This window comes from Hippichthys cyanospilos, chromosome 13, assembly GCF_059441005.1.
Source record: "Hippichthys cyanospilos isolate Australia breed blue-spotted pipefish chromosome 13, RoL_Hcya_1.0, whole genome shotgun sequence".
Lineage (NCBI taxonomy): Eukaryota > Metazoa > Chordata > Actinopteri > Syngnathiformes > Syngnathidae > Hippichthys > Hippichthys cyanospilos.
Window position 1 is genome coordinate 11,869,715 of NC_142381.1, and position 72,089 is coordinate 11,941,803.

General features: G+C 38.3%; 2 protein-coding genes across 4 annotated transcripts; both read left to right on the plus strand.

The window, feature by feature from the left end:
- Nucleotides 1-208: 208 nt before the first annotated feature.
- On the plus strand, nucleotides 209-19,674 carry LOC148413867 (solute carrier family 4 member 11-like). Its single transcript, XM_088431441.1, has 20 exons — nucleotides 209-304; nucleotides 3,794-3,844; nucleotides 4,728-4,823; nucleotides 6,784-6,827; nucleotides 7,345-7,564; nucleotides 7,637-7,718; nucleotides 8,917-9,040; nucleotides 9,156-9,365; nucleotides 10,837-10,921; nucleotides 11,021-11,146; nucleotides 11,383-11,496; nucleotides 12,988-13,120; nucleotides 13,398-13,471; nucleotides 13,622-13,895; nucleotides 15,351-15,457; nucleotides 15,521-15,686; nucleotides 16,598-16,771; nucleotides 17,490-17,685; nucleotides 17,964-18,133; nucleotides 19,233-19,674. The coding sequence occupies exons 1-20, from the start codon at nucleotides 268-270 to the stop codon at nucleotides 19,297-19,299; spliced, it is 2,550 nt and encodes an 849-aa protein (XP_088287567.1). The 5' UTR covers nucleotides 209-267; the 3' UTR covers nucleotides 19,300-19,674.
- A 16,224-nt stretch (nucleotides 19,675-35,898) lies between these two features.
- LOC148413868 (DNA dC->dU-editing enzyme APOBEC-3C) lies at nucleotides 35,899-42,010 on the plus strand. 3 transcript variants are annotated; one of them, XM_088432318.1, is made up of 6 exons: nucleotides 35,899-36,007; nucleotides 39,567-39,726; nucleotides 39,820-40,063; nucleotides 40,145-40,263; nucleotides 40,832-41,383; nucleotides 41,653-42,010. In XM_088432318.1, the coding sequence occupies exons 1-5, from the start codon at nucleotides 35,994-35,996 to the stop codon at nucleotides 41,363-41,365; spliced, it is 1,071 nt and encodes a 356-aa protein (XP_088288444.1). In that variant the 5' UTR covers nucleotides 35,899-35,993; the 3' UTR covers nucleotides 41,366-41,383; nucleotides 41,653-42,010. The 3 variants fall into 3 exon arrangements, with proteins under 3 accessions (XP_088288444.1, XP_088288443.1, XP_088288445.1); XM_088432317.1 differs by having other exon boundaries at nucleotides 40,832-42,010; XM_088432319.1 differs by having other exon boundaries at nucleotides 40,850-42,010.
- Nucleotides 42,011-72,089: the final 30,079 nt, after the last annotated feature.

A 72,089-nucleotide genomic window follows, 5' to 3' on the forward strand; every position in this document is an offset into this window, starting at 1 on the left:
TTGTAATATGAGCCAACTCTCATAGGCAGAAGGGCCCAGGAAAGACTCCACCCCAACACGTCACCTAACCACTTCCTTTTTGAAACCCATGTGCTGCTAGAGGTCCTAGGATCTCCACGTGTGTGTATGTGTCTGTGTGTGAGAGAGAGAGAGAGAGAGAGAGAGAGAGAGAGAGAGAGAGAGAGAGAGAGAGAGAGAGAGAGAGAGAGAAATATGACAATGATGGGTTGACCTCTTGAGAGCATCTCACCTGAACCCCTGGAGGACATGGAGGGCAAAAAAGTCCTCCATTTTGTGCCAACTGGTAAGTCTCTTTTTATTGGCGCAAGTGTTTGCATGTGAGTGCGGTCGGAAAGTTTCCCAGGGTGCAACCTGGGCCACTTTATTTCACGTGGAGTGGAGACATATGCTATGTGTCAGGATAGATTTATGACAAAATGAGTTTTGTCATCGTTTTATTCACTCCGCTTATTAGAATTTATGATGATGCCTGTATTGTCAAAAAGTAACCAAATGAATATTCACCACCAAATGATGAAAGGCTCACATGAGTATAGACTAGAATTGCTGAATCAAATAAGAACTTTCATACAGATTTTCTCATACTCGTTTGGTTGCCACAAACTGAGTAAATCTCGCTCACAGGTCACAGATTAAGAAGATTAGAAAGAAGAAAAATGTCACATGTTTTCTGGTTTCAATTGGAAGGACGTATCCCCATTTTTTATTGCATCATTTCTTAAGCGATTGTTATTATTTAGTTTCAAAAGATTCACAAATATTAATGTCTTCAGATAGCATTTATGGCTGAAATTATTGTTGGTCCACTGGCTACATCCACTGTCCCCGGATGAGCAAACATCATGTGGTTTTCAATAGCAAGACTTTGAGGTGTTGAAGTGAACTGAGCTGTGATGCTTTCCTTCCTGCCATTTGCTTTATTTCGCGTCCGAACATGTACTTTGGGACCTCAAGTGCAAACACAGTTCACACGACTGTGCTCCAACTGCGTGTGATGTGACCCTGATTATATCTGGATGTGCAGTTTTGGAGTGGAAAGCCAAAACTTGAACAACTTGTTTTCAGAGACACTACAAGGGTTCTTTTTTTTTGCTGCTTGTTTCCTATTGCTCAAGGACATCCTCTTCTTGCTGATAGTGGGGCAGTGAGGCTAATGCAGTCCAAAACACTGATTCTTGATTGGGTTACGTGCTCCCACTGTGCAAACGTAGCATATTTTAACACCATTTTTAATATGTATAGTATGGTGCCTTCATAAGTTGCCTCTTTACTGTGAATAGTATTAGGCATACATACTGTGGGTCCGGGTGTCAAACGTTCAGTCTTAGGGCCAGATCCGGCCCGCAAAGGAATTTAATCCGGCCCGCAAGATGATTTTGTGAAGCATTAACAAAAAATGATCAGGGCCAAACTTCTTTGTTCGCTGTCTATAATCAGGAGAGAAAAATCTCAATATTACGAGCAATGCCCAGATGATCACTGCAACTTAAAAGTGGAAAAGACCAGTTGCTTGCTGATTGCTTTAAAGACAGAACATGGAACACTACACTAGCATTCACATTAGCATTAAGCTTTGTCATGCTATTCTGGGGGGGTAGGGTTAGGGTTAGTTTTGCATTAGGGTTAAACTTGTAAAATGTTTTCCTCTACGTAAATCTCTCGAAAATAAATGTGGGTGTCTGCGAGCATTAAAGTCATTTGCGTTTATCACGCCAACCTATATGGAGCATTTGAGTGCTGCTGGCTAGCATCTAATTCATGCAGGATGCATCTACAGCAATTGATCAATGGGATATATTGAAAAAAAACATGTCAAACTTGTAAGATGTTTTAAATTACTGGGATAAATGTGAAAAAAAAAAAACAGCTTAACTAATTTCAACTCATTTCATCATAGTTACTTGGTGCCAAGGTATTGCTTAAGCAGTACTTTTATTAAGACAATGTGAAGAAAGAAATGCGTACAGAATTGCTAATATGCAGAGAACACTATCATGCTTAAAGTTTATTTTAGCAGCCATTTTGTGAGCAGTATGGCGACTCACTTTTTTCTTGGCGACACATAACAGTAAAAATCTCAAATGCACCCTGCGTGGTACAATTAGCTTGTTGTCCGAGCTGCGAAGCTCACTGGCATCTTTTGTGAGGGTAAAAGGAGGCCTTGGGAATGTTTTGTGCTAATCTGCTGTGAGACCGAGTCTAGCTCTGGAGGCTTCAGTGCCAAACAGCTCATCTTTACAGAAACACAACTACTGCTTATAAAAACAGTGGGCACAGCTGCTCTCCAGTTTTCATTGTAAGTGAGAGTGGCATATGTGTTTTCCACTTCTCGCCGCATGCTATTGCTTTCCTGAATGTAAATGTGTCTTAATGTTCCCCATGATGACTGGTGACCAATACATGTTGCATGTTACATACTTGCAATACATGTTGTGTAGAAAATACAGTGTTCCCTTGTTTTAATGAGGACAGGAACACCCCTGTGATAAGTGAATTCAGCAAATCAGCAAGACGAACATTGTACTTTCATAAATCAAGTGTAAGAAATGTGTTTAATGAAACCTTGCCTATGTTTTGTAACGATGACCAACTAGCTCCACAAATCTTCGATTCCAAAAAGAGACACACGAACGCAAGAATGAAAACATAATGAATACACTGCCTCTAAAGTTAGGTGTCATGTGAAGTAAATACCTAATAGTATGACGAATCTGTGCAAGAAACCCATGTGCATAAAACACTTTATATTTTTACCTCAGTGTTGAAATCAATGTCATCTATTCCACTGATGAATTTCTAACTACATTTGGATGTGCAAATATGTAGTTGTATGTATGTATGACAAATATATGCCAAATGTGTTTATATGTGTCAAATGTATTTCCAAGCCAATGTGCAAGTGTTGGTTTTGTCAACAAATAAGTATGGCGGCCCTGAATTGCAAGTCACAAAAACAAAAACCTAAGCAAACAAAAAAGGTAATCATAAACAAAAACAAACTACACGAGAGAACCACACAAGAAAACAGGAGTACGCAAGGAAAAACAGCATGCAAGAAAACAATAATTAAGAAAATTAACTCCATATTAACTTGTGTCATCATTGTACATACTTATATCAACATCTTCAAGTGGTATTTTTTTTTTTTTGCACTCGTTTTGTTTTGTGTGCTCAAATTAGACATCTCGAGACCCACTCGTGGTGTTTTCCACTTTGTATTTTAGTTTTTTTTTTTCTATGTTCACAATTTCTCACAGACAATTAGGCAGCCACTTTATTTCATATATTTATTGATGAACAGAAGAGTGACTTGACGCCATTATGCTCAAGTGTCAAATACAAGCATTGATGCTTAATCCGCAGCACCACTTAAGGTCATTAATGTTAGTGGGGACAATAATGATGAAAGTGCTTAACTTGTGTACGTGCATTTTGAATGGCTCCTCGGAAGCAATTTGACAGGGCCACGATTCTTTCACAGCGGCGACAACGTTCGATTCGCTTGCTACGCTCATTTATAAAAAGAGAAAAAAAATGTCACAGATTGCTTGCTCTTTTTTTCTTTTGTGCTCTTTTTTCTTTCTTGTGTGCTTCTCTCTTGTAAGGTGCTTTTGTTTATTTTGTTTGCAATTACCTATGTTTATTTACGTTGTATTTTGTTAGTGTGATTTGCACTTCAGGGCCACACAAAATAAGTGTTCAATGAAAAATGAATAATGCAGCATATATGAATAAAAATCAAACAAGCATGGTAATATTCTGTGTTCTGCAGAGGCCCCACCAACTGGGAGCTCCAAGAATGGACATGTGTTCCAGGAAATGGGTTTGTATATTATCTTATATATATATATATATATATATATATATATATATATATATATATATATATATAATATATATATATATATATATATTTATATATATATATATATATATATATATATATATATATATATATATATATATATATATATATATATAGGCCAAGTGACACCAGTCAAAATATATATAGCTTATAATTACATGTAACAAGTTTTAATATTTTATAGGCATTGAGGACAAAGAGTGTACTAGTCAGTAGACCCCTAGTTGATTATCAACAATATGGAATAAATGCTGAAACAGCTCGGCTTGCAATTCTTGCAGCCAAATTCAGATGCATGTTGTCCCCTTGTTGGATTGTTGACAGTCTTAATTAATTGCTAAATAACGAGACAGATAATCTCCAAGGGGAGCAACCATCACTCATGGAGGCTTTTTGCTTAATTTGCCGATTCTGAGACCTGCTTTCCTTCTCTTAAAATAAGATACCACACTGTACTTATCAGTAGAAAAAAGGAATTTATGAGGAAGGTAAATTTCTTGTATTGCTGCGGGTATTTTTTTTAACTTTATTGCATTTGTCTGTCCGTCTGTCTGTCTCTCTCTTTCTCTCTCTCTCTCTCTCTCTCTCTCTCTCCCTCGCTCTCTCTCTCTCTCTCTCTCTCTCTCTCACTGTACTTGTGGCCAGATGCCAGGGTGTAAAACAAAGCTTGGCCAAGACGTCCTTAATGCAGCTAATATAACACCTGCAGCTCAATAAAAAAAAAAAAAAACCTGCTTATCTCACAGAGGGCCAACAAATGAAATCAATATGTGTTGCTTTTGTGTAAATGAATTATTTTTATGCTATACTAATTTAAAGTACCAACATGGTGCGTCCACAGAGTTGTGCAAAGGAGAACAAGAGAATTATGGAAAAAATTCAACCACCCCACAAAAGGACCTAATTTATGACAACGAGAGCAAACTCAGCGTGTCAGGTGTGTGCAATGAGTGTGTTAAAAAAGCAGAAGCTCCAGAATTCTAAACGATCAAAAGAAGCCATTCTCTAATGAGGGTACCCCAGATTATAACTGGGTTTCTGCAGGTATCAGCAAATTTCTTTGAATGCATTTCAATGCCATTACAGGGGCAGTTCATTTTGCTTTTCATATTAGGAACAAATGAATTGGAACATGGAACATTTCAATCCAAAATCACCATGATTAGAATCAGAATACAAACTGAAAGCCTGTCTTCAACATCAGTTGGTCTAATTTGTTTCTTTTCATGCCGTTAAAGGACATGGATATTTTCCTTTTTGAATTAAGAGCAATTAATTGGAACATGAAGTAACTTTTTTGCTAAATTGTGTTATAGTGACTCATTTGTAAATATTCTATGTCTTTAATTTGTTAGTTTTATACAGGTTCATAATTTTTTGGCCGACGAGCCAGAAATGAAAGCGATGATGTTAAACAATCCGTTCTCAATGAAAATGCCACATATATATCGATGTTCATAATACGTTTTTAGGTTGCGTCTTTCAGATAGGTGACATGATAGGTGATAACACTGATGACACAAAATAATAACAAAATAATCTAGAACCAAATATTTATTTGAGTAGGCAGACCTTCCTAGGAAGGAGGAGTTGATTTATATCCCATTATCTCACAAAGAGGGTGTCTTGACTACCTGATTCCACAGGAGACAGAGGGATAACCCAGCGCTGATATTACTCCTGGACCGTAATCTTTTTTTTTTCAGCTGTAGTATTAAATACTCAAGCTTAGTATATTCCATTTGGATCCATCATCAACTTTTGGATAACGGTGGAGTAGGAATTAATTTGTGGATACTTTTTTTTTTTTTTTTTCTGAAAAGACTAGAGGGCTTCTTGGCCTTATCTAGGAGTTCCTATCAATAAGAGCCAACTCGTCATGTCAGGTGTGTGGTATGAGTGTATCTATTTATCACATTAGAAGCCCCCAAATTCAAATTATCTACTGAAATATGACAAATTAAGTATGTTTTCATGCATGATTCCTCAGAACTGAAGCATTAGTAACCATATAACCATATTTATTATTATCTAACCCAATTTAGTTTGACAATGGGAGTGTCTGGTTGACCATGCAAAATTTTAAGGATCAAGCTAGTCTATTTTACTCTATTTAGGCTCCATTTCATGGTTTCTTACAGTATATATCACATTCACTGGTTCAGGCAACTCAAAAGTATCTTAAGTGTGAAATTCCTTGAAACTTTAAAAACTGCTGACTTCCTGCATGTTCACTGGGCAACCTGATAAAACCTGATACTGTCATCATATCCGAACATGATGGGAGTAGACATGAGTGTGTAGTCTCAGAATATAGGAAGGCAGACTTGCGGTTTGTGCTCAGAATAATAATTTAATATGAAGGTTACAAAAATTCGATTGAAAAACTGCATACAAAGTATCAAGCAAAAAAAAAAAAAAAAAAAACAGAAATAAACATTACAAAAGTATTGGCTATAGACTATGGAAAAGTCTGGAATAAATCTCACAATGACAAAAAGGATCAGATAGCAACAACCTATGACAATGACCCGATAAGAACTGAAAGGAAACAGGAAACTAAAGACATTACAAATTGACGAGACAAACAAGAAACACCTTAATGACACAATAGGAGCAGGGAACTGATTGGCAGACACAAGGGAATTGGGTTAACGAAGACAGGTGGATGCAATCACACCGATGGGACACTGACACACGGGGAAGAGAAACATGAACTAGGAACAAGAATAAAAGAACAGACAACCCAGAATGTGACAAGACAAATCAAAACCCAACAAAAACCCAGAACAGAAAAGAACAGAAAACCCCGACAATAACCAAAACACAAACACAAAACAGAACATAACAGATACAGTTTGTATTCATTATTCTCTTTTGATGTTTTCTATCCACAGAGGAAGATGGTCCAGGATTTGGCCTTTTAAACACAACAAGAAAGGTAAAACTGGCCTTTTTATCCTATCTTCTTACAAGTTATCTTGGGGAACGCCTATATTAAACTCTAAATAGCACATGCAAATGGATCCTTATATGCAGGGAGTTTCATAAAAGATAGCTTTTTTTTTTTCTAATTCCCCAGGATTCTAACGCACTTTCCGCGCCATCTCTGCCACGCTTTCATGCACTCCTGCAGGAATTTTTCTTGGATCCTCCGCATGACATGTTGTCGTTAGTGTCTTTCTTTGACTTGTAAACCTTGCATGTTGCCATTCTTATTTTATCAAAAGCATCAAGCCTGAATACAAATACAATAATCTTCAGAGCTCACTCTTTGATTCTCGCTTTCATGAGTTGGCCTGTGCGCTCGGCAATCCATGGGTTGCCAAGTTTGCGTGCGCTTGACAGAATACAACTTTTCTTTCAAAAACAAATGAAACACATCTTTAAAATAAAGAGTTTGAATTGTAAACAGTCAAGACCGAAGTCACAGGACTGTCCCCACTTGTGCCTCGTAGTATGTGAAGCCAATGGACTTTAGCGAGGAGGTGCGCGCCCATCGAGATGTGGACACCTTTCTGGACAAAGCGAGCGTCCTGCTGGACGAGGGAGCGTCCACTCTTGATGAGGTCCTGAGGCGGATGTTGTGTACCATGGAAGAGGATGGCCGCACTGGCTTTGACGTGAACCAGGTCATGGGCTCACTGTTCACCGACGGGGGAGAGAAAGAGACGGATGGTACGTTGGTGTTTGTGATTTGATGGGATTTGGATTTTTTCTCAGTTGGATATTTTTTTTGTATGTTAACAGTTCACCTGCTGTCAGAAACCATTCAGGGCGTGACCATGACAACCACGGGGATTCATTACCAGCAGTCATGGCTTTGTATTCTGTAAGTTCCTACTTGTCACATTGCCTTTTGTAGTAACGCTGTGACCCACCAATTTCAGCAGAGATCTCTTTATTGATTTTTTTTTTTCAAAACATGCTTTATTATCAAAACAAAATTGTGCTTCAGCTGTAAAATTATTCAATAACAGTACACACAATGGGTCTTGATTGTTTTATTTTTGTTGATTATGCTGTATGTCATTTCTTTTATTGAGTTTTTGTTCACTAAATGGTTTGTCTTTTTTATCATGTTATTTTTATCCCTTTGCTTCTTCATATTGTATGTTCTGTTTTTTTTTTTGTTTTGTTTTGTTTGTTATTTGTTTTAAGACCTTAAAACCCTCTGAAAACACTTTTCTCAGATTTAAGGGATTCTATACTTATTTTTGGCAGTAAACAAAGGGATTATTTCATCAATCTTTTATTTTATTATTCTGGTAACCAAATGGTTTTTATGTCCAATCAATACCTTTTAAAAATACATTTTCAACTTGCTGTCGAATAAAAATGGCATCCTATGTACTCGGGGCTCAGGTGACAAGTGACTCAGAGCAGTTCAGAGTGTGTATGTCACGTTACCACATTCCGAAAACAGGTGAGCTGTGATTGATACTTGAGCTTTGGGAACATGAAGAATTTTTAGTCAACAGCAAGTGGCAACATTTAAAAATGTAGCAGTTGTACCCGTTCATGTAAAATAACTTAGTCGTTAAATTAATAATAGACAAAATATAAATTTTTTATTGCTGAAAATGCCTAAATTAGTTTAATATCTTGTTAACAATTTTCAACATCTCTATAAGCACTTGAAAAGTTAATTCTTTCACTGAGCTTAGGCAAAAAATGTAGACCAAAAATTGTGAAACACTAAGGCTGCAAAAAGTGAAGCACGTTAGAGCGAGCGATCAATGTATGGTGTGTGTTTGCTCAATCCAAATGTTTATGTGCGCTATAGGTTTTTTAAAAAGGCTTTGTGCTTTCGGTAGCACTGATCGTTTCCAACACAGAACAACGTAGTAAGTGTAAAATCAAATTTAAAATGATGGATTTGGAATAGGTAGTAGAAAACAAGTAAAGACATTACTGGTGTAGAGCAATTATTCTGCTAATGTTACAATTGCCACATAGATCACATAGAAGTGTCTCTCAGTCTGATTTAATAGAGGATAAAAAGTAATCATTTATTGTGTATTGTTCAGTTGCAGCGTGAGTAGCCTGCAGGGACGCCATGTTTGCATCACACGTCTGGAAAGGCCACAGAATTGGGGCGTCAACTGCTGCGAGACGCGCTATGTCATCCTTATTTTGACCCCACCAAGAACAGTAAGCAAACTAGGCCAGTGGTTCCTAACCTCTGTCAGAGATTATCATGTGTACTTAATGAGGTAGGATACACAAATAACATCCTTGAAAAGCTCCCATGCACTATCGTTCACAGAAAAGTACCAAGTCAGCCATTGAAGTGGGCCGAACATTCGCCACCATGTTCTCAGACATCTCCTTCAGACAGAAGCTTCTGGAAGCCAAGTCTCTGGAGGAGTTCAAACAAGAACTGGTGCGCCAGCGTCAGCAACTCTCATCCTTCACAGAGAAGGTGGTCTTGGACCAAGTGGATGACTTTGATCCGCGGCGAGGAAAAAAACTTGAGGTAAGAGAAGAACTTGGTGGGGTTTGCCGGGGTTCCTCAATGCGTTGTTTGCGGTCGACTGGTTGATCCCGAAGGTAGTATTAGTCGATTGCATGACATTAGCAAACGTGGCAGTATCCCTATCCCCCTAAGAGGTATATATATATATATATATATATATATATATATATATATATATATATATATATATATATATAAATGCCTGACCTGTTGTTATGTCCACAAGTGTGTCAACCTTTTCTATCAAAGATAAAACAACATGATCAAAACAACATTTCATCTTTCATTTGATTTTTTTATTTTTTTTATTTTTAATTTTCCACTCAGGCATGCAATGAAATCAACTGCCAAATGATGTGATTATCCTGATTCCAAAATTGACTATTCAGGCCTGGGGAATGAGATGCAGATGGGTCAGAAAAAAGTCTGCCAAATCCGCCTGGCAGCAGAAAAAGCGCTGAGTGCAGACCCATGTAATGACAAAATACCAAAACAGTTCAGTATGTCCACTGTGTACATTTGTACCAAACACCTAAACGGTTCCCCCTTGAGAAAGCTTGTGTTTGGGTTTTAACATCATTAGGTTTGGGTTATGTGATGAGCCTGGTTAATGTTTGTTTTAAAAGAAATGAACATTCAAATGTAGCGATTCAAATTGAAATAATATTGTCCCCTGCACATTAATTGTACCGTATTTAGATGCAGAAACACCTCAGCACCTCAAGTAAATTGCATGCTCGCTAATTGTTGTTAGCAACCAGGTATTCTGTGCGCTGGGTATATGATCTAATATACTACATTTAGACATATCTGAACATTGTGTGGACCTACAATGAAACAATTTTAAGACCATGGTCTGTCGATGGCCATATACAGTATTTGGATATGGTGTAATGTATCTTACTTAGAACATATTTAGTGGTTAATAGTCAGTTCAACTGTAATCCACAAACTACAAACTTTTTAATGCTCTGTACACCTATAATAAACAATTGTGCAATCATAGTGTGCCATATTTAGATTTCTGGTCTGTGTGAAAAAAATGTAACAAATACAGACAATATTTAATGGCTTCTCTTATGTTTAAATCCTATTTAATGGCTTGGACACTTGTAATGTGCCGCTAGGCAAAATGTAAATGACTGTGATCTCAGCTAGCGTTTTAATGAAATGCACCAGTTAGCTAAACAAGTAAGTTGAGGCACTGTGGCTGCTGTTATCCTGTTAATTTTTTTGAATGTAAATCTTTCATAACGTTTAGCCAAGCAAGTTCCAAATCCTAAAATCTGGGATTTTAAGGTTGATTAGAGTTAAGTCACGTGACTAAAATTTCCAAAGCGAGCACTCAGAAAGCACCTTCAGTAAATTTCACTCAATTCAATAACTCTTCACCTTGTGTGCCTACAATATGCAAACATTCACTCAAATATCACGCTGCGCTGAAGTGTATTTATTTATTTTTGAATCACAGTGTAAAGATTTCTTCAAAGCTGGTAAAGGTGTTTACGATGACCTGCGCCGCCGCCTCCCGCTCTACCCTTCTGACTTCACAGACGGTAGCTAACCCTTCAGCTGTCTTAAGTGTTGTGCTTTAAAGACACTCCAGGTTTTTCATTTCGATGTTTTGTACCGCTTACTATTTGCCCTGACCGAAGGTATAATTGGAAAGGACCGCTCTCTGTTGAAGTACACTACCACTGCGATTTTCCTTTACATCGCTATTCTGCTGCCAGCCATTGCCTTTGGTTCTCTCAACGATGAAAGCACAAGAGGGGAGATAGGTACTGACTTCATAAACACTTCAGTTTTTCCAATACTATGTCGCTATGTACTACAGATGGCAAAAATCAAGGCCTGTGAGTTAGATCCAACAGCTCCTGGCTTCATAGATTTATTCTTTCCATTCTAGCAGCAAATCTGTAAGGACTTTACAATTCGTCTCCACTTTTGAGAGATATCACAAGCATGATTTTCACTAAATTTAGCTTTAGTTTATTAAGTTTAAAATCTTCCACAGATGTTCAGAAGACCATAGTCGGCCAGAGCATCGGAGGTGTGATCTACTCCTTGTTTGCCGGTTCGCCCCTTGTCATTCCACTGACCACTGCCCCGTTGGCCATCTTCATAAGCGGTGCGTACTCAAACACATCTTCCACTGAGACGATGACAAAGGTAGGAGGAAGCTGCGCAAGTCAAGAATGACTCCCACATCTTGGGCCTGCTGGACTTGTCAGAACACCACTCAAATGAACTCAGACATAGGATATAACTGCGAGGGGTGCGCATCTTTAAAGATGACTGCAATTGCGCTCTCAACTATATGCTGTATTATTTGCTACACTTTCTCTTCTTTCAAATGAGACGCATGTTGGAAGTATTCAGTTTGTACCTCTTTTCCAAAATATATCTCATTTGAAAACTATGTTGGCAGTGGGAAGCTGCCAGTCACGACCTTCACACTAAGTGAGTATAAACTGTGCAGTCAAAGTTGCAGTCATTTCAAAGCAAATTTATTCCATTTCAGATTTTTTAACTTGGGTCTCATTTGAAAGCTGGTGGTGTGAAATGTGTGAGAAACCCGATGGAAGAACCTGAAGAATCTGTATTTTTAAAAGTTTAGACAACTGAGTAAACCAGGGGCTGGTTTGATATTGACATCAAACAATGTGGAATTATGTGGCTAGAAATTCAATGATGTGGAATTATGTTGTATAGTTTTGAAAACTTAAAGTGGGAACAGTCCAAATCAGTCAAACAAGTTTGGAAATCACAGGGAAAAAAAGATAAACATGTTAGTTTTCATTTTGAATTGGTAACACGGAAAAATTCAATGTCGCAACGTTTTGAATCAGTCAAAATATTTTGAAATCAGTGGGGAAAAATGAAAAAAAATGTCAATTGAACTTTTGGGTAAAATAGTGGTAGGGATGGGCTAAAAAGTTTAAAGTTGCAAAAATGAGATTCAATTAAAAATCGTGGAAAATTCAGGGGAAGAAATAAAGAGATTAAAATCCTAGCTGATGACCATAACTTGGTCCCACACCCACTAAGGAGTGAAAAATTTGCTTGTCAAAGTTGTGGAAATTCTGCACCGTAGGAATTGTGGGAATGCTAAAAATTGATTGCAAGGTGAGTTGACAAGTTTTAAAAAAAATTCCAGATTGGAAATAAATGGGGATTTTTTATTTATTTATTTTTTTTAGTGAAAACAAAGCCAAACTATGTATTTTATATGACAGTACTTCACAGTATTTATTTATCAAAATATAACAATCATGGAGCTTGGAATATTTTGTACTGGTTGAAGTTACATGTCAAATTTGTTATGTCTTTCAGTCTCCATTTGTACGCGGTACACAAAAATACCTTCCTTTCAAAAACACAACAAATGACACTGTCTTTTAACCAATATCACATAAACAGGCAGCGAGACTCATCAAGTCATGTGTGTTAGTTTAAATCTCAAATATGTTAATTCTCATAAGGTCAATGCTAGTCTTTCACATGTTTTAGCCAAAGAAGTCCGAAAACCGGTAACTTAGGTTGGATACTTGCTTTGCTCATATCTGGATTTGGAATCAACATCGAGATTCTCTTTTAACGCAGTCGGGTTTGATCATAGTGATCCGGGGCATCTGTGATGACTACAACCTGGACTTTGACGCCTTCTACGCTTGCATCGGACTCTGGAACAGTTTGTTCCTCATTATGGGAGGTTTATTCAATGTCAGCCTCCTCATGAAGCTGTTCAAACGGTGAGTGTACGGGCACACACACACACAAAAAAAAAACATTTTCACACTACTGCACTACCATGATGTTTGGTGTATTATCTACAAAATGTTTGAACTCCTGTTGAAATATGTAACACTTTCCTCAATAAAACAAATTGTAACCTCAGGGCAAGGACTTAGATTTTTTAAAGTGGCTGTTATGGCTTCCTTTTTTACAATGTGATGTTTAATTTCTCTGGCTTGTATTGTTATGTCTACACACTTAAAACTAACCCTGCTATGGCTCTCGTTCCCCCAGCTCCACGGAGGAAGTCATTGCCTTGTTCATCTCTATCGCATTTGTTGGGGACGCAGTGAAAGGCACCGTTAAAAGTGAGTGTGTTAAATGTTTAGCTATGTTCATTCCTGCCATAAACAAAGTATCTGTCAGCCAATCCCGAATATTCTGACTGATTGCAGTTTTCTTCTTCCTAGTTCAATGATCAACCCTAACCCTAACCCTAACCCTTTTTCATTGCCAAGTTTTCCAACACCTCTTCCATGAGCCCATGCTGGCGACAGCAAACAGCACGCTGGTCCTTCACCAGATCACAGAAGTTCTGGAGGAGATGAAGAACCAGACATTAGGCCATCCCAATGCCAGTGGAACTCTGATGATGGATCACACTGAGGCTCACGCCTCCATCTTCCTGCCCAAATCTTTGGTGATTTGCTCCAGAGAGATCCCCATCTTGTGCCTTCTGCTCATGCTGGGCACCTTGTGGCTGGGTTACGCCCTCTACCTCGTCAAGAGGAGGTAAGCCATGGACTGCAAACCGCCCAGGTTGTTCCACAAGTGCTCAAATAATCACCCACACCTCATGATGTTCATCATGTTTGTTTGTATTTTTTAAAGCCATGGTTATAACAGATTCAGGAGACGGCTGATAATAAAATAATAATGGAAATATCATTGCACACATGTAATGCATTACAATACAATTGCAAATGCAGTTCTCCTAAAAGCAAACATTTGACCACTCTCTTAAACCGAGGAGCGTAATCCTTTGCATCAGTGGATGAGCATTGCGTCCCGTTTGAATACAAGTAGCTAAATATAGACATAAAGTGGATCATTTTGTCCGGATGAAATCAAGTGGAGCAAATGAATAGCACAAGTAGGTTTCACAGCACTTTTGCCGCTTTATATATTCCGTCCGTCACCGTATGAGAGGGGAATATTTCACTTTCTACTGCGCTCTATTTGTCTGGCAGCCACTGTGACCCATTTGTTTCGGCCACTTGACACGGCGCTGTGAATTGTGAAAGAATCATTTTTCTCTTTCGGCTTGTTGTGGCATGTGTTTTTTATATTACTGTATCGTAATAAACGTGGTGGCATGTCAAGGTGTCTCACAGTCAAGCGTTCCCGTGTTTGAAACTTGGCTTTCCTTGCGTGGGCTCTGCTGAGTTAGACTTGCTCTAGCTCATCATGATGATTTTTAAGAAAGTGTCAATGAAAAGACTGGTACTCACCAAATGGTAAGGGTTAGTTGCTGCTAGCAAAGGGAGTGGTTGCAGCCTATGCACAATGCGGTTTTGTGACTCTTGCTAGGAGTATTTGGGTGAAAACAAACAAACAAACATATATATAAATAACATATAAATTGATACTTCAATAACCTTTCGAACTCTTAATGACTCAGCTTAAGAATTTTGGGTTCAAAATAAGTAACCCATAATACGGCTCAATTTTGGGTCATTCATTTTGACCTTACATTTTTAAATGAAGCCAAAACTACAAGTGTGTATACACACATATGCGCACACACACAAACAATCACACACACAGTATATATCTTTTTTGTAATATTTATTTATTTTTTTATATCTGTCTTTTTTTGGTTTAATTCATCTGATAAAAATGTAAACGTAGGACCCCCGAAAATTGAATTGGCCACTATTTGACTCAACTCTTTTTTTAGAGTGTACTGTATTATCAAAAAGCCAAGAGCCCATTCAAGGATTAAGAAAATGCCAATCCAATATTGAGTTAATTTGACCAATTTCAACCCAAAAACTTGGGGCAGATTGACCTATGTATTGGGTCAGTCTTTTCCCGTCCCATTTTTGGGTCATTTTTAACCCAACTGTTTTAAGAGTGTGGCATGCTGCTTCATCAATTTGAAAGGCAAATATTTTTCTTTCATGTTTCAGCCTGCTGATACTTTTGCACCGCACAGCTGAATTATTCTTTTGTCATTCCTTTTAGCCCATATATGAACGGCAAAGTACGTGAAGTGGTGTCCGACTGCGCCCTGCCCATCTCCGTGCTGGTTTTCTCCTTCATCGGCTCCTACCTCTTCCTCGACATACAGAGTGAGTGCCCGTCTCCCATGTTTTACCATGACACATGTCTAAGAGTTTTCTCCCTATCGACAGTCCCCGTGTTCAGCGTCCACAACGGGCCCGTCTTCAACTACCCGCCCTTCGACAAGCTGACGGGCTTGAACGTCCTGAGCGCCGTGGGCCTCGGCTTCCTCCTCGCCCTGCTCATCTTCATCGATCAAAATATCGTCATTTCACTCACGCATGTACCAGAACACAAGTAAGAGATAGGTGTCCGAATGTGAATACCTGCACAGTCTCGTGAGATCCAATAGGAGAGCAGATGCATCTGAGCGATACAGCCTCCAAATAAGTTCTCGGTTTTGCTCTTGTGTTTATTTTTCCCATTTGCTTTTTGAAAAAGGCAACACTCCAAAAAAGTTGTGCTTTATGTTTTGTCCCCCTTCTGGGATTTGCTTTCTTTCCCCTCGTACCAAACAAGCTTTGAAACTGTTTTTGTTTGCTGCATTCCCCCCTCTGCAGAATGAATATTATTTACATAGAACGTTAGATAACTGTGAAAATGTCCTTTTTAGCAGAACATGAGCGGATGATCCTTTATAAATAAACATCTTAAATATTTGAAAAAGCACAAAATAACTCATTAAAAAGCATGGATCAGCCTGTCACCCTCTTTATAGCTGATGCAATGCTTGCAGCTAACACTGCATTTGTAAACTAGCTTGACTGCACTTTTTTTAAGCAATTATTATTGAACCGATAAAGTAAGCTTTACATTTTCTTTCGTGTGTGTACAGTTGAGCAAGGTTGGTCATATTGACATTGGGTTATTATGCTATTGAGAGTTTAGAGTTATTATTTGAGTTATTATTGTTATTACTTTGAGTATTACTATATTGTGATTGAAAACGTTTTAAAATATGTCATTATTTGTGGGTGCGCCTTATAATCCGGTGCGCCTTATATATGGAAAACGATTTAAAATGTGTCATTAATTGAGGGTGCACCTTATAATCCGGTGTGCTTTATAGTGCGGAAAATACGGTACATACATTTATAACGTATTAAAAACATATCAATATTAAATTTCCATGTGATTTTATAGATTTGCTGAATAAGTGCAACGATCAAAATACAAACCTTCGAAACGTATGATTTTGTCGATTGCAGGCTGCTTAAAGGCACAGCATTCCACTGGGACTTAGTGCTGACGGGCCTCATCAACATCCTCATGTCCTGCCTGGGGTTACCATGGATGCATGCCGCCTTCCCGCATTCCTCACTGCACGCCCGTCAGCTGGCCAAAATGGAGCAGCATGTGGAGAATGGCCACGTCTACACCACGTGCGTCATCCTTCAAGCTCCAAAACATGACACAAACTATGAATCGAAAGATCTTTAAAAACAGTACTCAAATCAGAAAAGACCATTTTCATTGTGGCCAAACAACAAAAAACAACAACAAAAAAACATCTTGAATGGCAGGCCAATTCAGTTGCTCACGTGCCCTATGGGCCTTGGGTTGCCCACTGCTGGCTTAAATTTTCTTACATCTTGATCTGGAATAAACATTAATTTATTTATTATTTATTTAATATGTACATAAAAATGTGTTGGATTTAAAACTTATTTTAAACTGTCATATTTATACATATATGTATATGCATATGCACATATATTCACACACTTTATGTACATGTGTATACAGTAGTTATTTTTATATCCATTATAGATACAGTATGTATATACTATACATATATACCACATGTATATGGATGTGAGTGCATTTTTGTGCAAATTTTTGTGCATTTTTTGATATTTGTTGTGTGGATAGGGCTTTATCTTAGAATGCAGTACATAGTTATAGACCCACTTATCCCCCTCCATGTACGCCAAAATATGCCGACAAGAAGTTACACCAAAACAAACTGTAAAATGCAAACCTTGAACGACAAAACATAACATGTTTTTGAAACACAGTGTAGTGATCTTCTTGATCGTCTTGGAATGTGGAAAAATGGGCACGTCAAGGACGTCTTCTTTTTCTCAAAACATCTAACAGTATCATCAGCGTGAAGGAAACGCGTCTGACCTCGTTGGTGGCCAACATCCTGATCGGCCTGTCCGCCTTCATGCTGCCCATTCCTCTGCAGTGGATTCCCAAGCCTGTCCTCTACGGTCTCTTCCTCTACATCGCAGCTACATCGCTCGATGGGAACCAGATGGTGGACCGCATGGCCCTGCTGCTGAAGGAACAGGTGTGCAAGAATCAGCCTGTTTGCATAGTATTTGGCTTCTTTTTCACATAGGATGAGAGGCATAATGATGCACATATGCTTGTTCAGGTGGCCTCACTTTGCCCCAATGCAAGCGGACCCTTTTGTTGCCCCTTTAGAATAAAATTGCCAAGAAGTCAATACAAGAGACCCTTTGTCCTCCTCGGTGCTTATTTCTTGGCTTTCTTGAAAAAATATATTGATTGCAGTTGAAAGCAGATGAAATGCAGCTTGTAAGCATTTCACTTTTGTTGACGCAGACGGCCTATCCTCCCACCCACTACATCCGCCGTGTGCCTCAGAGGATGGTGCACTACTTCACCGGCCTGCAGATGATCCAGCTCATCATCCTGTGTGCCTTTGGCATGTATCCTCTGCCCTACATGAAGATGGTCTTTCCCCTGCTGATGATCTTGCTCGTCCCAGTCAGGTGATGAGATACAGACTTTTATTTGTTTCCTGTTTAAGTTGCGTGGGAAAAGTAGCAAGTTGAACTAATATACAATAGCATTCTGTTTGGTCTCCATATAAATAATATGGTATTAAAATGCAATGTCCGGTCAAAGTCACCTTTGGGATTTATTACCTAAGCAAATAGCTCTAGTCGAATGGGAGTCCCGAGTTCGCCTTGGGGTACGTTACGGGGGCTGATGGAGGCAAACAGCAGAAAGCTACAAAGACAGGAATGATGCTCAAAAACTAACACAAAAACACGCCCCCCGAAAAAACAACTGCGAACAAACATACAAATACATTGAAAAAAAACAGCAAAAGAAAGATCACAAAAAATAAACAAAATGGAAGCAAACTTACAACAAATTAAACACAAAAAAGCCCACATCAATATTAAAATAGCTGCAAACAAAAAAATGCAAAGACAATAAACGAAAAACATTGCAAATACAGATGCAATCACAAAATCAACCCCTTGTTTTTTGTCGTTGTTTTGTTGGCACAGTACTCTGTTTTAACTCTTATTTTTCATCCAAAAATGCTTTGCAATTGTAACAGGGAAGTTGGCGGAAAAAATATTTCACATCATTGAAAAAAAAATGAGAACCGCTGGGCTTGATTGTATGTAAATGGCCAGATACTATGTTTGGATTTTCTGTTTACATCAAGGGGCAGCTTTTTTCATTATGTTCATGTATAACAAACTTGACTTTTGAATCATAGCTGTAATTTAAATGGTTGGAAATCTTCATTGTGTCTGAATAGACAGACGGTCATTCCTATAATCTGCATATGCAGATGACTGATTTTGACATTATGCGTATACAAGCAGCAAGACTGACACCTTGTGTGTGTAAATGGGCACACATACTGTATATGCATATTCACATTTTATGTTTACGTATGAATTATGTTATGAAATTTCGTTATGTATTCAAGTAAAAATCGATACAAATCTCTTTAAGTTAATACTTTTAGATATTGTGTATGGAAGTGCACTAACAGCACAAGCTCTATTTTTTTACAACGATATTTCAATATGACACTGGAAATATTTTTTTTGTGTTTTGCTTCAGGACTGGTCTACTTCCAAGAATGATTGACGCCAAGTATCTGGACATCATGGACTCACAGTACATGTAGAACAGGAGAACATTAAAAAAAAAAAAAAAAAAAAAGTAAATAAAAATGAAGACAATGGACTCTTGATATATATCTGCATTTCTTTGGTAACAATCAATGTAATTATTGTAATCTCTGTTAATATTTCATCGTACATTTTCTGCAATCTAATCAGTCATTCATGAGCATGAGCATCCACACACACAAAACAACATATACAGTATATAATACAATCCTATTTCCTTTTTGTTATTTGCACTTTTTTGTTATTTGTTTGTGCATTCAACATGTTTTAAAACTTTTTATTTGTGCATCACTTGTGCATTATACATTTTGAACCGTCATTTAGATAGATTGAATCAATTCATCATTTGAATTAAACTCACAATCACTTCTTTTTTGTTTCAAAATGTTTCATTTTAAAGATGCAAATCATCTGAAGAAATATGTTATTGGCTGAATGGATTTGCTATGTGTGCATGAAACCGAAAAATTGTCAACAAATGAAGCCCATCCGCGGAGTTAATTGTCTGTTTGGATTAATGTGACAAAGGAAAAAAAAAAAAAAAGCTGCCTGGGAGTGTCTTGTGAATCTGCTCCAGTAGGTGGCAGTACAAGCCAAGTTGGCCCTAGCAGAATGCGTGAGCGTTAGAAAAAAAAAAAAACAACAACATTTAGTCCCAGTTTTACATCAGCTGCTAAGTAAAGTCATGGCCAAACAGTATTGGATTTAAGTGACAGATGCTAAGTTCCAGTGCAATAAATGCCCATCAATCTCCAATTTTCACCTCAGCCCTAAAATAAATGAACATCTGTGGAAATGACTGTGTATGTAATTGAACAGACAGCTGTACGGTCTATGTTTTCTGTATAAGCAGATAAGTGGTGAGACACTACCATTATCTGTTTATATAAGTTCTCATTTGGCGTGTCTGTTTGTAAATGGAAAACTAGTTAAATGAAAGAGATGTGAAATTCATCGTGGCAAGGGAGAAGGTCTGGTCGCTCTATACAATACAACAAAAGTGTGTGATTGGCTTTCTAGGGAGATTTAGTTGACTCGTGCGGGGGATTCGAGAGTGTCACCATGATGATTTGTCCAATTAAATATGGCATTTTTTCCTATCTCCTTATTAATCCCAGCACCATCAATATAGAGAATGTCCCTCTCGAAGTGAGGCAGAGGATAATAACGGTGCTCTTGTCTCGGCTGTGGGGTTTCTCTACATTTCTAGTGTCTCCTCATGGGGCTTTTCTTGACAATATGTCACCCTGCCCACACATGTGGGAAGTGCTCCTCATGCATACTGCACCCACAATTAAAAACGGTAGCGTATAGGCTTAAAGTGGAACTGTGGTGCTCAAAAGGAGAAATATATACAGTATGGTTTATTAAAGAAAACATGCATCCAAATTAGTTTTTTGTTTTGCTGCGTGTCAAAGTAAGCTTAAAACAGTTGGGAAAATGACTGCGGAGACCGCATGAGCACAGCCATACCTGCCAGTAGGGGGCTGAGACTTAAAAGAGCCTTGTTGACAGCCCATCTTTCTTTTCATTGTCTCCCATGCAACGCACATCATTTTTTGCACTTTGTAGATGGAAGGAAGATCCTTCAGTCCATCGGTATTGACTGGAGAATCGTTCGACTGATTCAAATTGGTCACGAGGTGAGCAAGAAATCTACGAGAAGTGAATGGGAGACAACGGAAAGAACAATCGACTGTGTCACGTCTCTGATCTGTACTGGCAAATATGCATGTGTTATCTCCATACATTTTTGGATTCGCTTTTTCTTGATGAGCCACTTACGTGGTGAGTTTTCACAAAATCAAGCTTATGTTGGCCAAAATCCTCTAGCAATTCAAAAGCACGCATCCTTCTAACATCCTTCTCCGGATATGTCAGAACATCCCAGTCTGACGCCTCTGATTTTATCTCCATTACCTCGAACATGTGCTTTTCTGATATTTTAATTCCCGACGCTATATTCTGGTCTTAAAGCGAACCTTAGCATCTTCATCTCTGCTCCCTCCAGTTCTGACCAGTCTTTTCTTCAGAGGCCAAACAGTATCGCTGTCTTGTACACCTTTCCTTTCATTTTAGCTGACACTCTTCGATCACACCTGACACTTTTCTCCATCTGTTGCATCCTGCCTGCACATGCTTCTTTACATCTTTTCCGCACTCTCCAATGCTCGGGATACTGAAAATCCTCCGCCTTCTTTATCTTTGTCTCCGTGTGTCCTCACTCTTCCACCTGGGTCGCTTTCTTTCACACATATACACCCCATCTTGCTGCAGCTAACCTTCATTCCTCTTTTTTCCAGGGTAAACCTCCACTCCAAGTACTGTACTTACCAACCTATCTTTCTAATCACATTAGCTGTAGTTGTCCAGTGAATTGGAAGCACCTCCTGGCCACCCAGAACCTGTCTCAATACCATCCTAAAGGTCATATAACACTCTTTTTTTTTAGCATCCACCATTTTGTCCTCTTCTCTATCTTTGCCTGCTTCATCTTCTTCACCTTACCGACTTACCACATACCTACCTCTCTCTCTAATCACATTAGCTGTGGTTGTCCAGTCAATTGGAAGCACCCCCTGACCATCCAGAATCTGTCTCAATACCTTCCTAAAGGTCATACAACACTCTTTCTTTTTTTAGCTTCCACCATTTTGTCCTGTCTTTGCCTCCTTCATCTTCTTCACCATTTGTCATCCTAAACACTGCCATCCTATGCTGTCTGGCTACACTTTTCCCTACTATGCAGTCGCTGATCTTATTTATGAGTGTATTTTCAGCAATAACTCAATACTAATCTCTGCGACATAAACCTGGTTTTGGGAAAACGCATCTCATATTTTCCTTTCTGAAAAAGTCCACCACAGGTAGACTTAAAAAAAAGGCAAAGAATCACTTTTGCAATGATTAGGGTAAAAAGCAAATTATGCTCATATATGTTATAATGTTAATTAGTTAATTCCATCACATAACTATGTGTCATATGAAGTTAACTGGTGTATAAAAAAAAAAAAAAACTTCAAGGAAACTACACCCTTTGCAAAATGAAAGTCAAACTATGAATAAATAGTGTTATCCCATACAATGGAAATTCATCCATTTTTTGGTAGTGTTTTTGTTTACTGTGGAAACTTTTTTTTTTTTTTATATGTACTGGTTAGGGCTGTCATCATTTTAAAAAATGATTATTTTATTAATTATGCCCAATCTATTGATAATCAAATAATTATTTGCTTATTCTAATCAGTTAGCAATACCGATTACCATTAGCTAGCGAATACCATTTAAGGTCAGCAAACGCTACCATTTAGTTCAGAGTGTTACATCATGTTAAATGTCCCCCTACTGAGATAATTTGATAATTTGAGTACAACTGATTAAAAATCCACTTCAAGCTGTATTTTTATAGAGTGACCCTTGAATGAATTAAGAGTCACTGTATTACTTATGAAACTTTTTTCGTGTGATTTTTTTTTGGTCTGTTTTTCTAGAACAGATTAATCAAGAAAATCATGGTTCCACAGTGGAAGTTGAGTTATATGAAAACTTTTTTTTATAATGTAGCTGACCTCTTTGCTATGTCACTTTAAATGACAGTTCTGAATACATTATTGTTGACACTACCTTGTCATATCCTCATGCAATATGTGGTAACAGCGAGAAACAAAACACACACATTCACGCACTCGCATGCATGTGCTCACAAAAACACACACACACACATAGCCAAAGAAAACGCAAAATACACCTGTGGATTTTATCTTTTGATGCTCTCATGGCGTTCCATGCGAGGATGGTTTTAAACTGAAGTTTCAAATAACTTACGAGGCTTATTCGTAGTATGTCGTCGCAACTAAGCCCCCAAGAGGTTGACATCAGAGCCTTTAAATTTTGAATGACAGGACCCTCCAGACAGGAAAAGAATTCCACCGTGAGTGTCCACCCTGGATAAGGCGCACTTGAATGTTCCACGCCTGTGATGATGATGATGTCAGGATGCATTAGGGTCCATCATGGTGATTGTGGACCGCTGCGTCACCACTGAGAGTGGAGCTGTTTGAAGTCGGTGAATACACGCACACAGGCAGATAAATGGGCTTCTGCTGGAGGAATGCGCACAGCAAAGTGATCTATGAACAGCTCAGGCTTTTTTCTCAAGTCAAATTTCATTTTTAAAATAGACAGTAGCACGATTGATGGAGTAAGAAAAAAGTGTTTGAAATCAAACATTTTTATTAATTGTGGTTCAACAGAATTATCTTAAATACCAATTCATGAAACCAGCCCGGACAAAAATTATCTTCCCCTAAGAAAGTTTGAAAACAATTTGATCATAGGGACATGTTCATCCAAAATGTGTCCCCTAATTAGCAAATTTACAAATGTTCAGTCAGCTTATTAAAACAGGTAATTGATAACTTTAGATAAGTACTATAGTAATTGATAATTTTATGTAATCTCGTACGTTCTTTTAGGTACTAAGCACTGAAGTAACCGAATACTTTAGGGTTAGTAGTTGATTAATTTAGTAATTAATTACTTTAGATTAGAAATGTGGTTAATTACCGTTGCACCAAAAAGGTTGATAATCCAAGCAAACACTTAAGTACATAAGTAATCAATTACATTAGTACTTAATTACCTACAGTACCTGAAGTAATCAATCACATTTTGAAGAAAAAAAAAATATTGAATGTCTGGACTAAAAAAAATATAAAAATCTGTCTATCATGTGTTCATCAAGATAGCAAAGCAAAACATTCAAATTCTCCAAATGTAATAATAAATTTCAAACAATGCAACAAAGATTAACAACTCCTTCTTTTGGCTCAATGCATCCACTGTTTTAACACTTGCATAGTTACAAATGCTATCTAAAGAATGATTGGTTATTTAAATTATGGTGGGACAAAAAGTAAGTGTTCCACTTGGGGGAATTCCACTTCTTGACCTTTCTGCTACCATTTACAACTTCCAGCGTGATCGCAATTAGTATATGAATAAAACAACAGTGCCTAATAAATACTTCATAGAAATGAATAATGGAATATGCTGCTCACAAAAGTAATCCATCGTTTTTACATCCGCGTACCTCAATTCAATTAGGTGCAAGCCCCCAATGACAACCTTCAAAAGCAATGGCGCCATTGGTCACATGACCTAATGTAATGGCAAAGGCGATTCCAGAAAAATATTTCAAAAAAGGGGAAATTTCTATTATGATGGACAACGTTTTGCAATGTCGATGTTGTTTTGCAATGCTGGTTTATTTTACCAGGGAGGGCGAGAGCGAGCGTAATTGCAGAACCTTTAAATTTAACACCTATAGGCACTAGCTCAAGTTGGAATTGGTCTCTAAAATTAACTAAACTTTGGAGATCTGTTAAATGTGATGACATTAACCAATGTTAGGTTAGCCAACCACTCTATGTAAGCCCTAGGTATGAATGTGAATGATGAATGTCAGGCACTTCAGAGGCTAAGTGAGATAGGGTTTTAGCTCGTATCAGCAAATATAACGTGATGTTCGTTAACAATTTTCTTTTCAAAATAAGATCAAAATAATTGGAACATGAGGCAATTTGTAGCTTGTGTTATGGTGACAGGAAAACATTGTTTGAGTTTACTTGAAGTTGTTATACCGATGACCATTGTATTGTAGACACAATTTTGTGTCAGACTAAACAGAAACTTAAGGTGCTTAATTACGACACAAGAATTTCAAGTTTAACCTAGCACACAGAGGCAAAGCAGCCAGAAGTGACTGCAGCAACGGCTTACACTAGAAAAAAGGACGCATGCAGCTCTTTGCAGTACTTAACTGAAAAACATTCACATTTGAGCAAGTCTGTGACTGACAAGATGGATAATTTTTTTTAATGTTAAATTCTATTTATGTGGTGATAGACAAAAGTAAACAGAATAATTCCTATTCATGGTTGAAACGAAAGGTTGCAGCCATCAATTTGGACTAGTATCAGCAGAAGGTAAATGGTTACAACTGCATCTGTTGAAGAAAAATGACTGAAGCTACGTATTTCTGTCAGTCTTTGCATTTGCCACAATAACACCATGTATAAAAATGGTTGAGCTTTTTTTTCTCCGAAATTTTTAGGTGTGAAAAACAGAGATTAATTAGATCAATTAATGAGAGATCTCCGTGTCTTATCTTTATCATCGGTCAAAACGACGATGCTACATTCTGTATCTATCTCCTGAAGTTGCTGAATAAAATACACCAAGAGATACTACTGAAAATAAGTTGATGTTGTCATTCGAGTTTCTTTTGTGACATGTTTCAAGCAAAAAGCACAACAGGAGCTTTGTGAGAGCTAATAAAAAAGCTTTTTGCAGCTAACGCAAAAAAAAAAAAAAAAGAGGAAAAAAAATGTACTACATTTGTCACTTGAACAAATCACACAGACAGAACCCGACTTTGGTGACATCAAACAAGACGTCAAGAAGACCTACAGTGGCAGGGGGGGGGCGGCTGCGGCCATGATCAGAGGACAAGCACCATTGAAGACCTAATGACCCGTGAGCCAATCACACAGCTGCGCAGACCTCTTTCTACTTTAGCGAAGCCTGCGGAGGACACCGGCCGGCTTGATGCTTTCATTCTTTGAGCCAACAACTCTAATTAACAGAGCAAAACAGCAGCAGCCTTGTTTACATCCATAAATAATGCATTTGACGATACGCGAGGGGAGGCTTGCGTGTATGACGCCGGCCATGTTTCCCATCACGTCGCCACGTTGTGTTATGTAATCCAATGAAGTGGGTTCATTGCTTTATTTATCCCTGCTTGCTCCCTCCAATGTCATTATGCAAAGTTGGGAGCTCAAAGGAAGCAAGGCGCACACAAAAGTCATAAAACAGGCCTGTTATTATTATATTCGAAACAGTAGATGAATATGACGCTTTAAATCCTCATTCTTTGACATTTAAGTACTCTGTGTCACAAGCCAAAAAACCACTGAGACCCATCCCTCATGCTTTGAACACATTTAGGGCTCTTTTTTTGTGGACAGTAGAACACACACATCCTTTTTACGCAGGCTAGTTTACAGTGATAGAATACCAAGCCAGGCCACGCTGGGTGTTTCGGCGTACAGAGGGGCATTTTCTATTACGCATCGGAAGCACAGCTGGCAATTTGGTGACAGAAAATAGACCAGACCTTAAACCGAGTAAAAGCAGGTTTAAGTAGTGGCGCAAGTGCATGTAATCAAAGCCCAGGCAGACTCCGATCTGCAAATGTGGTGGATGGCATCAGCATGCATCAAACTAAGGCTGCACATTTATTCGCGATCACGATTTTGGCTGTAACAATTAATTAAGCTGATCCACAATGATATTATGAAGAAGGTCTTGACGTATTAGGTGCCTTCAAAAGCATTTGGACATTTCCAACTCTTAGTCATTTCTTTATTGTAGTTTAATTCATTAAATAGTTTATTTAATGATCTGCTGTTGCCCACAACCTAATTTTAAAAGTTAAACAAGGGGAGTACCACTACTTATTTTTTCCTACTTAAAGCACGGACACATTAGCATAGTTTAACAACATAAAAATAGCAAGCTTGAAATATGTCTATTTTTACCAAAACTGTATTTATTGCTGCGTTTGTGTGCTAGACGTACCTTTAAATGGTGAAGCCTTGAGTTTACAAATGAGTGAAACCTCTTGCCAATGCCACTGTTGTTGCACACTGAAAGAAAAAGTGAGTTGAGTGTCTTTTATTATATTTTGTCAAGTGGTTGTACACAATCAAATCATTTGGATCCAGATATGTTTTTCTTCAAGTAGATATAACATCATCAAATGTAATTTACCTAGGTTGGGATGCTTTTATTTCTAGCAACAACTTGACGAGAGAGAATTGAGCAAATCGAACGCAACACTTTTTTTTTTTGATCTTACCAAGGCTAAAACATTATCAAGACTAGAGAATATCAAAAGTCCAAATGTTTTGGAGGTGGAGCCTGAGACAAGACCAAAACTGCTAAAACTGCTAAACTGCTAAAACAAATCCAACTCTGGAATTTTGTTTTTTGAAACGGTACTACAAAACACACATCAAATCTGAGAATATTTGTTCCACGTCTCACAAATTCTTAAGTAGGCTGTAAGGCAGACATGCTGAGCAAGAAGCCACCACGCTGCCGATCAGTGTTTTTATTTCTTTTGTTCCATAAAACCATCAATTAAATGCCAGTGCGCTCTATGTTGTCGTGACATGAGTTCACAATTGCTAACAATGAGAGCATCCTTTGTACTGCTCTGTATCACAACACATGCAATTACATGCCGAAGGGGAATAATACACAAGAGATATTGTTGAGCCAAACTGCAGTCTCAGCAAACAAGCTCACAATTAAACACAAGTGAGGCTGAACAATCTACACGCAGAAGGATGAGGCCGTTTTGTCTTGCAAATGTGCAAACATTCATTTAGAAACGTGTTTGTGTTATGGCACTTAACAAACACCAACAAAATGGTCTACGAGAGTGACTCCGATATAAGTGCTAACAATGATCAAGCTTTTTTTATTTTAATTTTTTGTAATTATTTATTTTTTTTATTTTTAATGGAAGTAGAACATGTACAGCAAATAATAAAAAAAAATCCTTGCATGCAAAGAGAGGTTTTAGGGTTTGTGTATTTTTTTCCCATGCACTCGCTGATTTGATGAGTGCTCCTTTCACCCTGTCTGTCTTCTCGCTTTAACGTCTCCAGATAGACTCAATTAGAGAAATGAAAGGAAATGTCAATGGGAGACAAGGCTTCCACTAATCCAATAAGACGCTCCACGATGCGCCCTCCTCCTCCGTCGCACACATGAAGCCGACTGGTGCCGCTGGCAAGAAGGTCCACTTGATCCACACTATTTACAGTGCAGCCTAGATTTGGGGAATTAGTCTGTTTCAGAAAGTCTGCCCAAAACTGTAATGTACAACAACCAAAGCACTATTCTCCATAGGAAATAGTTAAGATGCATTTAATCCATTCCAGACAGCCCCTTCCTTACCACGCCTCCCCAAACGGTATTATACACAGACCTGTTACCACGGGCAGGCCATCAAGTTACAATTGCATGAAATTCTTGGTATATGCTCTTTATTGAGACTGCATTTCTAAAGACAGAAGGTGTAGAAATACTCTAAATCAAGGGTTCTCAAACTTTTTGGAGTCAAGGACCGCTTTTACAGAGCAAATTTTCCAGAGAGACCCATTGCAAATGTTTGCAGAAACAAAACAAAACCAAAAAAAACATTTAAAGGGACACTGTGTAAGATTTAGACCATTTTTCATGAAAAAGGAATATATTAGGCAATTATAAATTAAAAAAAACCTGCAAATAAATGTATTCTTAGCAACCATTCCGCTCTAATAGTGGCGATCACAACTTTGTTGAATCCTGGAGGGACTTTATAAATCAGCGGTACCCCTAGAGGTACATAAAAGCCCTTTTCACACTAAACAGTTCAGGAACTTTGTTCCTGGTCCGTGGTCCACGAGTTTGCGTTCATACCGAGGGACAGACGATTAGACCTTATTCAAAAAGGGCTGATGATGTGATGCAGGTGACTTCTGCACTACCTCTCCTATCCGGCAAGTGGGTTGCGTACTAGCACCTGCGCTCAAGTACCCAAATTAACACATCCCTATGTTCAGCCAACCAATCAGCATTAGTTAGCCAAAGACCCTAGTTGTGACTATGTGCTTGGATAGGTCCTGGAAGACCTTCCAGACCCGGAACGTGTTTTTGTTGTGAACACAAACTACCAGGGTACAGCAAATAGTTCCTGACAAAGTTCCTGCGGAGTGAATAGAATCAAAGGCAATTCAGGTGCATACGTTTAAAATTTTGACAGGCTTTCTGCACGTATCAGCATATTTAATGCAATGCTTTTTAAAGAGAAAGGACAACTTTTTCGTGCTTTTAACCATGTTGATTTCACAATCTAAACACCTCCAACGTGTTTTTTTTCCTCCAGTGATGCATTTCTAAGCATTCCTTGCTGATTCTATGCTCTCACGCTGGCCCTGCCCATGTTGCTGGCAGAAGAGATTCCTACCTCCCCTAAACCGCATTTGTACCGCCCGTGCAAGTGTAACTGACCTGACCCACGCGCTTTAGTTTTGTCTTGGTCCCGGAGTTGAGGAGGAGAGATTTTGCACCTGCTTGGCCAAGTAAATGGCAACGTTCCATTACTATGTCAGAGATGATTTGAAGCCGTGGTTGCCAAGGGAACACTTTTGTAAGTTTTATCAAAACCTTCACCATTACAATTGTCAGCCGCCTCATTCAAATTGCTTTCAAGTGGTAGTGTCATTTAAGTTGTCTGTCATTATCCCTCAACAAATTTCTCAGACATTCTATTACCTTGCATGGTTTTTCTTGTCTCTTCCCATGAAGCCCATTATTAGCATCCATAGACCTGCACAATAGAGTCGATCTGTATGCGTTGATTGAGTCGTCCGGCGCCTCATGACAGTTGCGCTTCAGTATCGTTGTTATCCAATTACATGGCTGATTGAACTTGAAGCCCATTCAAATGTCAGCCCTCAATTACCTCCTCAAAGTGTACTCAGGCAACATATAATAAAAGCACAAAGTCCATCTGCATTTCAGCCATGTACTTGGAGAAAAAAAACGAAGCGGGCAATGTTCCACTATCATTGGTAGTGAAAATCTTAATGAATCTATATATTCTACATACCAACTGTTTTAATTTGATTACTATGAAATTTAAACCTCACATTTCATTCTATTGGCCAATAACCTACTGTGTACACTAACTAGTTAAGGAGATGTGAATTTGAAAAAAAAAGAATGAACATCCCGAAGGCAATGTGACTGAAAGATGCAACCATATTCAGAATGACATCCTATAAAATAAATATCATTTGGGCGATCATTTGACTTGCCGTTATGATGCTATTTTTGCAACATTCGCTCGTTTGTTATTGTTCTTTAGCTATTCACAAGCTTATTAACTTATGACAAGAGTGTCCAAGTGTTTTCTTCCAAGGGCCATAGACAGAAAAAGAGAAAGCTCTAAGGACCACTTTATTTATTTATTTTTACTGTATAATATATCATAATCTTAACTATGACTGCTACGTCAAGGCTTTTTGTTAAAGGTAATGAGAAAAAGGATCTTTATTCAGATTTCTAATACTGCCTACTATCAATCTTTCTCTTATTTTTTTTCTTTTTTTTAATAGCACTTAAGGCCAGTTCAAAATGTATTTTTAGTATTTTTAGGAGCCACTAAAATGTGGATGTGGGCAATGAATGGTCCCCGGGCCATAGTTTCACACCACAGTATTATGATCTCCTGCTGTAGGCCACATGACACAGCACTTGTCCATTTTAGCCTGAACATATTTGGCATCCACGAGTACAGCCGGGTATCAAATTACGGCTCACGTCATACATCATACCATAACGCCCCATTTGGCAATATAAGACGTCACTTCGATATGGTGACTGTTGCGACTCCTGTCATCTTTTTAAGAGGTCCTCTAATTTATACAAGGATACTAAAATTACTCTAATCTAATAGTTACTCTCATCTAATAAAAGTTACAACATTTCATCTTTTAGCTAACTTAAATGAATGAATATATGCAGAGGATTCGATAACATCGAAACTGCACCAGAGGTTTATGCTCAGCACGAAGTCAAGAAAATATGAATGTATTTGGCAATGATAATGAACATGGTCCAAAGGGAGGTACCGCTAAGTGTATGAGAGCTTTGTTTAAGAACAAGTAACTACATGCTGCGGCTATTTGACATCTCAGCAGGTGACCAGATAAATGAATCGCTGCCTGAAGATAGGTCTGCTTTTTTCCCCACGCTCCCGGAGGTAATATGTTTAAAAGAAGCTTCCGGCTTTTTTTTTGTAGTAGATATTGTAATTTTCACGTTCAGTGGATTTAAAAAGTCCACACACGCATGTTCAATACTAGGTTTTTGTGATATAAATGAGATCAGCTAAACCTTGCTTTTTACTTGTATGTGTGACAGATGACATGTGTTCAAATGAGTAGCTTTTTTTATGCAACCGTTTCTGTAAATGGTTTTGGAAAAAAATATTCCAGAGGTTGAAGGCCCTCAAACACCATGTCGTGTATTCCTCCTAGTGGGTGTGATTGCTTATTGAAGTTTACTGCCATAGGAACACATTGTGTACAGCATTTGTGTTGATGCATGTATGCTAAGCATTGCGGTGAGGGTTTAGAGTTTTTTTTTTTTTTTTTTGTCATAAGCCTGCCTACCTTATTAAGATATTAGGTGGTAAGGTTTAGCTTTGGTCTTTGCTTGAAGATGATGGAAGTTTGATTTACAAGTTTGACGGACAACTGTTTGAGATTCCACATACTGAAGGGACTATAAAGGCCCACCTCTGATAGATACGCGACAAGAATACTGCTAAACAACTGAAGTAGTGAATTGTGGCTAACCACTACCTAAAAATGTTAGTCCATAACCCCACCCATTAGTCAAATTCTGACCATGCTTAACAACGTTTACAAAAACAGTTTTTACAATGTGGTGTACTAGTACACACTATAAAGAAATACATTTACTGCATGAGTGATGATGTACTTAAGGGGATAAGATATGAAACCACAAAGCGTGTTAGCTATATTTCCAGTCAAGCGGGTCTAGCATTGATGAGCAGATCTTATTAACTTGCTGCCCAAGGACACTTTGGACATTGCAATTATTCTCTGCTTAATGGTGTCACCAACAAGAGACAGTCAGGAAAGTACCAGTTTTTACTTGCTCATTCAGACATCACGTATGATCTCAGCGCAACAGTGTCAATGCGTGATTTAAAACAGCAAGGTTGGATTTTATTTCATTGGTGTCTGAAGGGTGTGACTTTTTCCAGGGAACAGAGATTAGAGTCTGATTACTTCCTGTTCTGTGCAGCTTGTTTATCTCTTCTATTACATTTGCTTCTAATCAGATCATAAGGCGGTTTATGTGGAATTAATGTAGGATGATCAGTTTTCTGCCTTTTCTTGTGGTTTTGGATTCAGCACAGTAATATGCTGTGTTTGACCCCTCCCCACCCCACACACATTTTTGCTACACATACATTTTATTTACCGCAGGGGATTACAAAAAGGGCACAGCTTTACATGATAGAGGAAATAAACATCTAAATGTGGTTCGACACATCCATTCAGTGATGCTCATTTGTGCCTAGGAAATAATGGAATGAGAATGTGATGCGGGGTTAAAATGTCAAAACAGTAAAAGCTTCGTTCAATGTATAGGTACTGCCATTCACAGTTTTTTTTTTTCTTAAATCTGTCATTGTATTGAATATAAATTCACTATAAAAAAAATCATTTAAGGTAATGCATTTTTCTCATAAGAATAGTTTTATCAGAATTGTTGGTGGTGGAAGCATGTGGGGGTTATAGTTATACAAGTCCCAAAAGAAATACATTGAGGAATAAACATATTTCCAATCATGTCATAAAAAAAACCTAATAATAAAATCATAAAAATCTGAAAAAAAAAAAAAAAAATGACATGGCGTACACACAAGATCAATGGTAGGAACTGGAAAGAAATATAAACTTTTTAAACTTTGCAACCTAATTTAGCTAATATAGTAAAGCACTGTTGTCACTATTGCATAGAGATATATGCATGTATACTATACATATTATGTCCATTTAATACATACTACACATATAATCACAAAATATCTAAACAACCATTTGAATGCCAAATGATTTTTAAAATTGTCACTATTTTATTAATGCAGGTACCTACATTAATGTCCCTAATTTCAGGGGTTATCATAATATTTTTGTGAAAAAATGACATTACATTGTAATATTAGAGAGAAAAGTGGACATCACCTTATGAATGTCAATGGCAATAGAAGAATAGAAGGCCTAATTGTGTTGGACAGCAGTTATATTATGAGAAAAAAAGTAATGCTGGAAGGGAAAAATGTCTTAATGAACTTAGAATTAAACAGAGGTAAAATAAGAAAACGATGCTTATTGCATCAGAAATGGGAAAAAATAATGATGAAACCAATCAATATGATTAAATATAGTATTTTTTATGAAACATGCATGGCCCAATTTTACAGTAAAAATAATTTTATGAACAAACATCCATCCATGCACCCATTTTCTAGAGCGGTTTAGTCTTTCAGGGGTTGCAGGCTTGCTGGTGCCTAGCCCAGCAGACTTTAGGCAGTATGTAGGGGTCACCCTGAACTTCTGATTTTGTTTGCCCTAGTCATCCAGCGCAGGCTTTCAGGCTCAGGGAGAACATGCAAACTCCATACAGGAAGGCAGGCGCGAGGAGGATTTGAACTTGCGTCCCTGAACTGTGAGGCGGACGCGCTAACCACTGACCCTCCGAATGTTTTTAATGGGGGGTTCAAATAGTAAAATAATGAGAAAAGCCTTCACCACTGCCATGGAATGGATTTTCTCATTTGGCTGTTTTTTGATGATTGGCTGGAAATAAAAGTGAGCAAGCTGGGTCACAACATGACTCTCAGGCCAAACAAGTGGCGTACGCTGCCATTTCCCAGCCTTGCAATGAGTGTAAATCTCAAGTGTGAACTTGTGACAGTGGTGTGGAGATGTCAAGACGATGTGTTGCATTACACACGCAGTGAAAGAACCCACACCGAGGCTTGACTGTGAAATTCAGACAGGCCTCGATTTGGCCCTCTTCTGAAAAGCCGCACACTGAAACAAGTCCTCCCTCTGGTGACAGCAGAAAAAAAAAATGCAAAAGTGACAGATAAGAGGCAGACGTGCAGAAATAACTTTGCATATGAGTGCGCGTGAATTCTGCGGGGTTACAAGGTGCGACGTGTGATGAATGACGGTGCGGGACGAATCGCCATGGGCAGCAGCTTGTTAATGTCACACCTCCATCCCGAGATGTGATTAGCATTCCTGCGCGCCAAAAGATTGAAATCATTCCATTTGTTGATAGCGTGCATGAATATTCACGAGGAATATGATTTGGCTCGATTGGGACTCAATAGGAAAACCTGACATGTTAAGCAAAGGTTGAATCGAAAATGAGGGACTGCAATTTAAATAGCTTCCTGTTATTGGGCACATTATTGTATGGGATCCATAGCAGAATGGTCCAGTCAAATCCAACAACAAATTTGAATGTCCTACAGGCAATTTGAATTGAATGGAATGAAGATAAAACCTAAACCCAAATATCAGATTTCCATGTGATGCATGTTTTCTAACATTCGCTCTCAAACACACCTGAGTCAAATGTTTAGGATCATTTTCAAACTCCTGCAGAGTTTGCTAATAAACTAACCATTTGAATTAGGTGTGTTGAGGAGGAAAAAACCTGAAAAAATGCAGGATACCGGCCCTCAAGGACTGGATTTTGATACCTATGCTCGAGCGCAGCGGTTCTCAAATGGGGGTACGGCTGTCCCTGGGGTTACTTGAAGGAACTTTAAGGGGGGACTCAAGATTTTAAATAAAACAAACAAACAACCATGCAAAAATTCTTTAAAAACAATTATTGAAGTAATTAAAGGTTTCATAAAACCAATTTTATGTTCAGTAGGTTATTCAGTTTCATTATTTTAAAAGCCAGATTCTCCCCCATACTAGAATTGTTCCACTCAACTTGTCATGTGCCACCTCTCGTTACCTGTCAAGTTAATGATTTATTTTTTCTGAATAGATCTTTACTATGATCCCAAAAGAGAACATTTTAACATTTTTCTGTGGAAAAATATTTATTTATAATTATTTCTTTTTTGAGAACAGGTCTGACACTTTATGTTGATTGTTTTTTGTGGACAAATATTTATTAAAGATTAAGTTGATGATTTCTTTTTCTCAAAGGAAATCCCAAGAAAAGGACACTATCATTAATATTTCTCTGTGGACAAATATTAGTAATTAAGATTTATTTTTGTGAACAGATCTCTACTATGACCCCAAAAGAGGACATTTTATGTTTAATATTTTTCTGTGGACACATATGTATCCATTATTATTTATTTTTAAGAACAGGTTTGACACTTTACGTTGATTATTTTTGTGGCCAAAAAAATAGTAATAATTAAGTTATTTCTTTTTGAGGATAGATCCCTTATGATCCAAATGAAGATCAACACGATTGAATTTTGAAAGTTTTTTATGATGAATAAATCAGATGCTGATGACATGTTTTAAGTCATTTTTTCCTTCTTTTTTTTAACCTAAAAATGCTTTGCACTGGTTAAGGGGTACTTGGCTGAAAACGTATTTCACAGGGGGTACATCACTGAAAAAAGGTTGAGAACCACTGATTTACACAATTTGGGATGATGTAGTGGAAGTCTGAGGTCCTGTCACTTATAGCAGACATTTATGCTAATAAATATTGGACAGCTAAGCACACAATCAGTACCTAGCTTAATTTTAGGTTCAGTTAGTTTCAGTTTCATTTCTTTGTCAGGTCTCCTCCGATACTTTTACTTGCGTGGCTCCATTCACACATTGTTTCAGTTTCTATTCTTCCTCAAGTGTAAACCAGATGAGTCACAACAAGTTAGATGAGTTTTCAGAATATAAAGCAACGCTGTAAGCAGTGTAGAGGTCAGTAGTTGCCGGTCTTCAGAAGCATCGAAAAGCTTACATTCTTCACCCGAATGGCAGTACCAGGGTAGGTCCAGATTTGATTTGATTTTTCTTGCTCCAGAGTGCCTTTCTGAATCTGGAAACGTAAGCATTGATTACTACCATTTTACCAAATATTGTGAGCAGTGAATTATTGACATCCCATTTTCCATTTGCCTCAGTGAGCTATTGAGCAGGAGTCTCTTTCTCTTCCACTACAACAATGAGCTTTTCGGAAAACGCTGGAAAACCTACCTGTGCTTTCAAGCATTAAGTGGCCAAACTGGCAGGTCCTCTAATTACACTTCCTCTGGTGTAGTGCACGCAGAGGTGAGCACGGGGGAACCACACTAAAGGACCTTCTGAGAGGAACCATTTAAATGTTTTTAACGAATTTCTGTACATCCACTCTGTTGCGTAGATGCGTTTTCTGGATTATCTGAAAAGCTTGAATTGTGGACTCAACTACACGGTCACTTGTTACTTGTCCTGGTCACCCTGTGCAGATTGCTCGGAGGCATTAGTTGAGTTCCTCCAGAAGCATGCAAACATAAAACTTAGGATCTATATGTCACGTCTCTACTGCATCCCGATGAAGAAAAATCGAAGGGGCTTGAAACTGCTCAATGATGTCGGAGTGCACCTGGAAGTCATGAATCACGAACGTAATTCAGATGTTGTTTTTTCTACAAATTATTTGACCAGCGAGTATTATGAAAATACCAATTTCTTGTTTTCCCCTCATTCTCTGTAGATTTTGAATACTGCTGGAAAACCTTTGTTGATCATCAACAAAGTCCTTTCCCAACTTGGGACGACATTGTTGGAAACCATGATCATTATCAAACACAACTCACAGCTATTCTCCAGCAGCAGTGGTTGTGCTAGACGCTTTTATCGAGGGTGGCATGAGGTTCTTTTCATTAAGTCAATGGAGATATGTTAGTACATTCAAGTTTTATTTAACTTTGCAGTTCGTGCAAGCATTCCTGACATGTTTATGAATGATAGTGCAATATAAATTGAAGACGGGACTGCTCTAATCTGATTGACTTTTTAACTGTAAGTTTGAGCACATTTTAAAATGGAACCGAAAAAAAAAAAAAAAAACTATTCACAAAATATTTGATCTATGAACATAATGACGCTGTCTGTATTTGGCTACAGGCCAGAACAGGATGTTTGGTGACATTTCTTTTGTGCTTATTTGTTTGTTGTGCAGAGACAAACAATGTGCCTGAAACCTGAGATGAAAATCTCTTAGTTTTTTTTCCATGAATTTTGGAATTTTTATAAGGGCTGTCTGAGGTTCAAATTAAGTTTTATTGCCTTTTTTCTGCTTTTACTTCTGTTTAAAAAATGCCTCATAAAAGAACATGGAATGGGTAAAGGATTTCATGAATCATAAAACTGTCACATTAGTTATGTATAACTCAAACTAAACAAACTACTTGTTTTGACTGCAATTGATCGTTTACCATGGATTATTAGGTTCAAATGGCGCAGGTAGCTATCATGGTCAGAGTAAAGAGACTGTTATGATTGGTGGTAAATTTTGCTTCAAAAATCACCTACGAGTTGTTAGATAAACCCAAGGTGATGTGTTTGTACTACAATTATCTTTTAACATACCATGGCAAAGTCAAAGCATATTTTTAAACAGCCCCCAGCATGAAAGTTAGTCGTGAACTGACAACGCATGTAAAAAAAAAAAAAAAAAAAAAAATGATGCTGTTCAAACTTAGTGGGCAAATAGTGTTTATAAAAAGCCTTTTTGATTGACCAAATAATTGTAATTGAATAACACTTAAAACCATGATAGATGGAATTAAAACAAAATGTGTGTAGAATTTGAAAATATTAAATTGAGGTTCAAAATAATATTAGATATGCAGTACATTTGAAAACAAATGTTGAAACATTCCTTATGTCTTTATGTCATATTCTCTTAGTTGAACGCTTCCATTTCTGACTTCTTGAATGCAAAACTCTTGTTAGCGAGTGTTGGTGGCATCAGTAAATAAACCAGAGTTTTTTTTTATTTAAGTCTTCTGTGATTCTCGGAAGATGTTACAATGTATTGTTTGAGAAATAACAATCAGAAACTAGCTTCCTTTACGTTTATAACCATTAGCTGATTAAGCATTAACTGAATAATTAAGGAGTATGTAATGTGTATGATTTTTTGTTCGTTGAACATCGAGAAACAATGTGACAAAAACCTAATGTTGAAATTTCGTCTTGTTTCTTATTTTGTTTTTTATCTTATTTTTTTTGAACCAATTACTGAAGTCCATAACTCCGGGAACGGCTTTTTTGAGGGAAAACCCTAAACAAACATCCACAACGTAATATTCAGTTTTACTCTGTAGTTTATGATTCAAAAGAGACGACTTTTGTTGCATAAAAAATAACCAAGTGCCTAGTGCTAGTCAAGCAATGTATTAAACATTACTGTTTGGTTTTACATTTTTTTTCTTTGCTCCCATGTAAAATTTGTATTTTCACCAAATACCAACACTTTCAATACGATACAGACATTGGAACCTAAATTATTGCGCAATACCGATATAGATCGCATATGAACAAGAATGATGCATGCTCTTTTTAGTTTTTTAATTTGAAATGCCAAAAAAATGATCAAGGGATATTATTTAAACAAAGAACAATAGTCAGCAACAGTAGGTATGGAAAAATATGGCCCATTTTTTCCAAAATTTGGCTTACACGTATTCAACTTCAAACATGAGAATGTACTCTAATTGAATAAAATAAAAATGTGAAATAAACTTAGGGACCCTTAGTAAAAACCCCAATAAAGTATATGTCATAATTTAGAAATAGACCGACATAAATCAATACTGTTTTATTGAGTGACATCTGACCAATATCTGATATCATCAATATACAATTGAATGCAAACTTCAAAAGAATCTGTACACACACTGCAAAATTCTTACAGTCAACGTCTTTCAAAATCATTACTTGCACAATGATTTCTCAAGCAATACTGTTTCAAAATATTGATTGACAAGTCATTGTTTATCATGCCATCCATAGACTTGCTTTTTTTAAACGCAATGGACACATATACCAATCAGTTTATAATTATATATATATAAAAAAAATTTCCTTGGGATTTTTTGAGATGATTTGAACGATTACGCTATTGATCGCAATTTGCTGAGTCGTCCATCAGCAACAATAGATCAGTGACCCGCTGTTAGTGAGTGAAACAGTGCATGAGATAGAAATAGACACAAAAGCAAAGCAACAGCGAAGATCTTACGTTTTATTTATTGTACATAGATGGAAATTGTATTTCATGAAAATTCTGACTGTGGATTGTACAATAAAGAATGACGCACACATAAGCACGTGCAGTACATTTTAGCCCCACCTTTCAGATTATAAAACAAGGAGCAAGGGTCAATAGGCGGGAGTCTGAAACATTGTAAAGTTCACATTCTTCAAGTGAATGGCAGAACCAAGGTAGGTTCAGATATGCATGAGTTGCCTCCAAAGTATGGAAAAGGTTGCATATAAGGCCTACTGTATTACCTAATATTGAAGCCAATAAGATATTGACATTCTTTTCCCCTCAGCAAGATTATGAGCAGGGACGACTTTCTCTTCCACTACGAAAACGGGCTGTTGGGACAGCGCTGGGGAACCTGCTTGTGCTTTAACGCATTAAGTGACCAAGATGCCGATTCTCCTGATTCTGGGTATTTTCACAGTTCCTCTAGTGAAATGCATGCAGAGGTGAGTATGGAGATACAAACTAAAAGGGCCTTCTCAGAGGAACCCTTACATTCATGAAAACAAATCAATATGTGTGTCCACTCTGTTTTGTAGATGCACTTTCTGAATTACCTGAAAAGCTTGCATGGTGGACTCAACTTCACGGTCACTTGTTACTTGTCCTGGTCGCCCTGTGCAGAATGCTCCATGACGTTAGGCAAATTCCTTCAGAGGAATGCAAATGTTAATCTTCGCATCTTTGTGTCACGTCTTTACCGCACGGAAGTTAAGAAAAACCGCAAGGGCCTGCGACTGCTGAATGACGTTGGAGCGCACCTTCAAGTCATGAATTACGAACGTAATTAAATATATTTCACTTTTGCTTCAATTTGATTGACTAATGAGATCTCTTGTAACAATCACTTTGTTTTCTCCATAGATTTCAAATACTGCTGGAAAACGTTTGTGGATCATCGACAAAGACTGTTCCTGCCTTGGCCTGGCATGGTTGGAAATCATGATCATCATCAAGAAGAACTCACAAATATTATCAAGCAGGTAATTCGAATTTAAACGGTAAACATATTTTTGAGATTGTGGGTATCATTATCATTATCTGACATTAGTCCCACCCACTTTCCGTTATTGTTTTTTCAAGCCAGACGAAATTGTAATCGTCAATCCACTGGATGCCATTATCCTGCTTTACATGATACTCAATTGATGGATGTCGGTTCTCATTTATAACTGCCTGTCCTATAACTACAGGAGACAGTTTCATTAACATTTGTCTAAACTTGCCTAAATTTCATCTGTCACATACACTACAAGTAAAACAGTAAGAGGTACTATAAGTGTTGAATTTACTAAAAAACATTTTTAAATAAGGAACTTAAAACGTCTATCTCGCATTTCCTGGTCGCAAGAACAAAATTTGGGTGAAGACTGCAGTGGAAACTTATGGTCTCACATTTCTGAATATCTTCACAGTTACTTATGTTTTTGTTTTTTTACTGGAGCAATTTATAATGAGGAGCGACATATAGTCCAGAAAATACAAATGAAAGTACAAGGTATAATTTGTCTTATCCTCCATGTGATTTAATCTATCTTTTTGTTGTATCAGAATTGCTTTTGCACACAGGAGGGGGGAGAAAGCGTGCTTATCATCGGGACTTCCATGATTCGGCACGTGGAGATCGGCAAGTGCAGCATTTCCTGTCACCCATATGCACTGGTACAGGATGTCAACAAGGTCATCCCCCATCTGCTGGCTACACACCCGTCGCTCTCCGCCGTGGTTGCTCACGTTGGAACGTGGGACCATAACCTGGAACAGACGGAAAAACTTAAAAATGACTACATCTCCCTCATAGGCACCGTCCAAGACCTAAAGAAGCGTGCCTTAATCTCAGGTCCCTTTGTTCCCCCTTGTTTCGGGGAAGTCAAGTTTAGCCGTGTCAGACAACTCCACATCTGGCTTAAAGGATATTGTCGCAGTCGAGAGATTCCCTATGTGGACAACTTCACCACTTTTCTTGATAGATGGGACCTTTTCAAACCAGATGGCCTTCACCCAAATCTCAAAGGATCTCACCTTTTATCCATGAATATTGAACTCACTCTCCTCTCGTGCAATTCTCAAAATCACAGTCAGTAACTCCACGTTTTTGATACAGTAAGTAGTCCCTCCAACAAAAATTTAATTATACAGTATTTTAAGTTATTTTTCTGAATTACTTTGTTACACTTTACACTGCACACATGCCGTAGGTTCACACATGTCAGTGACAAAAAAAATCCTCAAAACATTTTAGAGTATTGTTCAGTCAATTATGTTGCACAACAATTACAAAACAATTTAGTTGCATTAGTTATCATGAGAAAGTTTGTATTTTGTCACCCTCAAATGAAATTAGTGATAATTTTTCTCCTTCTTTAATGCAGCGCTTCTCAAAGAGTGGCGTGGGCCCCCCTGGCGGGGGGCAAAGTGATGCCAGTGGGGGCATGGATGACCCTAGAGAAAAGGCTTTGTTTTTGTCATGTTAAGTTAAATTGCAATATAATAAGAATTTTCATCTTTTGTTTTTGTTTGTTTCAGGCACTTTGATGCACTTCTTTTTTTTCTGTTTTAGACTAAGCTGTAACCTGTATAAATGCTGTGAAATAATTAACAGTTGTTGGAAGTTGAATTATACCGTTTTTTTCTTGTGTTAATTTAGGTTCAGGTTTAAGTATACTTTTACATCTTTTATCGATAATCTTATTTAAAGTCAGTGCGTTGAGTGTGTGTGTATGTGTGGGGGCGGGGGCGAAACATTTTCTCTTTCCTGGAGGGGGGCTTGGCTGTTTAATAAAAGAGTATATATAATTTTGTCTCTGTATGTTTCTTTTAAAGACTGATATTTATTTGTCTTTATTTTCTGAAAAGCGATTGATTCTGACTGCACATTAGCATGCCATGAGAGAATAAGAAGGTCATCAATTTTTGCCACAAGTGACAAACATAACAATAATATGCTCCTCCACTGTGACACACATGCTGCTATTCAGGAACAATATTCACTTTAGATTCTATTTAACAGCCTCAACCCCCCCTTTTATTGTCTGTGTTCTCATTAGCTTGATTTGGTCCACCTGTCTGGTGATAATTTGCCCATCTAGTTTTGCTCGGTCCTATCTAATGTCCTTGTTAAAACTACCTTTTTGAGCCATATATTTCTCAGTTTTCTTGCATTTTTTTGTGTTCCGTTCCTTCCTCCTCCTCACTCATTTCATCACATGCTGATGTGACACTTATATTAAATTGCCATTTGTAATTTAGCGTACAATCTTGTTAAAGTTTGCCTGCTCTTGGTGGACTTCATAAAACTTGTGGACAAATAATTTGAATCATTACGACATCTTCTAAGCTTTGGCACGTATAATGATGCATTTTAATTGCTGATGCGGGTTTATTGATGTTTAAATGCTCTGAAAAAAGCCTGTGTACGTGCGTACGGGTACGCATGAGGGCTCCAATAACTGAAGGCCTGTGAAATGCATGGACCGCCACTATAGTTCACGTATCTGTTCCTTCCCTAACATCCCCGTGTCAGAGGCAAATGATCCAACAGTCAGTCAAGCTGAGGACTTACCAAAGTCCAAGTTTAAGGCTTTTATTTGCACCTTATGCACTGAAATCAGGTGGAATTCTTGGTTCTACAAAATCATGAATTTTCAGTGTACAGTATACATGCAGTTTCTTTCTAATTCGCTAAAATGTAACTGCAGAGCTTTTGGCTTAACGCCAGCGATATACAGTGTTGGCATAATGGAAATTTTGAAGCTTGAAGAAGTTTTGCTGTCAGTCCGACCAAGATAGGTAAAACATCCATGAGGTGACGGGCGGAAATGCGAAGGCAATAAAGGAATTAGGAGATGAAAATTATGCCTCAAATCCCACATTGACACAGCATCACAAACACACGCATTAAGATTCCAAAATCCATTACAATGCTATGCGCATGAGTGATGCTCTATCATGGCAACAGATATTGAATCAAGGTATTTTTTCGTCCGGACCCCTTGAGGTGTTGTTTGCTTGTACACACAAACACCCGTCACATCATCCCTCACATAACCCCTTTGGAGTGGCATTTTAATAGACAGTCTGAAAGCATGAGCGTAGTCTTCAATCAATGTCTGAAGTCTACATTCATATTCCAATTTAATTACGGAGCCATTACCGGAATGCACGGCGTTGCTGTCCAATAATAAGCATGTATCACCACGTTTCATGCGTTGAACGCATTCACATCGGTAGGGGTGTGCACCCCAGAAAGGAATGAGCTGAGATTCCAAATGTAGCCTTCAAAATGGAAACGGGTGAACCAGTTGTCTATGAGGTGCACCCCATTGGAATTAAAACTTCAAAAGGTTGCGTCATCTCACAGTGGCCCACTTCTAAAATTAGACAGACCTCCTCATACAGCAACGATTACTGGCCCTGTGCAGAGTTACCAATGCCGCATTGCGTGTGGCATACTTGACACGCTGCATGTTTAATATTGGCCAGCGTTTGATCTCGTCTGCCTGTTCGCCAAACTAAACGTGAGGAGGGGGAGGACGTCTTGTAGTACGCTTGCATTAGCATTCAGCGAGGTCATCAGAGGTTGTCTCCAGGCGAAACAGGCCGGGCCCTTTGTATGTCTTTGTTTTTCTTTGTGTGAGGCCAAATAAATACCTGGGGATATCCATTAGTGCTTTTAAGGAAAGATGAGCCAAAAGCGAAAAATGAAAGGAAACTTCAGATGCTACAGTCTTCAAATTGACTCACTGAAGGGAAAGTGGGTGAAATATATTTTCTATCAAGCTCTCCTCTTTGTAGTCGCTACTACCCTTCATTCCGTCTCTAGCACAAAGGGTCTACAAACAACATGGATAAGAAGTGAACGTCAAATATCACCATCATGTAGAGTTGGACTTATGACCGCACAAACCAAGACATCAAGACTACTAAGAAAAGAGACCAAGACAAGAGAATGATTTTTGATTGAGACCTGAGACTAGACTAAGACTTTTAGGAGGTTGAGATAAGACCAAGCCTTCTGGAGATAGAGACATGACAAAGATTTTTAGAGGTTGAAACAGAAACAAGACCAAGACTTTGGAGGGTGAGCAAGGGACAACTTTTGGAACTGACACAAAACCAAGACTTATTGGGTTCAAACCCATCACAAGACCCGGAGGTCGAGACAGAGACAAGACCAAGAGTTTTGAATGGCAAGAGGGAAAGAGTTCAAACCGATACTTTTTGAGTTTGAGCCAGAGAAAAAACCAAGACAAAGACAAGACAAATACTTCTGGAGATCAAGCAAGAGACAAGAACAAGACTTTTAGAGGTCAAGACCAAGAAAAGACCAAAGCTTTTAGAGGTCAAGACAGAGACAAAACCAAGACTTTTAGTGGTTGAGATAGAGACAAAGACTTGGAGTTGGAGACTGAGATAACACTGAGATCAGGAGGTCAGCTCAAGACAAGACCATCCTTTTGGAGGGTGAGAGAGAGACAAGACTGATACTTTTGGAGGTCAAGCCAAGGAAATGACCAATCCTTTTTGGAGGTCGAGCAAGACCAAGACCTTTAGATTTTAAGACAGACACAGAACCAAGCCAGTTGGAGGTCGAGATTGAGACAAGACCCAGACTTTTGGTGGTCCAGAGTGAGACATGACCAAGCTTTTTAAGGTCAAGACCGAGACAAGACCAAGCCTTTTAGAGGTCAAAACCGAAACAACAAGACTTTTGGAGTTTGAGCCAGAGACAAAACCAAGACTTTCAGAGGTAGACACCTCTACAAGACCGAGAGTTGCGGAAGTTGAGACCAAGCTTTTTGGAAGATCAGACTGAGACTTGTGGAAGTTGAGATCGAAACAAGACCAAGACGTTTGGTGGTCGAGACTGACTCGTGACCAAGCATTTTAGAGGTCAAGACCAAGAAAAGACTAAGCCATTTAGAGGTCGGGACCGAGACAACATCAAGACATTTAGGGGTTGACTTTCTAAAAATTTCAGAGGTAGAAACCTCCACAAGGCCGAGAGATGCGGAAGTTGAGACTGAGACGTTTGGAAGAGGAGACTGAGACTTTGAGTCCGAAACAAAACTAAGACTCACATGATTCAAGCCTTTTGGTTATTGCGGCAGAGACAAAAGAGAATTGGAGTTTGAGACTAAGTCAAGACCAAGACTAATGGAGGTTCAGAACGAGACAAGGTCGAGACTTTTGGAGGTGGAGAGTGAGATAAGAGAAAGACTGTTGGAGCTTATGACAATGCTAAGACCAAGATGGCATATATCAAAGATAAATCACACCTTATCATCCCCGTCCCTATCGTATTCGTAATCCCTATTTGATAATTTGCCTTCCCTAAACTGTTCTGAGATAGACAAATGTATGCAACTGCCTAAGATTCAGGTCCAACTTGGACTTTGATTGAGGAGATAACACACACACACGCATACACACATTGTCTTACATCAGTCAAGGTTAAAGCGATCAGCTCATCACCGTCCCACAGATCACATGACATGCTGATCACATCCTTTGTATTCTCCTGGCGCATCCTTATATCACAGCAAGTGCACACATGAGTGCTTGAACAGGTGAAAAATGAGAAAGTTAGCCCATTGATTTACTTCTCAACTTCCACCAGTCTGAAAATTAAAATGTATCATTTGCTAATCGTTCTCGTTGTGGGGACTGATTAATCGGCGTTACAATTAATTTACAAACAAGTAGAGTGGTCGTTTATATAAAAGGGACTTTTAATTTAGGTGTTTTTTTTTTCTAGTATCTATTTCTAGTGGATGTAAATTAAAGGTGGACAAAAATCCTGGAAAAAAAAAGTTTCAAAGATTGTATCAATTAGATATAGTGGTTTTTTTTGTTTGTTTTTCATAAATGGGAAAATGTTGGTGTCAAAATCAAAGGGAAAAAAAACATACTCAGTCTTAACTTTGTGAAATTGTCTTCAAGCATACGCATATAAAACCTTTCTTCAAATTTGAATAAGGATAAATTTAGCATTTTTGTTTTATTTACAGAACATACGTCTTTGTTGTGAAATCAAAAAACAAACATCTCTCAACTCATCAGCATGTGTTGAAAAGGTGAAAAGAAATGATGAAATAGCTTTCTACTGCAAATCCAGTTTTCCAAAATTTCTGAAAAACAGAATCTCTTATACCGTTAACTTAAAATTGAAATAAACAGTTCCAAGAAGTCAACACAGTAATACACTGATTTATTGACCATCAGATTTTTCAAAAAGGCCGATGTGGATTATTCTGACATGTGGGTCATATATTGTTTTTGTGTGTGTTCTGCTATGTTCTCTCCTAGGTTTGTGTGTGCATCTGCGTGGGTGTGTGTGTGTGTGTGCCTTTTTGTTGGAATGAGTCAATTGTGTGCAGGTGGTGTCCTCTCATTGGCTGGCTCTTCTGATTGCTGCCCTATTTAAACAACACGCAGACAACAGAAACGCCACTTTTCAGAGACTGTTAATAGTAGTTTGGATTAGTTGTGACTTGACTGTGTTTGTTTGAGTGTAAATATTTGTAAATAGAGCAGCAGTAGTAGGAGGGAGACACCATTTTTGTTGAACCCATTTTCTCCTGTTTTTGCGTTGTAAATTTGCGTTAGTTGAGCCAATTGTCATTTGTTTCCTTTTTGTTTGGCTAGTTAGGTAGGGCTACTTTAGAAGATCTTTTGTTTGTTATTTTGGCACATGTTCTCCCTCAGAAGTGAATAAAAAGTGCTGTTTTTGTTCAGTACTCTTTAGTTTCACGGGCTTTTTCTGGTGGTGAGAGGATAGGGGGGAGCACACACAACATGTTGTATCCGAGTTTCCCTAGACTGGGTGTAACAGGAAGTTCAGCATGCCAAATATTGGTGCTGATAATCAATCCGTATCTCTCTTTTTCATGTGATTCTGTTTCATTAGTTCAATGTACCCACTTGCAACCTTTGACTCATTTGACCAATCAAGTGGTTTTCAAAGTTTGTCATGTGATGTTTGCAAACTGAGCTGTGATTGGCTATTACAGTAGCTTCCAGCAACTGCGATGTCATTACTATATTTGGCAAAACGTAGAACATTTATAAAATTTTAACTTGACTGACCCTTTATAAATACTTGTGTGCTAAGTGACATAAAGTTTCAGTCATTCGGTAACCTCCTGTTGTATCTCTGACTTTCTCCAACTTTTTATTCATGACCACAATATGTAATACAGTATATACAGTGCCTGCAGTCTATATGGGTGTAAATGTGTGAACAGGAAAGCCCACATTATATAGATCTCTCGTTCCACACTTACACTTGGCAATGGTTATATTCAATTTCTCGCACACACACATATGCCCACCCACACATCCCCCCCCGTCACACACACACTAAATAATGCAAAGGGGGTTTTATTGCAGTGCCTGCTGTTTTAAATGAGCTTTGTGAAGTGTGAACATACAGCCGCGATTCTCTCAGAGAGATTTAAGGTATCTGCAGAGCGAATCTGCCGGATGGAGATAAAACGTTTTATTTCAAGACATCTTCACACATGTCACGTGTTGCACAAACTACACAGCTGGGTTAGATTTAAAGTAGGCAGGAGGGTTGGAAGTTAAATTCAAGATCATCATGCACAGGTATGATTGAGACTGGCACACAAATTGTTCCTTTACTGGTAATGCATTTTGCTTTTGTGAACCGCAAGATGTTCATCTAATATTTGGACCCTTGTTTTTGACAACTATTGGAATAACAGCCATAATATTGAACAATGCAGTAGTGTTTCCCTGGCTTCTTTTTTTCTTAAAAACATGCTGTGGAAGATCTTAGCATTTTTTCCCCTTTTGTAGTTAAAAAAGTAGTTAAGCTTTTGTTGGTTTGTGGCATTCACTTTAATTAGTATTCTTTTGAATGCATAATTCATGTGAATCCTTTTTGATTGTTTTTTGTAGTTTGGTACTATTTGGTCGTCACATTTACAAGTGCCATTAGATCAATGTCCCTGTTATTATGTCAGTCCAAAAGGATTGCAGTTTTATTGTTTTTGGAACAGTGGAATTTTTGATGTGGCACTTGTGATGGTTATAGATATAGATATAAACAGGACTGGATTTGTAAGTGTACATTTCATACTTTACGATGTTTCCATTAATGTTTTTAGTTATGTAATTATTTACCCACAAAAAATAATACATGGGCCAAGAGCAAATACATCACCTATTAAAAAAAATTATGAGGGTGACCAATCGGGAAAACTAGCCTTGCTGTATATTAATTAATCGTTGTCACATATATTGAATTACACCGGCAACAGCAAGCATATAATATGTCACAGGAATAATGTATGAGCTACACAAAATGTACAATAAATGATGCAAAATTAAGTAGTTTATTCCAAGTTCAAACTGCCACCACCATAAAATATTTGGTTACATGCAGCCTCCATTTTGACATTTGTGGAAAATTGGTGAGGTGAATTTTGGACTCAGTGCTCGTCACAAAAAAAAAACAAAACTAATTCTTTATTCCTAACAAAAGTTAATTACGGCGTTGAAAAGAACAGCATCTGGGATTTTGTGCCGTCAGGTGCAAGTGAGACAGCGATGGATGCTTAATTATCAAAAGCAGACTGATCCAAAATACAAAGCTGAAATGAATTCTCCTCGTACTACCTGTGTCAGGAGAAAATTGCTTTAATTAAAGTTGTTTGGACTGACGGTTCACTGTTAAGACGCAGCACAAAGTACATTGAGTGTTCCATCGTATAGTGTTACGGCTGGCAGTGTTCATTGACTCAAGTGCAGAGAAAAGCAGGTGGTTATGTCAGAGGAGATTTTATTATTATGAGCTAAAATCATCTCATAATAGGTGTCCAAAGATGTTTAGATGCACTTAAAAATGTTCTGATTCGCACTACCTCAAGAGAGGTAGCATATTTAGTTAAAGTGACTTAAGTTTATTTTTTATTATCAAAGATGATAATAAATGTATGATTTAGTCCTGGGAAAAATGTTGACCAAGTTGGGTAGTCAACTTTAAAAAGTTTGGGATCATTTCTTATATATAAAAAAAGGTTAACAAAAATAAAAGTAATGTCTAAATATTGCAAAGTGGAACAGTACTGCGGAAAAAAAATGTGCAAAGACCATCTTGACATTCGGCCCCATTGGTTTTCTTGGTGTGTCACTTAGTGGCCGAATGGCTGATGCCATTGTGTACTTAAAAATACATGCTGATTTAGTAGTTCAAAGGAATAAAACATTAGCACATATAAATTCCCAAAACAGAGGAAAGGACTTCCCCAAAAAGCACTATGGCTGTACCTGAGAATACAATCTGTCACTAAAAACAATCTAGCTGCTGGATTTTAGGTGTTCAAATTTTAACCAGTGATACAAAGAAATCCCAGTTTGCTTGTGATGAAGAAGAACAAGAAACTATTGACCTCCATAGTATCCAACAGGCAGCTCCACTGTCAAGTTTACACACAGAATATTGCTGATCTGTGAGTGAATAAAGACACTATCACATGTGTTGTCTAGACTGGTGGGGGTGCCTAGGACATATTTCTGAGCATGTAGTCATTTCAAAAAATGTTTAATATCGTTTGCAGTGATGTACAACTGAATCACACTAAAAGCTAAATATAGCAACTGTTTTGACTTCCAAATGTACAATCATCAAAAAAAAAAAAAAAAAAAACAGCAAGCTGTAAGAGATTGATGTGCATGGAGAACTAATTCAAATAAAGACTTTGTGCACCATTTCTTGGCTCACTCATGTGTACCGTTGCGAAACATCTAACGAAGGTTCTTTGAAAATGTTGCCCCCGCGATGTCACCTGAGCTGCAGCTTTATGCCGTTACAGCCTCCATTAAGGCCCAGAGGCTTCCGTTACAATAGAAAACCAACATCTAACCTAACCATGTGTTCAAATGAATTGCTGCACTAAATTCCAAGCCCAAAATGCAATTATTTTGATGGCATTTTTCTCCTTCTTGCTGCAGTGAAACACCGCCACGCTAGTTTAAAAAGGGCAGCTTTAAAGCCTCTCGCTCTCTTAGTATTGCAGCCAACAGCAAATGATCTTCATCCTGAAGACAAACCACTTGACATGCTGACACCTCACACTTCCACTTTCTATCACCAAGGTAGTGTCAAGAGAATTGGAAAATAAATAGAAAGGAGGGGAGGAAAATAACATCACGGAGAGTGCGCAAAGACTGTAATTGAAAATGTGCTTGGGAACCTCCTGAAATCAAACTTTCCAAAAGTGGCAATGTAGACCTACTCAGAATTATTTGGGACAAAACATCATTCCTCAAGACTGAGCCAAGGATCTGACTGCCCAAATTTACAAGAAAGGGAAACTACATCAACCACAAAATCCAGCGAGAGCAGGCGCAGATAAAATCTTCACACTAAGAACCATCACTAAGCAGTGCCTGGAATGGAACAACCCATTACACTCTCACATCTTAACTTCTGGAAAGCTTTTGACAGCTGTGACACACCCAGTGAAACATCATGCAACCCTATTGAGTTTCTTCATAGGTGACTGCATTGATAATGATCTTTTACCATCACTTTGAAGGCAATACTATTACAGTAGTTGATGCTAAAAGCACAGAATAGGTCCTGGTGGAATATTTTGTAGAACATAGACGTATGTATATGTTTTCTAATTGCCACTAATCAGACCACAAGTAACATCACCTCAGATTGATACAGAGGCATTCAGTGGGCTCTGGCTGTGAAAAAAGTTGACCAAGTTGGGTAAAATAAATAAATAAATAAAAAAGCATATTGCAGCAGTATTTTATGGGAAAAAAAAAACATTAATGCAAAGATCGTCTTGACATAAGGCTCCATTGCTTGTCTTGGCGCACCACCTAGTGGCTGATGTGATATGTGTGCTTAAAATTGTGCTTTGATTTAGCAGTTAACGGGCTTTTATCAAAGATAAAGAAGCTTCTCAAAAAAAAAAAAAGAAACTTAAAAAGCACTCAAGCTTTACAGAAGGGAGGATTACTCAACTGTGCAGTGAATAAGTTATGTCTTTCACTAACATAAGCGGCTATTAATATATTAATATGTTGTTTAATAAATAAGTCAAAACTGTTTTCTAATTGAGCTGGTAATTGTCAAGTTCTGTCAACCTATGACATTTAATACACAACAGATAAAGTGGGAAGACAATAGATTCTATTTACTAGTGAGGAGAACAGACAGAGATGCAAACAGTTACCTTCTCCGGATGCTCTGGCCATATCTCGTCAAGTCCTCCTTTTTATTGATTAGCGTAGTCCTCAGTTACAAACGTTGCCGCCCTGAAGGTTCAGCAATGTGAGAACCATCAACTTCAAAGTAGTGTGTGTATGTGTGTGTGAGTAGGTGTGCGCTATGAGTTCTCAGTTCATACAAGTGGTGCCTTTGTTCTTTTTCCAAATCAGTCACCCACAGGTTGTTTTATTCCGTACTTAAGTCATGATGCCTCCCATCTTCCTTGAAGCTTGAAGTCATGTGCCTTCTTGTGTTTGGTTCTTTCACGGTTCACAGACGTCTTTTACAGTTCCCAAATGACTTTTCTTATATTTCTTAAATAAAAACGTTTATTAGATGGGGTTTTCAAACGGTCGAATGCTGCATATTGGAATTTGACCCTAAAAGGCAGACACAGGTTTTACGAGGTTAAGCTTTTCTCGAATATATTCTCCCATTACTGCATGGCTTCACACCTCCCATTCCACTTCCCTAACACCATCCATCTTCGAGGGGTCCACCTTCCCAGAACAAGTCATTATCACCTACCTCAGCTTCCCACCGTCAACCTGGCTGGAAACAAATGTCTTCATTGGAATCCAGATGAAGTGACGCGATATCGCAGATATGCCCCCCTGTGGCATTTAGTCTAGTAACATTGTCACTGATAACTTGCTCCATCTTAAATCGACGTTTGCCCTCCTCACGACATTATCTTCCAGTGCCTGCCTCCACATCAATCAATCTTGCTGTGTTTTAATTTTGCGTTGGTCTCAGTCAGGATTTTTTTTTTTTTTTTTTAACTTGGATGCAACCTTGTCAAGTACCATTTATAGAGTTGTGTTACAAGACAGCAAATTGGGGATTAAACTTGGTTCTATCAATCTATGGACATATTTTGTTAGAGTTTAGGATTTGTCCAAGAAATTGAGACGAGACGTAGATGCAAAAGCAGGAGAAGGACGGCAGTAATGCAGGTGTACTGACATAAGCATTTCAGTCACTAAAACAAATATGCCAGAAAGATAAACTGGGGGAAATCAAAATATTCAAAATCAACAAATTACCAAAGAAGCAAAATAAAACCCAAAAAACAACAACAAAAAAAGGCCAGAAATTAAAACATGCAGCACATGAGCAGAACACGGAGTGCATGACTTGCAACAACAAAATAAGGTGACAAAAAAATAAAACAAAATGACAAACTAAACAGGAACAAAGTGATAAGACAATGAGAAATACCTGGACAAGAAGTGAGAGGCTGAGAGAGCTGATAAGGGACTGGCTAAAAAAAACAAGTGGACATTAACACACACATGCAGATTTTTATATTAGTGACTGTTATATATAGAGTATACACATACTGTATTAACACACGCATGGATGGATACATAGATGGATAGATGGATAGAGGGCAACTTGTGGGGACTTACACAAGCATTTTACAGCAATAAATAAATCAGTTTTTTCCAACCAACCTGACACCAGAATCATAGCAAAAGTTTGATAACGCAAATGCTCAAATGGATTTGTACGCGTGGCCTGTGTATTGTGTCTTTGTAGTCCTACAGGTCATTTCTCAAAGGCTACAGACAAGGGTAGGTGGAGATACACAAGAGGTCGAGGAAAAAAAACAAAACAAAAAAACAGAAAAAGTCAAACATCCCAAAGAGTTGAGAAACAAACAAACAAAAAAAGGGTAGGGTGTAAAAATAGTTGTTGCTGTTTCTCATTTTATGATTTATTCATGAGTATCTGACGGTTTCTGTTATTTTTAAACCGCTTGTGTGTTTGTCACTATTGTTGACAGAGGTGTAGCGCTGTGGTTCAGGGATGAGCTACAGTACATTATGGTGTAAAATGGGGCATGTTCAAATGTGATAGAAAAGGTTAGCTGTCACTGACTTACACCGAAGAAAAAAAGGCCAATTCCTCAACCAATTCTTCACTCCTGCAGCAATGCATGGGTTCTTGCTTTTGTCTGTGACCACACTAATAACCACACTACGAGAAATGGACCTGTCTGACTAGTACACTGAAACAATGAATTGAATATAATGTCCGCACTTATCATTTTAATCAATCAGATGGTTTACAATACAATACAAATAAAGTCTAATTCGGATCTCTCATTTTGTGCGATATTATTGATTGTGTCTATTTTGTAATGGTGGTTTCAAATAGTGTGGTTTAATTCCCCACAGAACGCCGGATTGAACAGCATCCACTAGTAGGTCACGTGTACTTGGAGTTGACATTCGCTTCTATTCAGCTAGAAGAGCGCATCCCTAATCCCTAAAGTCACCCTTAATATCCCTTGAGAATCACTAATTTGCATTCAGCTTTCATCAGGAAAGGAGGAACAAGGGCAGGAAAAAAACGCGGTGTTCTTGCATTTACATGTCAAGACAGGTCTTGTCGTTTTGTGATGCCTGAGAGTGTTTGAATGGATGGGGTGACCTCAGTAAACACTGCAGTGATATTTTCAATATGTCAGGCCAGATGAGCAGGTGGACTCGCTCCATGGCTCACATCGACCTTCTGCGGCTTTATTGATTCATCTTATGCACTTCTTATATTTTCATTCCACTTCATCTTCCTCTATTGAAAGCAATGCTACTGTCCAAGAAAGAACTATGTCAAGCATCACTTCATTTTCAGTGCGGGGTCACAGTAGTGGAGGAAACCCATCCCACTGCTTGCGAGCAAAAGTGGACGACATCCTGGACTGGTTACCAGTGAATCTTACATGGTAAATGAAAACTGATCTCATGTATTTCAGCTGTGTGGGCCAATATACCACCACTGAGCCACCGTTTTGTCTCCCTTGGGATTCATAATATGTTGTTCAAGGTCATGAATAAAAATCTAAGCTAGAATGGGATACACTTACATTGAAGGTTGAATGGAACCTCAATTCAGTGAAATAGCTAACCTGACATTGGATCTAAAATAAATGGAGCCATTACTGTTTTCTTCATTTTTAATTTTTTTTCAGACCCAAAACATTGTTAAGGATTTGACTGTTGATAAAGTAGCTGCGAGTGAATCTTTTAACTCAATATATCACTTCCTGAAGGGATTTGTTCTTTTCTTAGTTCTGACCAATCAGCAGCCAGCAAGGAGGACTTTATTGAATGCTGCCATGCTATTTGGTGTTTGGTGGTGCTGTTTGGTGTTCACAAACAAGTCAGTAATTGAATGTACAACGCATCCGGAAAGTATTCACAGCACTTCACTTTTTCCAGATTTTGTCATTTTACACCAGATTTCCAAATTATATTAATCTCTTCCATCCATTCAGCCGTCCATCCATTCCATTTACATAGGTTTGCACAGCCTTTGCCAAAAAGCTCAAAATTGACCTCAGATGCATCCTTTTTCCACTTGCTGTACTCCAGTGAATTGTTCGGTGCTGTCGGACTGTCGTCCAAAATGGCGTTTAGCATTAGCATTAGCTCAACTCACAACAAAGTACACCTGTGACATCTTTTTTTTTTTTAGAAATAAATCCTGGTGAGAATTGACTGCATGTTTCATCTTCAGAAAAAATGTTGTGTCCTAGTTTATATTTCTGAAAATCTGGTCACACTCTCCCCGTAGCAGGATCAGAAATTCGATTCTTTTCCCAGTGAGCCACAAACATTATTTTCAAGAATGCTACATTAAATGTATTTAAATTCAGTAATCAACTCCCAGTTTCAGCCTGCCCAAATGCAATCTTCATCCCATTCTTCTCAAACTCCAAACCACAACAGCCAATTGATTAGTGAAACAGTGTGGACTGAAAATAAAAAGTTACAGGTGCCAATATAACATAAAAGAGAGTAAGAGTGTCTGGCGCCATCACTATGGTAACAGCAGCCTGGAAGCCGGTTATGTTTGAGCACTAACGGCGCCATGACCTTGCGTTCCAGTGTCTAAGAGGTCTGAAGTCCAGAGATCATCAAATGCCTTTAGTCTCTAGAAGAACCACGTTGTCTTCTTTCCACCCACACACACACTTGTCTGCTAATCTCTGTTGGATTTTCTCATTCCGTTAATATGCATGTCATCACTTTTGCAAATGCAGTAGATCGCAACTTTATCGTTTACATTTTATCAGAGTTGAAGACTGCAAAGAAAAGTGGATAGAAAAAAATGTCACATCGTTTATATTTACAATCATTTGACTTTTAAACTGGCAAATGAAAGTATATTAAAGCAACACGAAGGAAACATTTTAACCCTCATACATTTATTTTCAGAACTTATGTGATGAAACATCTACTTCTAACTAGTTGAATGGTACTTTTGTCATGGTCTGAGGGGGCTGTGCAGTTTTTTTGGCACTATACAACTTAAAAGAAAGAAAAAAACCCTGCCCCCCACACACAGACACACACACACGCAAACCACAATTGTGCTGATTGCTTTATGGAATACGTCACATGGCTCTTTCCCAATTCTCTACAAAGATTGCGGTCGATTCAAATGTCTAGGACCAATTACTGCTGTCATGGCAAAATCTGGAAAAACAACCAAACAAATGAAGTGTCTTGCCTGAGGGGGACACCGAAAAATAAAATAAATAAAACAAAACAAAAACAAAGCTCAAATATGAGGAGGGATTTCCAAGTGCCCTGATTCTGTTCCTGGTGGACTCGTGAGTAGCTTTAGATGCTCAGATCAAAACGATATTGCTATATACACTTATGGTTAGAGGCAAACAGGACGTTTTACTGCTTGGTTATTGGTACCATAAAACTATTATTTAATAATAAATTTAATTGCAATGTGCTAATAATAATTCATATGCATATATTTAACAAATGTAAGTGGAAAAACACTTTAAAAATTCTACCTCTACTACATGGATTTTCATTTATGCCTATTGCAGGTTTCCTTAAGTATTTGTTTTGAAATTTTATATGCTTTTAAGTTGGAGCAGACAAAAAAATAGATTCCCTGTATTTATTGCTTTAACAAAAGAAAGAAACTAGAAAAAGAGAGCAAAAACAGTTGTCTCTTCACAGATCTCCATCACTGCGGGTATTTTTGGGAATGGGATCCCTGTGATAAATGAAGGAAACGCTGTATTAGCTATCGTACACGTGTGTAGAGTCTTCGGTTTGATAATTCACAGCTCCACACTGACATTGTGTGACTATAATAAACTCAAAGTATATATTATATTAGATTTATGACCTCATCGCTAGTCATTCTTCACATAGCCACTGGACAGAAACATTAATCAAATTTCATCCAGGGAGATTGATTCGATAAGAGGAAATATTTGTCTCCCTCAGACCAAGTTCATTTTTTGTTTCCCATGATTCCCTATCTACTGTACAAGTTGCAAACTCTACAATACTTGCTGAGAGCCTTTGTGTTCATCCCACAACATTTTAGTATTTTGCTGGCGTTTGCTAGAGAGCAAAACAAAAGGGGCCTTATTGGTGATGCTGCCCTTGTATTTGATGGCAAATTTCTCCCAAACAAACATTCCACTCCTTCATCCTCTGCTGCCTTGCGGCTTCCTTCCAATAGCACCTCTAATAACAATCCAAAGGAGCCAGTCAATGCCATTATTACCCGGAACGAAGACATCCATTTCCATAAGCGGGGCCCATCAAAAACGCCCTTGTTGTCCAAGAGGGTGCAATAAGTTTACATCAGTGTGTGTAATGAATGCTCCAGAAGACAGACTTTGTAGTTACAGGAGATTGCACGAGAACCTGGATGAGCATCAGCCGCTATTAATGAGACAACTTTTTCGAAAAGGGAAAAAGGTGATAATTAAATGCCCAATCAGCAGCTGCATGAGCAAAAATTATGCCAACCCTAAGTTAACAACATTAAAGGTGCGAACTGTATAAACAGTTTTTCATGTCTCAAATTGAAGCAGACGTGTTGCCATTCGCTGACAGGCGAGTGTGTTACGCCACCCTGGCTCAAACGTTTTCATGGTGTCAACATGTAAACAGACATTTGTTATCAGAAAATCATACAGTGGTTATACTGAGAACATCAAAGTGACAATATTACATTTTTACATCTTTATCTTTTTTAGATAAGAAAGTGCATGAAAACTGTTGAATTGTATTGAAAAATCAAAGAGATAAGGAGTCTGAGACGCAAGCCTCCATGGCAAATAAATCCCAGCCCGAGCGAAAGATGAGAGCGTCTGTGTGTCCGAGATAATGAGTGCACGCTTGTAAGGTTGCAAGGGCACGGCCACACACAAAAGGAAGACACTAAAAGTGATAAATGGAAGTAATCACATTTGACGGAGGTAGGGTGAGCAACAAGACATCCTATCATGGCAGAGAGAGCTCGTGCCTCCTCGTGATCCGACAGCCTCAGGTCTACTTCCAAATAATAACACTGCAGTGACATACACCACTGGCTTCAGTCCTGTATTCAATCACACGATGACATACAATGCCACGTTTCATTTTATTTGAGGTACTGCCCGTTCAATTTGAAATACAGTAATACATTGAAGTACGAATTTCACGGATGGTGTAGAATTTGGAGTAGATTGTACAATACTTCTGCTCCCTGCTGCATATTTTTAAGAGATCTTCTTTTTTTTTAATGGTTTTTATATTACGTAGTTAGATCTGCAGTCTACTGGATTAGATGCATCCTAACAGGAACAATAGGGCCTGTTCACACATCAGGCATTACAGTGTTATCTCGAAAATTTGCACTCCATCAATTTACAGCAGCATCTACCCGATATACTGAAATAACACTCCCATGCACAGTCCTGACACGGAGTCTGAAGCAATCTAACATCCTGTTAATACTCGGTCTTGTTCAGCCGCAATTGAGGCACTTTTGCCAGAAACTAAACCACTGCTCGTGGTTTACTTCAATAACAATGAAGTCATTCCATGGTATAACTCAGTGGTCTTCAACCTTTTTATCACCCCGGACGAGTCAACGCTTGAGATTTTTGCTAAGGACCAGGGGTTGCTCAAAATGTGCACAAAAGTATTCAAATTACATTAAGTCAATCATAAAACTGAACTACAAAAGCTATTAATGTCAAGGGAAATACCTGGTACAAACTGCCAGCACTATATAACATGATGAAGATAAGAACTAATATTAGCTAGCACGTTATCCTCAGCCACAAGTTGTTTGATCAACAAAAAACACATTTTGGGCATATCATTATCATACATCAACATTCTTTCAAAGAAAGTACAATTTACAGACAGTCTTGGGGCAGATTACATAGAGACAAAACAAGGTGTGCGTCACCGACAGACAGCTCACAAAACCACACTATCCTTCTCACTGCAAAATGAACCGCAGCCAGAGGCAGCACCAAAAAACAAAGATCAAGCCAAACAAAGCACAAAGATTTGAACTGTTAAACTAGATCCATTCCAAAACATTATTTCGGGTGTGGCCCGGTACCAGTTTATCCACGGCCCGGTACTGGGCCGCGGACCGGTGGTTGGGGACCACCGATATAACTCATACAACAACTCATCACGATTCTTACAGGCAGACTTGCGGCTGTGAGTGACAGAGTTGTGCTGAGACGAACATGTAGATGAGGGGGTTGGGTGTGAGGGAATGACGACAGGGGACTGTCCAATTTAGGAACAAAGACACAGCCTGGCACTCAAATGATTTAAAAAAAATAATTGGAGCAACTAAAGTTTGGTCTCCTTTGGTTTTTCATTCTAACCCTTCAGCCACAGGTTTACATATGTTTTCCTTTCAAAAATGTCATTATCATAAGCTATGGAATACTGGAGGAAGCAAAACCTGGGGGCTTTTCAGATTTCCTGACCCAGTGATGGCACGTGGACAGTGAATTCATCGAGGATTTGTCGAAAGTCTTAAAGACATCAGGTGTTAAAGCTTTACATAACATTTGACTGCATGTCTCTGCATGATTTATGAGAGCATGTATAAATTCATGTTCCCTAGTGTGATGATCCTCACCTGTGCCCAGCATATCGCCAGTGGGCAGATTTAAAGGTTGGGAGAGGTGAACATATGACTGAGCATCACTTACCAAGCTATATGGTCCAGCCTCACGGACTGCTGATGGGGTTCAGAGGAGGTCTTGTTTGGAGCATTAATGTGCAGTTGTAATCTATATGGCATCTTGGATTGACCGAATGGCAAACACCAAGGCTGCAACGTGGAAGAAAGTGAGCATTGCGGAGTGCTTCAAACACAATCACTTCCTGACAGGCTTGAAGGCTGAAAATGAAGATGGATGTTCCTCATGAACAGTTTCACCACAGAGCTCCACTCCTGTGGAAGAATTCTTGAAATTCAGTTAATGCTGCGTTGATGCGAACACATAAAATACACAGTGTAATTTGTGATTAATTTGGAAGTAAACATGAACTGGAATGGCAACAGAACTTGGAACAAGCAAGTGGTTTCATTGTTTCTTTTTTTAAAGAAAAGTTTGGCGTTTGACAAACTTCATCTTCATTCTGAATAATGGGGCTTGAGTTTTTGTAAGGAGCCGTCATCTTACATACAGTTGCCAGTGTTTTTTTTGCTAGTGAGAAAGTGAAGAAAAAAAAAGAGATGGAGAGGAGAGGGAAAAAAATGAAAGGGCAGAGGTGGAGCAGCCGAAGACGTCGTGCCTATGTTCGATTTGATAGATGTAATCGCTGTAGTCTAAACCTGTAAGATGCAGTTAACACACACATATATGCTAGCCCTTGTGTGTAAAGTGTTCTGCATAGTCACATACAGCTATATTTACTTCTAAAAAGAATAATAAGTTATTGAATGTCAAAACTCTCCAGATAATTTGTGTATCCCTAAAACTTGAGCATCAGGTCACTCGTACATTGAGATACAAAAGTCTAATGAAGAGATAATTTATTGGTTCAGTTTACTGTGTCTCATTTTCCCAGATAAAGGCACAAAATTAGAGGCAATGAGGCATTGAATTGACGGAAAATGAATACAGTTAGTCCGTAAGGACTGATAGATGGATGCATGCTTGGAAACAAGATTGTGTGTGTGTTTAATGTCGCTCAGGGCGAGAATGGCTGACTCAGCTCTAATGAGACATTAATAAAGATGTCGGCTAATTTGGGCTGGCGAGGCGTCGAGACTCGGGAAGGGAGGGTTGGGAAACGTGGCGCTAAATTGGAAAAGCACCAGCTGCTTCGCCAGATGATCGGCGAGAGGGGACACCAGCTGCCACCTGACTGTCCTCTTGCCTCTCCTTTTCTACCCTGAATGCCCGCCTCCTCCCAAAAGAATGATAATGTTGGTTAATAAAGCAAGCAATTTCCCGCACAAAATTCCCCCAGAGACTGTTTGTGGCATTTTGTGTTTGTTTTGCTCTTCAGTTTTGTGTTTGGATGTTTCAGGGTGACATTTTGTTAAATCGTAAGTGCCTTTCTAAGTGGAAATTACGGTTAGCACAAAAAGAGTTTTTTTATGGTGTGTTTTTCAATGGTTATTAATATTATGAACTGAACAGTGGAAGTGCCAGCGTGGAATGAAGAGTTTTGACTGACCTATGTCATTTGAATGTATTTCAAAGTTTTCATGATGCCAAGGATATTGACTGATCTACAATTATATGGCGTAACATCGTTGTAAAACGATGCATGCATGTTTCACCATTCGAATGAGTACGACTCATGCAAGACACGACTTTACGACTTTGCATGAATTTCTCCTTTGATTCCTGTGTCTGATCCTCTGCATGCGTGGGTCTGAGCCTTTGGGTTAGAGTTGAATATGCACATTGAGATGACGTCGCGCCAAGCTACCAGGCAGAGTCAGTCGATCTGGAGGTCATTCGCGCCGCGCATGTGTTGAGCGGGAAAAAAAATGGCCGAGTTGAACGCGAACAGAACGCCAAACAGAAGCTTTCAAAGGCTCATTGGCTTCAGTCTTGAGGATAATGTATGCACATTTTTATTAAGGTTCAAATAAAGCTTTTGTGGGCCATTTGCAACCATTTAGGGCCAATTATTTTGGACAACAGCTAACAACTACTGCCCTCTGCTGGCAGAACCAAGCACACTGATTTGGATAAAGCCCTTAGAATTCATCCTGATTAACGCTTACGTGGAATCCTATTACGAAACAAAGATGACGATATTTTAAATATTTATTTACCTATTTATTGTTGTGGTTATGTGGCAGTTAATTTGTATGAATGATTTTCAAACAATATATGGATTTGGAGCTAGAGTTCATACGCTTGTCAGTCGAATTTCATAAAATAATTTACAAATGAATTGAACATTCACGTTGCAAACAATCAGCAGTTGATGTATGGGGTAAGACTTAAGGCTTAATGCGCCCAATTGAAAATACTTAACAGCACATAGCCGCTTTGTCGTCTTGTCATTTCCAAGGCAAATGTACAGTGTGAATCTCAGACAGTCGAAAGGGATAAAAGATCCTGCCTATGAAATATTCATTCAATTGTCTTAAAGTCAAGCTGATGAGGAGCTGGATTTGTTTGAAGGAGATCTCGTAAGAACTTGTCAATGTCACACCTCTCAAAGATCAGTTTATTGTTCCCGATAGGCTCACGTTGCAGAGAAACACACCCACACTCGCACACACCAGCAAGCCTCTTGGAACGAAGCCGTTTCATAATCTTTGCCCTCATTAGCTGCAGTATAATTAGATGTGGTGGAGAAATAGTGTACTTTGCAGCATTCTGTGGCAGGAAGTTGCCACCGTTTATTATCCATAATTTACATTCCATTTCAGTTGAAAAGATTTGCTGACATGTCCTTGTTTATTTTGTGGCTGTTGCAAATCCACAACAGAAAGACTTTCTGTCCACTCTTGCTGCCTCTGAGTCACTTCAGTTTGAAATACATTAGCGTCATCCCATTTCCTTATCCGGTAACAACAAAGGTCAGTGGGAGCACAAAGTAGAATCTGACTTTGGAAACAATTTGGGAGCATCAAACCTTATTTAGAAAACTGACAAAATAAGATGTGAACAAAAACGCAATACATAATTTCAATTATGAATCTCAAAATTCAGAATTAAAATTCAGATAAATTAACCCTGCGTGAATATTTATATTTTTGACCAATAAGCTCCTCCTCCTGGCTGGCGCTCACGGCAACATCATTCATAAAGTAGATAAAGTATCTTAGCAGTTAGTGTGGCTAATTACTTTTGTTCTTTGACTAATTTGCTGATTATAGCTGAATACTCTCAGCTGTGACATGGTTACAACCTCAATTCTTTTCAATAATAAATGACTTTATTAATCATTGCAGTTGTAGTACATAGTTATTTTGAAGTTGTTGTTGACTCTGGCACCTGACGTAATAATTTACTTTAGTATTTATTTAACTAAAGTGGTCTAAGGAAAAATAACCATTTTAGACCCTCTAAACACATTAAAAAATGGAAAGAAACAACAATGATTTGGGATTTTATATCTGGACAAAAAAAGTCTTTGTATTGAATGATGTAAATATGGAAAACAAAATCAAGCAAGCACATGTTGTCATCAAACTGAAGTTATTCAAAAACTGCTACATCAAAGCTTTCAGTTAAAAATGATGGGATAAATTAAGATTTTTTTTTTTTGCACCAATTACCATAAAACCTTTTATGACTTTTTTTTAAAGAACATTGCATTGTACCATTCAAGAGAATGTACTGGTGTAAATGCCTGCTTTCCCTCCACTACGACTGTACCCACTACCCCCGGCAACAGTACTTTTTATAAAAATCGAGCGACTTAACGAGCTGCTTATTCTAACCTTTTCAATCACAATGTGTTGAATCAGATGTCAAGTCAACATTCCATTTTTTTGGACATGTTTGCCAGTCCTTTACTTTTTAGTCGAGCCAAATGAACTTGCGCTTCATAGTTACTGCTTGGGGGTGTCGACGCAGAGAAGTAGGCCCAAAATGCACAAAAAGCAACTCAACACAGCAACACTGAAAGCAGCGATGAGAACATCTCTGATGCCGCTCGTCGACTTTGCGAAAAGGTACAGTGAGGTCAGTGGAGGAGGAAGATCGTTGTTACTCATCTGTCCTCCCACGCTCAACCCATGTAAACATAAGTAGCTGTACTGTAACTCTAAGCACATCTCCGGATGTCACTAAATTAGCTCATAATATCATATATATATATATATATATATATATATATATATTATTTTTTTTTTTGAACAGTAGTGTTCAGCGAGATATGGTTAGGTGTGCTATGAGAAATTACCAATTTATTTGTTGTCGAACTTGGAAACAGCATGTGCCTTTGTCAACTGTGAGAGTAGTGTGTCGGAGCGTACTCATGTAATAAATACTCTTCGGTAATAGACAGCAACACAGTATTTTGAAACAAGATCTTGAGGTGTTTTAAAGGGTGTTTGATTCCTGTTGATAAATATTTAGAATGACTTAATAATGCTAATATTGTATAGGCTACATCGTTTCAAATTTTAACATTTTTGACAGGCGGTGACCCTTGAGATTTGTCCAAACAATAAATGTATGCCTAAAAAAAGGAAAAGCACTATTTTTTTGCATAAATCTCCCAATACTGTATTATTGCTATTATTATTGCTTTGCTTACAGGCACCTCAGCATTTAGTTTGTTTGTCCGCAGCCTAAATCGTTTCGAATGAGGTCCCATCACCCCTGTGAGTCATATGTTGAAAAATCGATAAGAGCTTTCGATGAATCTTAGTAAAATGCTTCCAGGCTTCATGTTGCTGTTAGTTCAACACACTCTTCGGGCCCAGCAGCTTGGCCTCATACACGTCTTGACCTATGGCCACCTGTGGCTGTGTGGTGAGAAAATTGTGCACACCCTCCTCAATCATTGTGCAAGATACGAGTAGAGCAAAGTGGTCACGTAAGTGAGCCTAAGAACACTCCAAAGCTTATTTTTTATCCCGCTGTAGAAGTCCAAAGCCTTTGCATTAACTCCAAGTACACTAGAAGGGTTTCTATTACCCTGAGCAACCTTCAGCTTTACATTGAGATGTTTGTATTGCATTTTAATGGTTAGCTGAATAAAGGCATTATTCAGTTCTCTAGTTCTTAAGCAAATAAGTCATAAAGAAGTAAATATAGATGTTTTCAATGAAACAAGTAAAAGAACCAAACAAAAGCTTTGAGGAGTGATTGTATAAAAAATTCAAAGCTACTGGATTTTTCTGGAATACAAGGCACCTTTACAGTCACAATTTTTCACATAGTATAATCCAGTGCACTTTATGTATGGATTTCTTATTTTCAGATCCTCATCTTCAATTCCTATTCCCATCTATTAACTTTCAGATTGAAGTACTCAAGCTCATTGATAGACTCGTTTATTGATATTGCACCTAATCATCCGGGTAACATTATAAACCAAAAAATAAGGGAAAAACAATTGTGTCTATGAAATGGTATCTTAAATTGCATTTAGAGTCTTTAGAGGAATTAAATAAATTAAATAAAGACAAAATTCTCCATATCGCTAGCGTTGGGCCGAAACTTCCACACAGGAAGGCCCCTGAGTTTGCATGTTCTCAGAGACTTCATGAGTCACATTTTCATGATCATTTTTTTAAATTACAAACATCAGTCCACATTTGCATATTCACCCCGTGCTTGTGTGTGTCTTCCCCAGGCACTACGGTTCCCTCCCACATTAGAAAATCATGTATGGTAGTTGCATTGGACATCCAAAATAACCCCAGTCAGCTATATAAGCTGCTATAGAAAATGCATGGATGGATAAATGTTGCTGGCTCTCATATGCAGTATGCATGTATTCACATATTCAGATCTTACATGCAATACTGTTCTCACATTGCTCGACACAGCAGCACTAATCGGCAGGATTACTGTTAAACACAAAGGAAAATGACTCCAGAATTGTTAGATGATGAGGCAAATGTATGCACATTCATTTTGTAGTTAAATAAGAGCCATCTGCATTATCTGGTAAGATCCCTCATTTGGATGAAGCCGATCAAGCCGAATTGTCCCAATTGGGTCCGAGCCCGGAAACAGTTTCCTAACAACTATTTCACGTGGATGTCTCGGCTCGGCAAACATCCCACTCACCACTTTTGTTTCTTTGGAACAAAACCTCGTGGATGCCAGCTCAGACTTAGTCACGCTGTCAGTTTGTGGGCGCACATGCAACTTCACATTGGGAAACTGGGATGAAATGGAAGTAGCCATCCCAAAGATGGATCAGATCCTACGTCATCATGATCATCATCATCATCATTTTGGTTCAGAACACCTACAGAAACTCGAATTTTCGGAGTTCTGCAGTCATTGCCGGGTACTTGACGTGCGTATTCAACTGTGACTAATGTGCTCGCAATCAGACGGTCAGTTGGTGGTGCATTTGAGTCAGCCCTAAAAATGAGGTACAAGATGTACACTGAGGTTGGGAAACGATAGACTTAAATGGAATAGTATGTAGTCCAACCACAAAGATGAGACATAATTGCGAAGAACATAACGTACAGCAGGCTGTCAGAACAGCAAAATGAGCTGTAGTTGCTATGTGATAGATAATATTAGGGAGTGATTGCATGTTAGGGTCAAACGGATTGCTAATCGGCTTTAAAAAAAAAAAAAAGCTGTTTCACATCACGTAAGGTTAGGTCGGATAAAAACATTTAATTGGCCACGAGAGTAATTGTGAGTATGTGCCTGTGATTGCATGACAACCATTTCAGTGCCTCCCCCAATTTTTCAAACTTTCCAAAAATGCTGACATGGAGAGTAATAGGAGTCTTTATTTTGTTATTTTGTATATTCACAAATTTACGGAATGATGATACTGATGTTGTAACAGGCAACAGTGCTTTCACAGCCAAACCTCAACCTATCTAATGTAGTCAAAAGTTGAGCAAACAAAGTAGATCAACATGCATACATTACATCAGAAACAGATGCAGTTAAGCTGAGGAAAGACAAAAACAACCAGGCGGCTAACTTTCTCCAACATTCCGCAGGTGGGCTGGCCTGAAAAAGTAACGTATCAGAATCTATTTGATAGTGTTTGATGTGTCAGATTTTTGCTTTGCATTTCATCATGCTTGTTTCCGCCAGTGGATTTACTTTAAATCCACGTAGGCTCTGTGAAATTCAAGGGAGTTACCTGACTTCATCGCCGATGATTCAAGGGCGTGTTGTAACCACCAGGTCAAAGTCTGACAACCCTTATGTCTTATTTTTTTGTTCTTCTTTTTTGAATATTCTAAAAGTCTAATCTCACGTGGCACCATGATTCAAATTTATGGAGATTTTAACCATGTCACAATGTTGATTTCCGACCCCAAACACCTCCAAAGTGTTATTTTCCTTCACTAATAGATTTCTAAGATTTCCTTACTTATTCTGCACTCTTAGCACACACCCCGCTAAAAGCAGATAAAATGGTTTGCTAGAGGGACGACAAAAGGCCCTCGTACTGCCTCAACACCGCCCCTATACAAACCGTGCGAGAGAAACTATGCAAGGAGACATTCAATTTTTTGACTTTCGGTTTCAATCCGGGATTGGGGAGAGGAGATTTTGCACCAAGTCAGCCTAGTAAACACCAAGATTTCATTTATTGGTTATAAAGTTTTACTGCAGGAAATTTCAATGTGTGTTGAGAGCACACGGCCAGAAAATGAACATTTTAGTACATAATTCACCCGGAACTGTTGTTATGAGTAGTGGTTTTTCCGAGGTGACCCATTTGATAGGAGTAACGGGTGTTGCTGTGTGTGCTCTCTTGTTACGTATTTTGTTTTGTTGGCTCACCTCTCCATTTCAATTTCAATACAACCCTTGTTTTTGGCGTCTTCGTTCTTCACTTTGCGTCTGATTCCAATTACCGATCGCGACAACGCTAGCTTTTTTGTTGTTGTTGTTGTTTCATAGGGGCAGTCGACTTTAGAACAACACCATGAATGGGGCACAGCAAAAGTGAAATATAACTGAATTGCACCTATAGACAGTGATTTGCATACCTCAAGGAGCCACTCTTTGAATATCAGCATTCAAACTGTGATGGATTTTGTTCCGAGGACTCCATTCATATATCAAGTCTAGCGTTCTAAAGTTCTTACAGAAACCTTTGCTACTTTGAACGTTCACCGACTGACTGATTCTCGGCGTTTAATTGAAGTCAGTGTTCGCCCTGAGGCACTTACAAAATGCTTGCATTGTGTTATGGAAGTTATCGGCTATTCATTTGAGTCTGATTCCCATTCTTTAGGACTTTTCTGCACATTTTGCTTCACAGTGCACTGACCCACCTGCAGGCATTTGCTCTGCGCCAACTGACATTCTCTTTGTTTCATTGTAGCCAGCACCCAGCGAGGTTTAATTAATTACCATCAAATAAGATGGCATTTTATTGGCCTGTCTCTTTAATTAAATGTCTATTAATCATGTGTTGTTTTTTTGTTTTTTTTTTGTTTTTGTTTTTTTTAGTGGATGGATGCCTTTGACTGTTTGTCAACGCAAATTTGCTAGCAGGACGTTGATTCCGTTTGAGTCCTGAGCTGGGAAAATTGATTTTGGATCTATTCCTCTACAGATCTCCTGAACTTTCCTGATTGGCCTTTGGCTCGGCTAAACGCTCCCTCGGGTGGTGGAGGAGGGGGGGTATGCTTGGCGCAGAGGGAAAATGGAGTCATTTTAAGCCCCCGTCGGTTGTAAAGCACTCAGCTGAGAGAGTTCATAGCCATTGACTGATTCACAATGACTTAACATTCAATAGCTAAGCATGTCCTAAAAGCAGAGCCAAAGGGGGTAAATATCTTGGTATGATTAGGGGGGCAAATGCAGTATATTGTCTAAAAGTTTTTAAAAAGTTGCCACAAAGTAAAAATGTTACTTTTGCTATATCATCCCTGTTGGAAGTTATAAAATCAAATGCATTCGTATAAGAAGGTCAAACTCATTGGGTTATCCATAAAAACATTTAAAATGTACATACTGTACTTTCCAGCGACCTCTCATTCAAGATCACAATAAGTCAGTGCTTCTTTTTTTTTTTTTTTTTTTTTTTTTTTTTGCAAAGACCCCCAAAGGAGACATAAAACATAAAACAACAGCGGTCACTGATACTGGTACCAAGCACCGATAGCACTGATACTTTTGATACGTAAAATATCCCCCAAACTATGAAAGATGATTGTAAAGAAAGAACTCAACAGTCAATCATTTCATCTTTCTTTAAGATTGTATAAAATTAATGGGTATTTTCTATCATATACTTCTAAAAATATACTTACACAATTGCATCATGATTATCTGTTTATAACCCTTTAGTGCCCAACTGTAAAATGGCCACAAGAGAGCATACACCTTTAAATAAGGCTGATATCATCCCAGTACATTAGCTGGTATTGGCACTAAAACAAACTTCAAACCTAAATGCAAAAAAAAAGAAAAAAAAGGATGCTGCAAAAAAAGATGCAATCAGAAAATGTTAATGATCTTTTTTTTTTTTTTTTTTTGCATTCGTTTTGTTGTAAATTTGCTACCCTTGTGTTTTTGTGATACGAAAAACCATTTACACACACGATCACACCTAAGGACAATTTAGTATGTCCAATATGCCTGCCATGCATGTTCTTAGAGCGTGGGAGGAAGCCAGAGTGCCCGGAAAGAACCCACATAGGCTAGGGGAGAACATGCAAACTCTACACAGGAAGGCTGGAGCGAGGTTGATTTGAACTCGGTTCTCTGAACTGTGAGGCAGACGTGCTAATCACTGCGCCAGCCAGCCGCCTATAGATAAATAATTGCAGCAAAAATAACCTGCAACTCCAGATAATCTAATATGCAAGAGAAAAAAATCAGTTTTGATTATTTAAGAAAAAAACTCCATCATGGTGCTCGAAGCCAAACATCCCACAAAAACAAGCGCGGCCTCAATCATGAAGGCACATGGCTGGCTGCACAATAAAAAGCATTCATTGAGAAAGTTGCCTGCTCGCGACACTGACGTTTTTTTTTTTTTTTTTTCGTTTTTACCTTTATGTGCAAGTGTGTGCTGGTGTGTGCGTGTCAGCAAAACGAGCCAAGTGAACCACTGCATCAGCACAACATAGTCAAACAGCGATCATGGCGTCACGGCGCAATCAATCACAGCTGCTGACTTTGTCGGCTGCTTGCACTCCCTCCAGTTGGGGGCCAGTTTTCAAAATCCTCTAATGAGTGCGCAAAGTGCAAAAGCGGGTCAGCGCCTATTGAATGCGGGTGGCCTGCCAATCAAGAGCGCATCCCTGAAGCACACAAACGCACATTTGTTAATATTTCATATCTCAACTGCTTTGATGGCTGTTGTTTACCGTTAAACCACAGGGGATGAAATAATTAAAGCTGTATATTTTATCTTCTTATACAACACGTATATGCCTCATTTTACCCCGAGAAAATGTAGTTGAACATCAAGAGAGAACACAGTGTGCTGTGCGTCTGCTTGCGTGACAATCGTTGACAGCTGTGCATCACATTAAGCGGCCTTGAAGTAGAGCTTCAACACCATCGAGCTGTAACATTTCAGACATATTTCTTCACTCAACGCTTCACTTCCCCTCACAGTGTCGAGTAGGACTGGGCAATAATATCTATATATCGCAAAATGAAGCGACACAGAATGTGTATCGCAATAGGATGTTCAGTATTCAAAATATTGCGTATCCATTATGATAGTACTTTATTATAGCAAAGTACAGTAGAACTCCTCTACAACGATATTGTATTTTCAGCCAGAAATTGTACATTTTTCACAAGAGGACTTTTCACTGTAGCAAATCTCTGCCTCGGACCTAAACATAAAAAACGGGTTGTGCAATCTACAGTCTGACTGAAGTTAAAAACAAAACGAAAAAAAAAGAAATTGCCAAATCTACAATAAGCATTCATTTTCACAGTTATATCAATTTATTGCATAATGTCTTTCACTTTGCTTCATCCATCTTTCATCTTTATTTTTTTCATCCTGACTTTTATTGTCCTAAAACAGCCAGTTTACATAATTTGTACTTGTTTTATCAAATTACTGGCTTATCAATCTCAATACACTGAATTTTGGATAATGAATTGAGAATGTTTTAATATGTAATTATATATAATTACATAATAATAATAATAATAATTATATAATAATTATATATAAACCTATTATACATTCACACACCTAGACTCTCATTCTAAAGCCTTTAAAGCTGTGAGGAACTTTATTTTGGTGGGTATTACTGAAAATGTCCTAAAGTGCACACCTTTATGACTACATTTTTTTTTTTGTACATCATGGGTCACTTTTCGATGACTCAGATCACAGTCTCTTGTATAATATTGCCTGTGAGCGACGCTAGTTCAGACAGCGAGACACCAGTTTTCATCCTGACGGTCCGAAGAGAGAACGTGTGTATATGTGTATGTGTGTATCTATGTGTGTGTGTATGTAGCCAGAGATGATAATAATAGACAGGGAGCGGGATCAAGGTTCTCTTTTATCCACATGAAGCTCCTCCAGCGCTACACTTCAAACGAGGAGGAGCACGTCAGACACAATTAGTTCCCTCCTGCATTCAAGGGTTTCCTGTCTGAAACGTAAAAACCACTTCCGTCCTTAAAATGGATCTCATCAACCACAATAAAAGCTCCATTGACAGATCCATCAACTAAGCGACCGTGCTCCTATAAAGCTAGATAATTCTATTGACTATTTCTCTAGGTACCATTAGAAGCATTTTGCAGGTTGCTTATCCTCATTTGACTCACGGCTTGGGTTGGCAAATGGGCGTCGATGCTAGATGACTTTGGGGCAAGAGGCAAGTAGACTTTGGTCTCAATACTCTTTGGCACCATAACAAAGTACGTCATTCGCCGGTACAGCAAAGAGTTTGGTTCCCAGGCTTGTGATGGGCAGAATTAATTAATTAATTCAGAATTAATCCTAATGCTTTGATCTTTACATCAAAGACATATCACATGAAAGGGAAATCGTTGAAAGAACACACAAGGGAGCTGAAATTTCACCCAGATGGTGAAACAGAAACACCTTGTTATCGCACTACCAGAAATGTGCCATCCTTTGGCTGAAATCAAGCGAGAACGATGTGGAAGAAAATGACCCTAGAATGATCAAAACACTGCACAAGGATCGCACCTATAAGTGAGAGGTTTAGAGAAAGTATTGTATGAGAAGACAAAACAATGCCTTGATCAGTGATACACATTTGGAAGTTTTTTTCCATACTCCGTATTTTGTACAAAAAGAATTGTACTAAATATCCCATTACAACAGTCTTTGAAACAAAATATTACTTTTATTGGATTAATTCCAAAATATTGCTCCAGTTCTAACTGTCGTACATATTTCAAATTTTGCAATCGATTTTTTTTTTTTGTAATTGTTTCCCTGCACAAATACATGGTTATAATAAAAAGCAAATCATCAAGGACACAGACAGTAACTTGTTACCTGAAGCCAAGATGGCAGTTGCGTTTGCAAAATATATTTCAATGATCCTTAGCTTTTTATTTTTGTTTTTATTTTCTTTATAAAATGCAATGATATAAAAAATGTTGCATCTTCTCCTGTAACGCGTTTGTTCAATAAATCAAAA

What these genes read in the sequence shown, in the direction of transcription:
- LOC148413867 (XM_088431441.1), top strand. Translation starts at nt 268, where the DNA reads ATGGAGGGCAAAAAAGTCCTCCATTTTGTGCCAACTG. An exon ending in CCTCTTCCTCGACATACAGA is followed by an intron (nt 15,458 to 15,520) that starts GTGAGTGCCCGT and finishes CCCTATCGACAG; the next exon opens with TCCCCGTGTTCAGCGTCCAC. An exon ending in ATCTTGCTCGTCCCAGTCAG is followed by an intron (nt 18,134 to 19,232) that starts GTGATGAGATAC and finishes GTTTTGCTTCAG; the next exon opens with GACTGGTCTACTTCCAAGAA.
- LOC148413868 (XM_088432317.1), top strand. An exon ending in CTAGTGAAATGCATGCAGAG is followed by an intron (nt 39,727 to 39,819) that starts GTGAGTATGGAG and finishes TCTGTTTTGTAG; the next exon opens with ATGCACTTTCTGAATTACCT. An exon ending in TCAAGTCATGAATTACGAAC is followed by an intron (nt 40,064 to 40,144) that starts GTAATTAAATAT and finishes TTTTCTCCATAG; the next exon opens with ATTTCAAATACTGCTGGAAA.